General features: G+C 35.3%; 1 protein-coding gene across 1 annotated transcript; it reads right to left on the bottom strand.

Annotated features, from left to right (window-relative positions):
- Positions 1 to 5,214: 5,214 nt before the first annotated feature.
- LOC120767280 (solute carrier organic anion transporter family member 4A1-like) lies at positions 5,215 to 41,755 on the bottom strand. Its single transcript, XM_040093157.1, is given in 7 exon segments — positions 5,215 to 6,026; positions 6,029 to 6,174; positions 8,291 to 8,393; positions 13,665 to 13,836; positions 17,555 to 17,865; positions 38,668 to 39,009; positions 41,503 to 41,755. Coding segments are annotated over 6 exon segments (1,860 nt in total). The 5' UTR covers positions 38,984 to 39,009; positions 41,503 to 41,755.
- Positions 41,756 to 65,597: the final 23,842 nt, after the last annotated feature.

The following is a 65,597-nucleotide window of genomic DNA, read 5'->3' as shown; positions in this document are numbered from 1 at the left end:
ATATAAATAAGTGAAAATTCTAAATAAAATCAGAATGAAATATTTCTCAGCTCAGTGAAGGTCTTTTCATTTCCCCCCACCAGTGGTAAGGTTTGATAAAATCTTCATTGAGTTTTTAAAGTTTGATCTTACAAATCAAACAGTTTGATTTTATAATTCAAACAGTATGTATGTATTATCAAGTGTTGACAAATCATTAAAATCCTTAAATTTTTTTTGATAGCAATCAAATAGTTTTTAATTTATCTTTATCTTTATATACATATGTATAAAAAGTACGTGTCACGTTGCACAGTGGCACCGCTCCATACATTTCTTGGAAAAAAATAGAAGGAGTGGTCGTACAACAATGAAACTTTGCAGAAACACTTCTCTGGGCTAAATTAAGAAATTTTGAAAAAATCTTGGAAAACCGCCCACTGCCACACCCACCTCCCATATAACTGCAATTGCCAAAATTTGTATTTTTGGACCTAGGGACTTGAAATTCAGGACAATTCTTAATTGAGTTCTCCTGATGAAAAAAAATTAAACTTAAACGCAAAGTGACGTTATTTATTCCTTTACCTTGATAAAAATCCGATATAATATGCAATGTTTTAATTGAATATGTAGCAGGCGAAAAATTGTGTTAGTTTTTATTTGTAATATTATGCAAGCACCATATCTCTAACAATGGGACCTAGTTCTAAGGAAATTTTGTTCGAATGACGCCTTAAGCTACTTATGAAAGGACCCGAAGTTATAAGAAGTCTGTTAAAGACATCAGTATTTGGTGAAATTAAAATCGATGTTACTAAAAGGGACGGTAATTGGCGGTTGTTTTGTTTTTTTAATTGAAAGTACAGACTCGGAACTTTCATTTTTTTATAGTAAGAGGGCAAAGCAAGGCAAAGCACATAAAGTTTTTTTCCATCAAAAAATGAAAAGTTGATATTTTTTAGTATAATTTTTGAAAAATTATTAAAATTAGCTTACTTTGCCAATTTCAATATTTTTTTTTTTTTATAAACAAGTAGGTGCTATATTTTCACTAAAAAATAAAAGAAAAGCCATAGCTATAAACTTACACACAAAAAAAATTTTTTATTTGGACAATAATTTTAATCTGATTTTATTGAATAACTTTCCGTCGACTTCTGTTAGTTTTTTTAACTATAAAATTTCACTTTTTATAAAAAACCTTGTTGAATTTTTCTTATCAAAATATTTCTTTACAAAACAAAATCATTAAAGTTTTGAAATTGGAAAGTGGAAAAATCCTATTTTTTCCGCCGAAATGCCACTGTGCGTTGTTTGTCCGCGATGGACTCCTAAACTACTAAACCGATTTTAGTTAAATTTAGCATACTGTGTCCAGTTCGAACCAACTTAGAAGATAGGATAGTAAAAACAATTCAGAAATAAAAAATATAGTGAAAACTCTATTAAATGGATGCTCTATTAAGCGGACATCTTCATTAGCCATGCACATTGGCCGGTCCCACAATTTGTTGATGTTTATTAAGTACAATCTATTAAGCGGACAACTCTATTAACCAGACAGAACTGGTAACCATACATTGAAAAAGCAGCCTTAAATTCGTTATTTTTTCCAATGAAATTTATTTATATGAACATATTCAAAATTTAACCTCAAGTATAATCCCTAGGATTCTTATACCGACAAAAACCTTTTCGCGTTTATTCGTAAATAAAACTTTCACTGTATTGAATAGTATATTATATGAATAATAGTATAGAATGTACATATACCACAGCCACGCGAGGCCGGATCCACTAGTTGCTTTCTAAAATTTAACTTTAGCTTATCAGGCAATCAGTTTATCTTTAAACGTGTTTTTAATATTTGTATGAGTGGTTATTGGGGACAAATGATCCTATAAAATTTTTTCCTCAAAGTCTTTATATGACGGGTGATCCAAGTAGAGGTACTTTATTCAGCAATGAGGCCCATTTCTGCCTCAATGAGTATGTAAACAAGCAAAATTACCGTATTTAAGGCGAAGATCAACCTTAAGAGATTCAAGAGCTGTTGGATGAAATGCAGCCAGAAAAAACAACGGTTTGGTGTGGTTTGTGGTCCATATTTTTCAAAAAAAATCATCGGTCCATATTTTTCAAAAATGATACCGGATGGACCATCTGAGACGTAGTCGCGAGCAACATTTTAAATGCCAAAGAATGTTCTTTGGAATGATAATAAACATTGTCAAATTTTAAGTATCGGAGTTTTATGTTTAAAAAAGTATTCAACCTCGAAATGGATCACCCTTTTTGAACTGATCAAAAACCTTGAAAAAATCTAATTGACATGTCCAAAATATATCCAGAATTATTCGTAAAATTAATTTTGATAAGATATTTTACAGGTTCACCGATTTGGATGGTACAAAACCAACCGGAAGTTTGAAAATCTTATATTAGGTATGTATGTATATTGGAGATAGGTGTAGTATAGACCTGATTTTTGTATTATTAACCGAAAAACAGGCGCTCGGAGTTTTATTTAAATACCTGGTACAATGGTATATTCCCAATATATAAGCATCTAAGTCAAACGGATGTTTGATAAACTTATAATAGATATAAGGAGTCTCGGACAAGTTTTCACCCGATTTTATTCATTTTAATAAATCATCTAATAAATATACATTATTATTAGAAAAACGCGTTCTTGCAATTTAATTTTGGCTAGGAGGCTAAAGAAATTATTGATCTGATTCAACCAATTTTTGAAACACTGACATAATATTATCAGTAAAAGATTCTCTTAATTTCTTTCAATTATATATCTCACACATTGAGCGATATTTTCAATAAAAAGTTCGCATTTTTAAATGGGGCCCACAAAGTTCTCTGATCGCCATTCACTTGGGAGGGGCCAGAAACGATTCTTTTACACACGGCTCAAGCAGCTCACGACTTCCGCTCTTTGACCAAGTATACTCTGGGTAGCCTTAGAACATCCGTTTGAAGGCGAGCTAAAGTGAGAAGGCAAAACACCCCCTTCACAGGGTTGTGCGCTGGGCTTGGGACCCGCCACGTAAAAAGCGCCCCAATAAAAGATTACCAACTGCCTCGAATGAGAGACCCCCTTGGCAAACGAAATAAGGACTACGATTTGAGGGCATGCATCTGGAATGGTCGGTCCCTTAATTGGGAAGCTGTCGCTGCCCAGCTGCTTGATGTCATCGTTAGAGTGAAGGTTGACATAACCGCAGTCCAAGAAATGCGACGGACGGGAGAAGGACTGAGGCGAATAGGTCCTTGTGGCATTTACTACAGTGGCCATATAAAGAAGCGCAAGTTTGGTATGGGATTCGTGGTGGGAGAGAGACTCCATCAAAGCGAGGTTCTTCAACATATCGCTTATTTGCGCCCACGCCCCGGCGGAAGAGAAGGACGATGTCAACGATTTTCTGCTCGACTTGCACTCCTACTCTCTGAAAGCACTCGTCAACAACTCGGTATAAGGGAACTGTGTGACGGCATTTCAAGGAGTACGACGGAGTACCGTGTCATGGAAGAAAACAGACTGCCTACCTCGCAATGTTACACTCGACCACAAAACGTGCGGTATGGGATAGATACCGAGAGTTGAAGAGGAATGGCCTCCACAGAGACATGATTTGAAGCACCATTGGACCACTGCCCGTGAGGTGTTATTTAAAAGTTATTGGTCTTTAGCAATAAACCAGGCTCTCTTCAAGCTTTGGAAGTCAATGTGAATGCACTATTCATGATGTTACTACACCGAAATCGGAACCGATTTTATTCGTATTTAACGCTAAGTTAGTCATATTTTGGTCAAGAAAACATGTAATTTCATAAGATATCACACATATTGATCAATATATATCATATAAGGTCAACCGGTAAATCAAAATACAATATATTGAGTAAATTGGGCCTAAGCGCAGATATAGACTAACTTCATTTCCTTTTGACGTTGAAATAAAACTTGTTTGCGACTTAAGTCAACCGAAAGCTCGAAAATCATTTTAGATTATTTATATGTGCTAAGGAGATCGAAAAAGTATTATCCATTTTAAGCACTCGATAATATTATTTTTTAAGATGTACCCCATAACATCCTCAACTTTTCTCGGAAATCGATCGATATTTTCGCCATAAAGTGGAACCTGGTATTTCTCATATTCAGTACGTAAATCGATTGAGAGAATTTTTGATGTGAAAAATCAGATGGAGAAGGACCTGGCTTCGCTTGGAATTTCCGATTGGCGCCACCTTGTGAAAAGAACGACGATTGGCGCACTGTTGTTAACTCGGCTATAATCGCGTAAGCGGTGTCTTCGCCAGTAAAGAAGAAGAAGGGTAAACTACTGCAAAGTTGAAGAAGCAAACAGGCTCTGAAATGGCTTTCCATATGAAGTAAATAGATGGATGTGGTTGGAGTGAAATTCCGATGTTGGGATAACTGTGGTATCGAGGCACAATGGTAATGCTGCGCACTCATGCGAGCGAGATTTGATATTTCCCTCTTTTAAAAGTGGGTCATACCTGGCCCCTACATGTAAGCCTGACAATAGTGGTTAGGAAGATAACCGCCTTTACATAACCCATTGTTCCCCACTTTTATACAACAGTATCAGTCTAAGAAATTATTTTTTGTTCACAAAGTTTTCTAAGATAACTCTATTAGTTTATGAGATATAGTACTTTCATTAAGCTTTCAGAGAACAAAGCCGCGCATATCTTTCAAGCATATACGAAAATGATATTCCAATTTTTGATAGCTTAAGTGAATATTGTGCATGGCCACTTTATTTGTGGCAATGATCCGAATACACCAATTTGGAATATTAACTTTCCTAAATTGTCTAGCCTTATGTAGATATCGAAAATTTAACTCAAGTTTGAGGGACAGTTAGACCTCAATTGATCAATTCATTCTAAACGCTTTCTCATATGGCGATCTCGATAATTTTAATGTGCTACAAAAGACTGTTAGATGAACATATAAACTCTTGTTAAGCTTAAGTATACACTAGATGTAATGTATCAGGTTATATTCTCCTAGATACAACTTTTCTTGGAGCAGTCCAGAAACTTGTAGTTTTTTTTCCTTTTAGTGCATAAAAAGAAGAGATGTGCCTATAGATGAAATTACTCTTTAAAGTAACGGTTGTTAGGTGAACATATCAACTGAAATTAACTTAAAAAAATCGAACAGAATATAAATTTTCGTAATCACCTCAGTGTAGCCGACAGTGCCGGCATAGTCGACAGGAATGTAAAGAGCATCAGCACAAAACACAAGCCCACGAAATACGACAGGTAATGACAAGTAGATTTACACATCAGATTCGTGGCATCTGGGGTGTCACCATCATCAAACATTTGCTTATCGATGCACGAGCAATTCGTGTAAATTTTAACCTGATTCATATGATATTCCTCATGGCAACCGGCGAAGCATGGACTATAATAGAGAATACCATCAGCGCCACAAATCGGTTCATAATTCAATTTACTGCAACCACAATCCACATTACAACTCGATTGCAGCTCCATACCCAAGTAAGAGCGCTCCACGCCATCTGTCAAATTTGTCATTTCCTTGGCACTGTCTTTAAGCACTTCCCTGCGATACTGTGTAGTGACACCCGCAAACGCCAAATTCGGACAGGAGAGCAAAAAGCAAGAGGTGAAGAATGCCGAAATCGTTGTCATAATCAAACACATTTTTATAATATTGGCGCAGTTTAGTTTCAATTTTTTAATTAGATAACCGCCGAGGAAAGTGCCACCACCACCTGCGGGCACTGTAATGAGTCCCATTAAGAGCGCGGACCAAACTGGCGAAATACTGAATTGATTCTCAATTTGTTTGGGCAGAAAGGCTGCGAACCCGGCGATTACTAGACCTTCTGTGGCACCGGCCATATTCAGACAGAAAAATGTGGGGTTCTTCAGCAATGATAGTAGTGCGCTTGGCATGTCTTTGAGTTTGGTGAATGTCTGCTCAATTTTCTGTCCATCGGCATTGTAGGCTTCAGACACTTTTGTTGCTGCAATTCTTTAGCTCCCGGCAGTGATGATGGATAACCGAATATCGGTATGGAGAGTAGAAAACAAGCAATTGCTGCAAAAATGAAACCAATCCACCAAGCGCCAATCCAAACCTTGCTGGAGCTTGTCAGACCTAAGCTGTTAGAACAGAAAAATTTTTATATTAAAAAGTTTATTATATGTTTTTCAGTTTTAGACTGCGGTAAACGCAAGCTTAATTTGTACAAAATTACGTAATTAAATATACAATACAAGTATTATCGAACGATTTTCTGAAAAAAATTAAACGTCTTAATATTTGAAGTAAACAACCCTCATTACAGGCCTGGCTTGAATATTGTAGTCTTTTACAGGAACATTGTATTAGGCAGAAGTCATGTTATAGATGAAGATCGTGCTGAAACTAAGCGGTTGTCTACTTATTTTCTTCAAAGCAAAGGTGTCAAAAAGTTATTTTTGTTATCTTAATGGCATACAGAATAGCTAATGCCCTGGGTTACATACTAATTCGGGTCCGAGAGTGACCAGGATCTCGAGAACCTACTTCCTGCCGCTTGGCTCTTTCAAATCGACAAACCCAAGAATACATTGTTCATACAGTAGTAGGTAGAATACAATGTTTCAATATCTTAAACATGAGTGAAATAGGATTTAAAATTCAACTCTGTTTTCATATTTTTACAGCTAAAACAAAGCGGTGTACTTTTGGAAGAAGTGTTGGACTTCTTTAGAAACAACAACCCAACAGAAGCTCTCTTCAACTCTGCCTTTATTCTATTTACCGCCGCAGAAAAAAGGAATTAAATCAAAGATCCCGAGACCACACTGTAGCTGTAGATATGCGATCGTGAGACGAACTTGTAGCAACAGAAAACGTCTCTAAGTAACTTGAAGAAATCGAGTGGAGTTGACAATCCTTGATCTGATAAAAATCCGGTCCTATTCGATTTCGTAGACCCGACCCTAAAAAGTCAAAGGAATTCAAAACGAAACACTATAAGAAGTTCAAAGGAAAAAAGAGGTGAATCATGGAAGTTTAGTCGACAAGTTAAGTAGATTTTGGAAGCCACTGGTTACCTAATTGACTCTGAAACTAGTTGCAAATGAACAAAAAAAAAACAAGAACATTACTAGAGTTCCTGCGATCTTTAACCTATACTGCCTTTCCCATATTTAATTTATCTTATCGTAATGTTCTGTAATGTTATGGTGGAAACGTACTTCCCATTCGGATAACATGTGACGGTTTTGTTTATTCTTCTTGCAATCTGAACTCTGTAGAGTTGTTTGGACCTTTTCAGGTTGTATTCTCCTAGATATAACTTTTCTTTGAGAAGGCCAAGAACTTGTAGATTTTTTTCCTCTTCCCGGAGTCCTTTTTTTATCGGTTTGGTGGACGGTGGATCAAAAAATCCGCACGATCCAGAAATACATACAAAATGTATGGGTTTTCTGATTACTTAGCTGTATGTTGATATCTAACTGACGGTAGGAACTCTATTACGAATCATAACGAAATTGTTTGGTGAAAAAAACTAACAGCTTTACCTGTAGACAAAACGATGGAATGATATTCTACATTTTCTTAAATATCAACAAAAACTGTTTAACAAACATTAGCAACAGAGAAAAACCTCGCCTCGGATCTTCCGCCACACTTTTCTACCATCTTTTTAATTTCTCTAAGTACGTAGAAATAATTTCCTTTCAATTGCAAACGTGCGCGTTTTTCTATCAACATTACCTTGGCAATAAATAAGGGATGAGCCGCTAACAGGGCTGACACCCGCGCAGCATTTAACAGTTCCAGTCACACTTCCATGACACTGACAACGGCAGAGCTTATGAACCCCAGTGCAGCTTTGTCAGCGCGGCATAAGCATAAACAACATTGATGACAGCGGAGAAATTTGTTTTATGAGTCCCTGGTGACAAAGTCGCAACCACTGTATCCAGCGGAGCTTCAAAAAGGATTTATTATGACATGGAAACGACCTGACTTGGCTTTGTTTGCTGGCAAAGCGCGCAAAGCCAACTTCCGCTAGAAGAAAACACCTGTAGCCATACATCGTTGCCCACCCCCAGCACCAGCTGGCAGTCGACAGTCTCTCACCTCGGCATTTTCGCTTATCGCTCGCAACCACAAAATTAGACAAATAAACAAACAGTACGCTGATATTTTCTTCCGCAGTTATTTAGTGCTTTTTTGCTTTTTCACGCATTTACATGTGGTTTTCTTACGCTGAGTACTTACACAGAGGCATCCACCGTCATGAACTCGGTATAAATCAGTAAAAGCTGCCCGCCAAGCACATAACCCACGGCAGGGCCAATTATCGCCATCGTGTAGAAGATACCTGAAATGAATTATTACAACAATTATTGCGTTAAGCTTGCTTAGGTCATTGTAAATGCACAGGAGATGGAGGTGTTTATATCCGGCTTTAAAATTATAAAAGCAATTATAATAGAAAAATGCAGCAGCGAACAGAACTCTACATAAAGTGTAAATTTTTTTAAAAATTTTGCAGTGTAAAATATGGTAAATGAGCATACGGCAATCCAAATTAAACAATTAATATAACCTCGAAATTGTTTCGTGGTAAAGAGCTTGCCGAATGATAAGGCCGAAATTATGACAGAGACCTGTTATGTACTATGTACATATATCTAACTCACCGGGTACTCTTTTCATAGTCGAGAAAATGATCAGTTTTTTCGGAAACATCACTCAAATTTTTCAAAACAGTTAATGGTATAATCGGGAGCCGCTACAAATTCCTGTTTTAGGTTTCCCGACTACTGCAGTGTCTTCCAGGCTGAGGCCGCAGCCATCAAGGTAGCAGCAGATTTGCTGCTACTTACTGCATCAACTTTCAGAGAAGTGACCATTCACTCAGATAGCAGAGCGGCAATACTAGCCTTGGATTCATTCACAGTGCGTTCAGGGTAGGTCGAAGAATGTCTAACGTCGCTATCTCTGGCAGCTAGAGTTTTCGTGATTAGACTGGTATGGGTGCCGGGCCACAGCGGAACTGCAGGCAATTGCAAAGCTGATGAGTTAGCAAGGAAGGGCACCCTAGAATCATTATCGGTAGAATGGGAACGGATCGGTGCCCCTGTATCCTCTTCTACTTCTACTACATATTAGATAGCTGGGCCACGCGGATGCTTGTCCAACGCTGGGCCAGCATCGGGACTTTTTCGGTTGCAACGGCCTTTTGGCCCAAGATAGATCGCAGGAGATCTAGTGATCTCTTAGCCCTCAGTAAGGCTAACCTCTCATTAGTAGTGGGACTCTTGACAGGCCACTGTCCTATTGGCATACATGCGTAAGAATGGGTATCTTTCCGGATGCCGACTGTAGAAGCTGTTTGGAAGAAGATGCGGTAGAAACAAGCCAGTATTTCCTGCTTGACTGTCCCACGTTTGGGGGATAAAGGGGGGCGCCTACCTTCGGGCATCCCACCGAACTGGCGGGAGTTGAAGTTAAGCGTCTGTATAATTATGTATTGGCTACAAAGCGCTTCGTCAATCTGTAAGTCCGAACACGGGAGTTCTTTTTCAATGGCATTACAAAGGACTACATTATTAGTCTACATGTGATCTTTGATCGACCATTTAACCTAACCTAACCTAATGGTATGATCGAAGTCGAAGATAAGTTCGTTAATTTTGACATTTGAAATTGGAAAATGAAATGAAAATGCGGGTACTAAGAGAAAAAGTGTGGTTCAAAGCAGTAATCGCCGACTATCGCTTAATACGAATCCATCTCAAAAAGAGTTAAAAATTGTATGTATAAACGCCTAAGGCACCACAAATTAATAAGATATAAAACGTATATTTGTTACAAAACTAAATAAATATGTGCAATTATTAATTTAAAATGAAGTATTACTAAATAAAAAAGTATAATATAACAAGTAAGGAAGGGCTAAGTTCGGGTACAACCGAATATTTTATACTCTTGCAACTTGCAAGAATCAAAGCCTAGGAAATACTTTAAGGTCTAAAACAAATTATATAAAGTAAAGTCAGCCGGATGTTCGAAAATCCTGATAGGCCAAGTTTTCACTCAAATTTATCTATTTTAGGCACAAAGATAAACTGTCTCTCATTTTCATTGAGATAGCCCACATATTGGCCCATATATGCGGTACAAAGTCACCCGAAAGCTCGATTATCTTTATATTAGGTATGTAAGTATATGGGGGCTAAGAGAAGTATTGGTCCGATTGAAGCCATTTTTGACACACAAACGCAACATTGTCAGTGAAGTATTAACCCTGAATTTCAAATATATATCTCTGACATTGATTGATACAGGGGTCCACATATTGGGTACCTAGAGGCTTGAACATTTTTTTTTTGTATTTGAACAATTTTTGGTCATAAGATGGCACACACTAAAGACATTATTCGTACAAAGTTTTATGCCGTTATATTAATTGATTCTTGATTTGTGTACTGGAAACAGAGCGTATCAAGTAGAATTCCAAACTGTGCTATATGGGAAGTAGGCGTGGTTATTGTCCGATTCCACTCATTTTCTCAGCGTGATATCTTCTTCTTCTTCTTAATTGGCGTAGACACCGCTTACGCGATTATAGCCGAGTTAACAACAGCGCGCCAGTCGTTTCTTCTTTTCGCTACGTGGCGCCAATTGAATATTCCAAGCGAAGCCAGGTCCTTCTCCACTTGGTCCTTTCAACGGAGTGGAGGTCTTCCTCTTCCTCTGCTTCCCCCGGCGGGTACTGCGTCGAATACTTTCAGAGCTGGACTGGGGATGGAGTCAAAATAATCACCACAGATATATTGCTGCCAGCGTTTTTCCAATCGTCAAGGCACTAAAATTTCTAATTTTATGTAATCTTTCATAGACCTCTTCAGCTTTGGGAGCAAAAAAGACACCGGGGGCCTGGGGAATTCGGTGGCTGCGTCACGTTAAAGTGTTGTTTTTGGCCAAATCTTCGCGCCCAAAAACCATGAGTGAACAGGGGCGTTATTTTGGTGTAAAAGCCTTTTTTCACAAATTCGGGCATTTCTGGCGGATTGCTTCGCGCAAGTGGCACATAACTTGCAAATAATATTGACCTACGATCCTTTGTCATGAACTCATGATACACAATACCCACAACACAACAATCGAAGAAAACTGTTAGAAAAACCTTCACGTTCGACCTAATTTGGGTCTTTTTTCGGTCTTGGCTTAGGCTTCAACTGGGATGATTTTAAATGTTATTCGTCTCCAATTATGACCCGTTAGAATCAGAGAGATTAAAGTCATTGCGCCAACCTGAACCAGCTAAACTTAAGTAAATCAGACTATATTCTTCAGGTATATAGATATCAACAGTCACTTTCAGGTGACGTTACCCTCTAGAAGTGAATCGAAAAGAGGTGTAGTAGGAGAGGATCTACACCGACGGGACCATAGTGGGATATATTCCAATAATCTTTACATTTCTATCTACATATATCCGTGTACCAAACTCAGCCAACATCTTCCAAGTGGAAGTACTAGGTATATACATACTCGTAGAAGGCATGTGGAGTTCAATTGAATAACTACGGAAGGATACAGAAAGCAGCCATATACATGGTTAGCCATTCGACATGGCTAGTCTGGTCGACTCCACTGGTTAATTCCGGCGTTGTAAACAATTACAGCAAGGCTTTAAGGTCACTGGTAAGGCAATGTTCTACTTATCCATAATTTGGATTCCCGATCGTAGAAACATTTTCTGCAACGAAAATGCAGATTAGTTGAAAAAGCAGGGTGCCTCTTTAGACGAATCCGAGGCGGAGTTAATACCACGTTCGCGCTGAAGAAAGATTTATCTTCATTGTGAACAAATAGATCTAAGCAGATGGAACTCAATAACAAGTTGTAAGATACCAAAACAAATATAGTCCAGGTCTTACAGATCTTGGTTCTATGTACTTTTAAAAGATTCATAGTATATACTCATATAGACTAACAGCCACTATGACGGGGCACTGACCTTTTAAAGAGCGTGCTCTGAAAATAAGCCTGCCTTATAACACTATGGTATTTGCTGCAGCTGCAAGCTAAAAGGGTTTTCTACTTTCCCAGCTCTATCACAAATGTCCAGCTCTATCACAAAGCCCATTAGGAACCTAACCTTGAATGGCTGTCCTCCAAAAGCATAAAGTATATAAGTAGCTTCATTGAGAGCACCAATGGTTTGAGTGCAACGATACAACGGAATAGTAAGATTATAAAAAAAGGTCCTGGGATAATGCATCAAATGGGTCCATTCAGCGCTAGATGGACTATGGTACCTATCTACCTACATACTTTTCGAGTTTTCTCCGAATCTCTGGATTAATTGGGTTCTAGTATATGAACTTTGGAAAACACTCTACCCAATATATGCGTATAAATGTTGTTACTTCGTGGAGCTTGAAAAATTTGGATACAGTCATTTCTTTTTTCCACTTTCAATGTCCACCCTAATGCATTTCAATATACATATGTACATAAGTAGTATAGTTAGAAAGCACAAATACAAATTCATTCAAAATTGTCAAAATAATTTGATAAAATAAATTAACTTTCTTTGTGCCAATTCAGTTATAAGTCTTTTACTTTCAGAAACAATTGAGATAAACAAAAAGAGTCGCAAAACATTCCCCAACTTTATTGAAATGTGCGAGCATTGCTCAACTAACGGCGTGGCAATTGAGTCATGGAGCATATTTTATAATTTCCACATAAGATCTGGATAGCATCAACAGAGTGTCGCCAATAAATTTACCCACTATCAGGCGGATCGCAAGGCACAACGCCCTAACAGTCGCCCATACCGGCTGTGATAGCTGCGAAACCAAAGCGGAAACCCGCACAATGAGAAACGTTGGGTGAAATTTCCTGAATCAGCGTTTAAACAGAGGAATTCGAGTACATGTGTGTGTGTGTAATGACAGAAGTGGAGAAGTGCGTTCCACCACCTAAAGTGGGTCACAGCGACACTATTCAAATTGCCACAATGGCTAACAGGCGATGAGAAAGGGAAGCTCTCCCAAGTGCTCATGCATATGACCCTCTTATATTTCCGCTCGCTGGCGCAAATCGAAGAAAATGAACGCTCCATCAAACGGAATCAGAAGGCATTGTTTGTCGTCGTGTACGTAAACAAGAAAAGTCCTTTGTAGTTTAGTTTTTTTTTTGATGAGGCCAATAACGTCACAAATATGCGCTCACGCAAACAAACAACTATTTTTGAATTGATTGTTTGTCCGTCTGCGTGCCATCTACCAGCGCTCACACGCGACTTTATTGGCTGCTTGTCTATTTATCAGCATATTTACTGATTGCCGGCTGACTGTGCCGACTGTTTTGGTTGTCGTGACTGTCAATTGCTTTGGGCCAATCGTGTCATTGTGTATGAGTAAAGCCGACAACGCAAAGCGACCACATCAACCGCCGAAGTCAAGCAATCGTGTGAGGCATAAAGTTTTCAATTTTTATTAAATATTTTCAAAGATTTATTTTGTTTATTTTCGTTGTTTTTTTCCTTTGTTCTTTATCTCTTTGCTGCGTTGCACTGTCAATAATGTTGCAAGTTGGCAACAAATAGCCGCAAAAGCAGTTTACTTACCCAAATACACAGAGGACATCTTCGTGGAGACATTCTCATCGATATATGTGACACCGAGGGTGAAGAGCGGCGAAGCGCCGGCACCATGCAGCAATTGCGCCAAAAAGAACAACCACACGGTCCAAGAAAGATTCTCTTGCTCAGCAAATGTATCGGCTTCCGAACTGCAAGTCTTTGTAACGGTATTTAGTTAACTTTTATTATATGCTATAAGTTGTATTATTAAATAAAAAACTACTTATATAATTCATTTAATATGAGGGAAGTTCAATAAGTCAATAATTTTTTAATATCAAAAAATACGAATAAATTAATTTTGATAAAAACAAGGATATTTGGGCAAGGATGGGAACGAGCAGGTGATGCCCTTCTGTCTCCCTACATTCGAGCGCTGATGTGGGGGCTTCGTTCGAACTCAACCTTCTGGTCCAGAGTAGACACTGCCCAATTGGCTCTCACGGCCACACGAATAATCAGCGTATTTACCTAACCTAACTTAGCCTAAGGCTATTCGGTTCAAAGCGCGTGTCTCATTTTTTTGTTGTTGCGGTTGTAGCGATTACCTAGAACCCGGGGAGAAAAGTAACAAGTTAGCTGTCATCGTTGTCACTTAACGGAAGGTCTCGGAAATGAGCGGTTTCGACGGTCTCGGACCAAAGGGATGAAAGAGTTAGGTGAGTTGGCTTTGTGGGACATGCAAAGAGGACATAAGTTGAGTATGTTGGAGTCTTTTCTGGATAGATAGCAGTTTAAACTGCTACAGTATCCAGAACGAAGCTGCGCTAGGGCCACACATGTTTCATGTGGCAACTTGAGCTCTTGTTCTGCGATTTGGATTTGGGATTTTAGAGATATAGTGATTAAACAGTAGCGGAGAGAGGACACCACCACTGTTTAATTCTCCTTACCTTTGATTGTTCACCTCGAAATAATACCACCTCTTAAGTTCTGTAGGAAACGAGATTGGTTCATAGTTCTCAAACAGTGTTGTATGGTTTACTCCCGCTGAGCCAAGGGGTTTTAATATCAGCATATTTATACCGTCTAGGCCGATGGATGTAATGGACTTGTTGATGACACTCAGAACAAATTCATCGGTAAAAGCAAGTTGTGGCAAGTGGTGCACAGTCTTTGGATGTTAAGACTGGGAATCATGCTGCCTAATTAAGCTCTTTGGGACCATAGAGGTTCCTTGTTGGCCACTAGTCTGTATTGGCGGCGTATTGCTCGAACTGGGTACATCTTCGGCAGCCGTTGAGGCTATAGTCGCATTAGTGAGTTGACAACATGAGGCCACATAACGTGTGTCCTGAGCAGGTCTTAAGATAGCTCCAAGAATTCCATTAATCATATACATTTTATCGAAATGCAATTATGGTAGAGCCTTTTTGCAAAAACGCAGCAGAAAAATCCTCCGAGCCCGGGTTGGACTCAGTGCTAGCAAGGATCAGGAGGATACGAAGTAAGTCTGCTGCCAGGTGTTGCTCAAATAATGACAGTATTAACGTATTACTTACCGATCGAAACGAGGATTAGCGCGTAAAAATGGCAGCCTTTGACAGGATAAAATCAGGGTTTAATCCCGGTAACATATAATAGGGTGTCGTGGGAATTGTCTCGGTTAGGTTAAAAATACATCCGAGAACTTCCTGTTTACGTATTTAATTTACTTTAGATAAAAGCACCGTTATTTAAGATATTTTCAGAAGTCTACCAAGTTACTATGAGTGTAATTATGAAGGCTAAATCATTATGATAAATAAAGTCAAAAGTTAACCCTTCATTTCTTTTATCGGCATGGGATCCAAATTTGTCAACCTTTTTATCACAATAAAGAAAAAGATAATTACGCTGACTTCCATTTGCCTACTAATAGACCCTCGACAACTAACTTCTTATTATAAAGAATACTAAAGTTAACTCTTTATTTCTTCATTCATATCATCATCAGTACAAAGTCACAAGCTACATTTTTCGAACCCATATACTTATGGGATAGAAGCATGAACTAAGGATTCTTCATTCTGTCAGCTGAACTTATTTGAAAGAGGAGAGCCCATATTTGGAAGTTCCAAAGGCACCTTTTATATGTTGTAAACGTCATAATTTCATTCTTTCTAATGAAATAACATGCAAAGATTCTTGCATCCCTTTTCTCTAATGTCACAAGATTCTGATAAGTAAGTTCTGCAGAATTATTGTATTTTCCCATATGAACATGAGATGACTTTACTTTTGAATATCCTTTTAAGTTCATATCAGTCGTTTTTGTAAATAATTAGGGGTTTCACATAGTCTCATAAAGTTATAAGTTATAACGATCCGAAAACATAGCGTTCACAGTTGTATTTGCGTAAACAGTGGCGTAGCTAGGGAGTGGGCGAAAGGGGCCGCGGCTCCGGGCGCAACGTCTTGGTGGCGACAAAACGATCTTCGCTGTTTTTTAATATTCAGAAAAATAATTCAACACATTCTTTTACAAAATTTATTATAACAGATAAAGAGTTGTACACTCACAATGTAATAATCTGAATAACTATGAAAAATATTAATTTTTACTCGAATACTCTTCAGTCTTTGAATTTGTCTTATATCTTTTGGCTTAGATTAATGATAGAACTTAAAGATGCACTTTTCTAGCTTTGATCGCTGCAAAATCACATATCATATCATTGTAATTTAAAGTTGAAGCAGTTTCACATTTTATTGAGAGAATCTCAAGATTGGTCAGTCTACTCTGACTCATGGTCGATCTCAAGTAAGATTTGATCAATTTAAGTTTGCCAAAAGAACTTTCACAAGATGCAACTGATACAGGTATAGTGAGTAGTATTCTTAAAGCTGTCGCTAACGTCTTGTAGGCTTCCAGTCCCATTGAAGAAATGTATAATAAAACTTTTTCTGGCGAAAATAAAATTTGTTTTTCGTTTTTCTTCGCTCTTTTTATAAAAGTAGGACGTCTTGGATGTTATTATATAAATCTTCGTTATCCAACTCATCTGAATAGGATTCGGCAAGTTGCTGGCATTTTTTTTTAATTTCGACGAGTTTGTCATTGAATAAGTCTCTGGTTAATTCTATAATTTTCTAACAAATACTTTTATTTCTCCAAATTTTCAAAAATGGTATTTAAAAACTCCACTTCGGGTGTCCGAGTCCTGCAAATTGTGTCAAAAGTTTACAAGATATAGGGCGAAAATGGGTTTTTTCTATGGCTTATAATAAGATGTCTTGTAAATTTACTATCAATTTCCTCAAAAACCGTATTGTGAGAATTTTGGAACTTCAGAATTTGCGTGGCTTCTAGTTCTTAAATTTTATATACTTAATATCGAAGATATTTTGTAAAAATTCACTTTTGTCCGAACCAAGGGGGGCGGTAGAACATCCTTGGCCCCGGGCGCCCGAAGTTGTAGCTACGCCACTGTGCGTAAACGTATTTTAGTTTGCAATCCAGCAACAAATTTTTTAAAATAGTGCAAAAATTTATGATTTTATGATTTTACGATGCTTTATAACATGTTGTGAGCACCCCAATTGATTCTCGCTGGGTTATAAATTCCTACGCTATGACTTGAAGAAATCTTAGAAACAAAAGACAACAAACATATATGGATGATGAGTTCATTGGGGTCTTCCTTACAGAGAGATTGAAAACGAATGAAAATGAGAGTGTGGGCATAGAAAACAATCCCTGAAAGAGAACTCATTATAAAGAGAGGGAAATATACACAAAATTTAAAAAAATTGGGGTTTCGAAAATTATTTCGTTATAAAGAAAGCTTCGTTATACAAATGTCACTAATAATCTTCTAGGTGCATATGGTATATATGTACATATAATCTTTTACATAGGTATCTATGTACATATGTACTATATATATATTTACCTCATAATGTGTCCCATTTGTTGCGCTGCTTTGACAAACATTACTATCGCTCATTGTTGCACGATAACTACTGACTAGAAAATGTGGCAGCGCAAATGTCAATGATCCAATGCCCATTAGAATAACGCCCCATGCCAGAATTTTTGGCTTTGATGCACCAACACGTCCACCAAAATATGTGACAGGCACCAGGCAAACGAATGAGGCGATATCGTAGCCACTGGCGACAAGACCCGTCTGACGAGAGCGCAGTCCGAAACGTCGTTCAATAGTCGTAATGACGACATTAATGAAGCCATTCACGATAAGCCCTAAAAGAAGAAAAACGATATGTTATTTAAAAATCTTGTTTAAATATTTAATTAATAATTTAGGAAAATATTTGGGGCGTTTTTTATTTAGTCTACTATAAAGTAAAGAATACAACATCGCTGAGCCTATAAGAACTCATTACAATAAAAAATAATATAAAGCATTAACTTCGGCGGTACCGAAGCTATAATACCCTTCTCAGGTGCATTTCTTATTGTAAGTATATGTATAACTAAATCTGAAAACAATAGCATATACATATGTATGGTTGGTCCGGTCTGTATCATCCATGCCCAATTTTGAGAAAATATGTTGTCGAATAAAAAGGTTCGCCATACAAGGATTTGGTTTAGATCAATCAGTTTGTATAACAGCTATATCTCAGAGTTGTCAAATATTGGCGATTCCGACAAATTAGTAGCTTCTAGAGAAGAAGAGAACGTGTGCAAAATTTCAGATCGATATCTAAAGAGCTAAGGACTAGTTCACGTCTTTACAGACAGATAAACGGCTAAATTGAGTTTAGTCCCAAATACTATAGACTAAATTGGCTTGCTTTCAACTTAAATGTTGTGGGATGTCTTTACTAGACCCACACGATTTCTCAGTTGGATGATCAAAGAACCATTTTTCGTTAAAAAAATTTCAAAGTGGAGTAATCCGAACTGTTTTCGTGAGTTTTAGCTGAACTCAACAAATGTAGAGCATGAATAATTGGGAGATATAAGACCTAATTATCCATCACTTTTAAAGAAAACACTATTCGTTATCTTAGCTATATACGATCATTCTATGCACGACCATAAATGCTTTCTTGATGAGTTTATGGCATAAGCTTTATGCTACAACGACCGTTGACTTGTGCATTGGCCTCACAATCTATAAAATAAGGAAAACAATTTATTTTTCTCTCTTCTCATTTTCTTAATTTTATTAAAGTAAAATTTTTAAATTGCCCACTCATTGTGTTCTCTTCTCACAAAAAAAATCAATAAGGGCAATGCTTTCGCTTGACGACATTTTTCTTCTAGGGAAGAGACTTTATCTCAGTCACGTACGAGTGCTACGGTAGAGTTGCAATAATAGACATGCAACACTTTTAATAAACAGCTTATTAATTAGATGGATGCCTACATACAGACACCTATTTACGAACCAACATAATATATCAACGAGGGCATTTTTATAAACCAATAACCTTTTCAAATAATGTTTGTTAGGTTCGACTTTTTGAGTTAGGTTAGAAAATGAGATAATGCAACTACTTCATCACACTGCTCTCAAAATAGTTTGTGTTTGTGCTTAAAAGGATGAATAGTGACTCTTGAAACCCTCCATTTCGCTTTCCTTAACTTTAGTGGCTTTGTGATTTAAGTACCAGAGAGATCTGCCAAGTTCTCAAATATTTGTGTTAACCTGATCCTCGATCCTGATTTACATAGCATTAAAGCACTTTTTCGAAGATGTCGAAATGGAAGCGGTTTGTATTTAACTTTTCCAACCTCAACTTGAAATACGCGATAATGTAGTTGAAGCCCGCCTTGATAAAATTTTAGTTGAATTTTAGTATGAGGCAAGTAAAGTGCCGCGTGGGAAGTTCAATTGACTGAACGTTCATAAATACTGAGACGAAATTTATAATTCAATATCTCCAAGCCTAAGGCTAATGTCAGGGGGAATGCGAGAAGCGATGCTATAAGATGTCGCTACTTCTAGCTATATTTAAATGCAGGTGTCTTCTTATGGAAATCGGCCAAAGCTTTCAGAGTGAGAGCAAGCATCAAAGAGACTTTTGGCAACCTCAAGAGGGCAAAGCAACAATGCAGGTTGTACAGTGGTTTCTCGTTTGAACTCATTTCGCTATTATTAGTTATTGTTGTTTTCTTCTTTACTATTTTGCTTTTTTTGTTATTATTAATTTATAACACAATGGAATAGGGTACTTAATAAAACTTGTCTGGTGTAAGGATATAGTCGACGTTTTATTCTTGCGTAATTATAAAATTTATCTGACATGTTGCAAGTTAAGGCACATTAAGCACACCTTCATCTCAGAAAGCTCCGCAAGAGCTCACCACGCTTTGCCGCTTTCACTCTGACATCCTATAGCATCGATCTTCCCTTCTCTTAAACTCTTATCGTTACAGTCTTCGTATCGCTTTCGACTTCCACTCTGACATCACCCTATATACTTATCTGGGACTGATCCATCTGAACTGCGAACGCAAGCCGAATCGATAAAAATTCTTTCGTAAACTGGTGCAACCTTTTTTCTTGTTCCTGTGAAGTTTGATATCAAAATGGCACTTAGTTGTGATCAACGAGTTTATTTTAAATTTTGTGTTTCCTATTGTAGAAGTGTTTTTCAGCAGTCCACATTATCACAAATACAAGTATTTGAGTGGCAGTAAATATTCAGTGAAGGTCGTGAAGTTCTCGAGAACTTGTCTCATGCATCCACCTCTGTTCATGACGATATCATCGAAAAAGTACTTAAAATTCTTCATGTTGGCATCAGAGAGACAGCGGGAGATCTCAACACCTCTTATGGATCAACTGAACACATTTTGGTTAATATTTTGAGTTTCAAGCGTGTCAATACTACTAGACTCTTACCAAAAACTTAAATCTTTTGAAAAAACGTCGACGATCATTTCGACTGCTAACTGGCGAATGGCAAAAGTCTAACGGTGTGATATCACACGATCTTGGTGGCAAATCGACCGGACCAAAACGTGAAATTATTTGCTCATCGAAATGTTCTCTCAAGAAATCCATTGAGAGATGCGATGTGTGGGAAGTGGCGCCGTCTTGTTGAAACTAAATGTCGCCGAGATAACGAGCTTCAATTTCAGGCATCAAATAGTCAGTCATCCTGACGTGATGATGGTTGCCATTGAAGGTTGCGTTCTCACCGGCATTATTTTTGAAGAAATATGGACCAATGATTCCATACCCCACACAAACCACACCAAAGCGTTTTTTTTACTGGATGAAATGGCAGCTATTGAATCTCTTCAGGTTACTCTTCGTCCCAAATGCCGCAATTTTGCTTGTATACGTACCTAATGTGCCAGAAAGGGGTCTCATCGCTGAACAAAATTTGACTCGAAAGCGTCGAATCTTTTTGGAAAATCTCATAGAGCGAAGCAATGTCGCTAACGAAGGTCGAGCGGCTTCAGTTCTTGCACAAGCTGTATTCTGCATACTTTCAACGTGAATTTTCGTAATAAAGATGAACGATTTGTGAGTCTCTCTTAGATGAAATACCAAACAATACAAAACAAAAATAATATGACAGCTTGACACGACGCATGTTCTGTCTGATCTGTCGAAAAAAGGCTATTGAAAATAATACCACTTGGATCACCCGTTGTGTAAAACATTTTCATTTGACGAGATATCTTTACCAAATTTATTATTGTTATTATTATTTTGGTTATTGTCCAAGGTGTACACCGTCATCCGACTTTTCCAACTCAACGTCAGTAAAATCTCGCATCGAACTATCTAGCTTTTTTGGTATAGTTGAATTTCAGTTTTCAAATAATGCGAGTAGTAATATTTGTTAAGCGTTTTCTAGTTATAAAGCCGTTAATGTTTCGCTAACTTTAGACGCTGCTGTCTCCTCAGATTTTAGACAAGTTTTAATAGTTCAAACTTGTAAATTATATAAAAGTATAAGAATTATTGTTTTGTCAAACCACCCTCGTATATTTTCCTGTTTCCTTTATTTAGCATAATGAGAGGCTCTTCAAACGGGATGCCAATAAACTGTACTATTCTCAATTTCTGCTTAAATGGGTTATATATACTATAGATTTTAAAAGAGTTGATGTGTCTTAAAAATATAAAAAATAATAAATGTTCATAGAACGAAACACTGAAAATTAAACTAGCACTCTGTATACTAACCCAAAGAGTGTAGGTGGCAGGCAGACACATCCACAAAAACTGTCCATCACTCACTTTCACTAATCGTCAAATGCCAAAAATATTCAATAATAAATATAATAAGTAAATCCCATTATGAAAAGGTAGTTGGCGACTATCACAATCAGCATTGTTGGAAGTAAATTGAATTTCTTTTCAAAATTCACAAAATTGCATTTAAGTCCATTTCAGTCCATTTTTCTTCGCCGCTGTCAACCATCAGCAGGTACAACATGACACAAAGTCATCGAATAGTCAACTAGCTGCTTTGATTTCCCATGTCCACACACATCACTCAACGCTCATTCTAAGTACTATTTACAAGTAGGTGAGAAGGCAGTTGTAGGTTTGTGTGTGTCCGTCAAGTGTCCCGTTTGCATTGTGTTGGGTGGTGTGAAAAACCAATTTGTCGATTTTGCTACTTCCTTAACGGAAGCTAGCTGTTGGCTTGATTGGTTGAAGTGTGAACAGCACGCGCTTAATCGTATTTATCGAACGTTTTTCATATTTTCCATACGCATACACTGAGACACGCATACACTTGACAGAAGACCCCGTGTTCGCTTAAGACGTTCCACGCAACGATTTATGGAAACTACTATACATATGGTATGTACTATGGTATATATATATATATATTATGGGTGTTAATTTACAGGAAGCAAAGAAGACGGAAAAATCGCGTATGCGGGAAATGTTCTACGGAGCATTCAGAACCACTTTGTCTGAGATAATATGGGACTGAAGCCGGTTCCGAGCCAGCGCTGGGCTGTCACAAGATCAATTAGGCCGGCAGTGGTTCACAAGATTTATACTGAAATCCCTCCCTCCCAGTTGGACTTTCGTTATTTGTAGATGTTCTAACTGTTCATTAACTTAGCGACTTTCAATTGGTAAGGTCAACAACACTTTATTTTTGTTTCTTGCGCCTTTGCGAGATCAATGCTTAAGCATCTGGGAGCACACATTTTCAGACATCCCGCTGAGATGGTAGGAACCAATTTAAATAGATTTTTATTTACCTAATAGCGTTTGCCTACTTATGAGTTCTGAATAAAGGAATTCTATTTTGTGAATTCAAAAGCACTGTATATAGTAGTCTAAGTCCATTTACATCAGCTGAGATATTTCACCTAAAAGTGAATTACACAACTTCTGCATCCAAAGAGATATAAAACAAAGCATAGGACTTTATCCCAAAACCGGTCCCAAACCTAAATATTAAATATACTGATTTCCATTACGAGCAATATTCATGCAAATTCTTGAATCTTCTTCTTTATTGGTGTAGATACCGCTTACTGGGTTATAACCGAGTTTACAAAAGCGCGCCAGTCGTTCTTCCATTTTGTTGTTTGGGGCCAATTGAAGATTCCAAGTGTAGCCATTCCTTCTCCACCTGGTATTTTCAACGCAGTGGATTTCTTCCCCTTCCTCTGCTTCCCCCAGCGACTACTGCGTCGAATACTCTCAAAGCTGGGGCGTTTTCATCCATTCGGACAACATGACCTAGCCAGCGTATCCGCTGTCTCTAAATTCGCTGAATTATATCAATGTCGTCGTATATCTCATACAGCTCATCGTCCCATCGAATACGGTAATGGCCGTTGTCTATGTGCAAAGAACCATAAATCTTCCGTCGCTCGTCAGATGTTGTCATCGCTCATGCCTCCGCAGCATACAGCAGGACGGAGATGAGGAGCGACTTATAGAATTTGGAGTTTGTTCATCGAGAGAGGACTTAAGTTCTGCAGCTCAAGTTATTTTCTCCAGCAGTAGATTAAAGAAGTCGCATGATAAGGAGTGGCCTTGTCTGAAAACTTGTTTAGTATCAAACGGCTCGTAAAGGTCCTTCCTGATCCTGACGGAGCTTTTGGTGTTGCTCAATGTCAGTTTACACAGTCGTAATAGTTTTGCGGGGATATCAAATTCAGACATAACAGCATAAAGGCAGCTCCTTTTCATGTCATAAAAAGCAGCTCTAAAATCGACGAAGAGGTGGCGTGTGTCGATTCTTTTTTCACGGTTTTTCAAGATTTGGAGCATGGTGATTGTCTGATCAGTTGTTGATTTTACAAACCCGAAGCCACACTGTCTAATCAGTTTATTGTTCCTCCATAATTTCAGTATGCTCTGAGCATCACGTATGGGGGTTCCACAAGAGTATGCTCCAGTCTTGAAACATTATGCTAGTCGCCGCATCTTTTCGTTGAAATTTCGAGCATCACCCCTGTCGATCAGCTTGTCAAGTTCTTTGTATTCACGCATTTCGCGTCTTGCTTCTGGTCTTCAACACTCTGTATCTATCCCATTCTGCACATATTGGGGGCCGATTGTAACGTTGCGATATAGACAAGTACGGCTCTGCATTCCTCATGGGACCCGCCGACCTTTCACGTTTTTCGAAAACCAATAGCTTCCTTTGCAGCTATGGAGCTTGAAATGCCGTCCCACAGTTCCCTTATACCGAATCGCGTGAATACATCTCGATATTTTTAATACTGTGACATACTTACATAGATTATTATCTAAGGTGTCTCTGAAATCTCCAATGAAATGGCTTAGATCGAACAGCTTTAGCACGTGATTCAATTTAGTCCTTAAAGGGAGAACTTTTTTATTTGATAAGGTATATTTATACTGTTTTATTCTATACAAAATGCGCGAGTGAAGGCTTTTCTAGCTTCGGTGCAGCCGAAGTTAAAGTTTTTTCTTGTTTCATAAAATATTACATACTTTCTCCTATACTGCAGCTTAATACTATGCCACCCAGTCAACTAATCGCTTAAAAATGCTAGACAACCGCTGCAGCAGGGTAACGTTTCTATAGATTAGCTCATTTAACTATATTTTTTTACAACAACCACAACAACATTTAAGTAGCTCAATCTCGTCGGCGTCACTATGTCTAAGCGTGCTCATAATTGTGCATGCTCGTTATTCAGCAACAGAGCACACTACCATGCGCACATAGTGATGGAATGCACGTGCTGCAGTTAATGTTGCAAGATGAGTAGAATATTTGGCATAACAAACACGACAGTGCCTTAAAATAGCCCACAGCAAAATATTTAGCATAGCGGCGAAAGCGCACAAGTGTTTGTATGTATGTATGTGTGTATTTAAATAACGGACAACAGGCATGCTTAGTTGCAACTGGCAATAGCTTAGTCAATGGCAACTGGGCACATCTGTTGCGCCATTTGAGCGCGTGCAACGAAATGTTTACGGTTGCTGCATTTGTTGCCTTTCGCTGCTGGTATCTGCGCTGTGGATGCAGGGTGCTAAGCTGGTGACTCGACGGCATGCAACGTGCGGCAATAAATCTTCATAAATGATTTCATTACAGTTGTAGGCGCGCGATGCGCGTCCTGAGCCCACACTTGCCGCCGGGCACGTGACTCAAAATATTAATCAGCTAAAATTGCATTTACATGAATTATGGGCCGTCGAAAATTTTTCTGTGCTACTAACTACCCCATATAACATACACATACATACATACATACATATGTACATACATACATACATACATACATACATATGTATATACCGACATTTGTATGTTGTGTGTAGCTACTTCATTTGTGGCGTAAATGTAGTTAAAGTTCCGTATTATTTTTGCATTCATAAAATGAATTTCGGCCAATTAACTATGTCGGTTAATCTGTGCGCTAAAGCCAGTATAAATTTTAAGTATTAGTCGCATTTATCACTTTGAGGATTAAATACAATTTGAGTACAGACCCTACGAACGCGGTCTGATAAGTACTTAACCATCGGATATGTGACGATATTGCATCTCGTAGACGGGCACGGTGAAAGTTTCAGCCGAATTAGACTATTATACCCTGAACAGGGTATACTAAGTTTGCTAAGAAGTTTGTAACAACCAGAAGGAAACGTCGAAGACCCTATAAAGTATATACCCACTCGAAGTGTTACCTATTCAAACGACTATAATTTTTTAGTTTGATAATATTTTTATTGATTTCAATGACAAAAATGTATGAAAATAATCAAAAATTTAGAATCCATTCACTTTAGCTCGATATGGCCACCTTTTGCCTTGACTATGGCCCTCAAACGGTCAAAAAACGAGTTGCATGCTGCACGAATGTGAGCTTGTGGTATTTTGGCCCATTCACGTACAATCGCTTTCTTGAGCGCATCCATACTGGTGCATTTTTTAGTCCGCACCTTGCTCTCTAAAATGGACCAGATGGAAAAGTCCATCGGATTTGCGTCTGGTGAATTCGAAAGCCATTGTGTCGACGAAATGAAGAGTGGAACATGATTTTTTAACCACTCTTGGTTAACTCTCGCTTTATGTGACGGCGCCGAGTCTTGTTGGAACGTCCATTCTTTCCGGCCGAAGTGTTTACGTGCCCACGGCTCTAAAGCACCTTCCAAAATATTTTCACGATAATAAGTCGCATTTACTTTGACACCAGGCTCGATGAAAACGACTGGAGAGCGCCCATCAGCGGTCACGGCAGCCCATACCATCACTTGCGATGGGAAATTACTTCGGGTGGCCATTCGTAGGCTTAAATTCTCGTACGTGAGTTCGGTCAAGTAAACACGGTCATTTTGAGAGTTTATGAATTGCTCAATAGGGAAATTCTTCTCATCAGAAAACACAATGTTCGGAAATTCGCCACGTTCGTGCAAGTGTAACAACTCCTTCGCTCTTTCGAGTCTAACTTTTTTTTGCTGCGGTGTAAGATTGTGTCCTTTTTGGAACTTGTAAGGCTTGACCTTTAGCTCATTTTTCAACAGTCGTTGCATTGAACTTTGCCAAATTTTCAGCTCTTTAGCCATTTGATTGCCACTTCGACGTGGATTTCGTTCAAGTCGAGCCTTCACTTTTCGAATCATCTCAGGTGATGTTGCTGTTTTCTTATGACCACCTCCATGGCGTTTTGCGATGCTGCCAGTATCATTGTAACGATTTATAGTGCGATACACAAACATTTTGTTCACTTCGAGATGTTTTAGCTGACGAACAATTGCTGCTTGTGATTTTCCAGCCAAATATAAAGCAATCACACTATTACGTTTAAATTCCATCACGTATAACTTTTTTTTCACACGACACGGACTAAAATGTTTTTGTACGCTTGTAAACAATGGAATGATTTGTTATTGGTGTAAATTTATGCGCGCTGTCATTAATAGTGTGGTAGTTATAGCAGTTTGAATTTGGTAACACTTCGAGTGGGTAACCCTATATAAATGATTAGTATGTTGAGCTGAGTCGATTTAGCCGTGTCCGTCTGTCTGTCTGTCCGTCTGTATATATACGAACTAGTCCATCAGTTTTTAAGATATTGTTTTGAAATTTTGCAAACGTCATTTTCTCTTTAAGAAGCTGCTCATTTGTTGGAACTGCCGATATCGAACCACTATAACATATAGCTGCCATACAAACTGAACGATCGGAAAAAAGTTTTCGTATGGAAAACTTTTGCATTTGACAAGATATATGCACGAAATTTGGTACAGATTATTTTCTATGGCAACAATGTAATCTCCGAAGAAATTGTTCAGATCGGCTTACTATAGCATATAGCTGCCATACAAACTAAATGATCGGAATCAATGGCTTGTATGGAAAACTTTCGCATTTGACGTGGTATCTTCACGAAATTTGACATGGATTACTGCTTAAGGTAATAATATAATCTCAGAAAGAATTGTCCATATCGGATCACTATAGCATATAAGTATGTATCTTCCATACAAACTGAACACATAGTTTCTAAAAGAAATGCACCTGTGAAGGTTATATTAGCTTCGGTGCAGCCGAAGTGAACGTTTTTTCTTGTTTTGTTTCATTTTATTAAAATGGAAAATGAGATCAGTAATTCGCTTCTAGTTTTTGGCATCGAAAACGCCTACAACGATGAACGGTTTATGTGTGGGATAACTAACATTTTTAAGCATTTTAAAAGTCAATTTTAGACAAATCCATAAATAAATCTTGGATGGCCAATGGTAGACGCATTGGCAACGGCGAACACCGCAGTCTCTTGAACGATGAGCTTTACGATGTACTTATATGACTGCAGTGACATAGTTCAGCGAATTAAGTGACAGCGGCTCTGCTGGCTTGGTAATGTCATCCGAATAAATGAAAACACTCCAGAGTAGTCTGAGTCTGAGAGTATTCCATGCAGTACCCGCCGAGGGATGCAGAGGAAGACCTCCACTCCGTTGGAAAGACCAGGTGGAGGAGGACCTGATTACACTTGGAATCTCCAATTGGACCCAAATTGCGAAAAGGACTGCATCAAATAATCAGGATTACAAAAGTTTCGGAAGTCAGCTTTAGCTTATGTCCTTAAATTTTTCATATCACGTACAACCATGAAAATGAAAGAAGTTCCTCATTTTGACTACAACATTTAAGCATTTATGTACGTAATATGTAAATGTGCCTCTTTATACCGTTACACTAAGCAAATTTCAAAGCCCCCGTGGCACTGACCTGTTCCTCATATGCAGTAGTACTAACATTCTTTTGGTTTTGCAAACACTATACAAATATTGCGAAAATTCTCATTTGCCTTCAGCAATGGGTTACCTCTAAACAAATACTAAGTTGTTGATCATTAATATGCACTTTCAATTGCCAGCCTATTCAGCCGGTAAAGAGTTGCAAACTTCTTTGCTTAATCTCTTTTCATAATATCTCATATTTAAAGTCACTACTTGCATGCAGAGCGAGTAAAGCCAACAGGGTCCTAAATACTGAATAGACTTACATCCATACATACTTAGAAAGCAAAAAAGCAGATACCGTTAGCTACTTTGTGACTCAGTATGTTCTTTTCAACCAGATAAGAAACAACTCTTTCCAAAGTGCTATCAAATACTGAATCACAAGAAATAAAAAAAAAAAGAAAAACTTTAACTTCGGTTGCATCGAAGCTTCACAAATAAAAACAGCTTTACATACAAGAACTTAATTTTTGTCGTACAGTTTAAGAAGAACTGATAAGAAGCATGCATCAGCTTCTTTATAACGGGTTTTTCAATAAGAGCGCTACAAAAGTTTGGTTTGGGATATCAAATAAATTATTTATGAGTACATTCGATGTCATTATGTATGGAACTCGATTTCTTTTACATGGCCAACATGGGCACGCGTGCAGAAGTCCAGACGCTGAACCCAATTTTCGACGGTTTTCAAACATAAATCGGCCGCTGCTGCTGCAATTTCAAGTTCGATATTTGTAGGAAGTTCATCAGTCGTCGCTGGCTTGTTGCCATAGAATATAGACTTGACGTAGACCCACAGGAAATAGTGTAACGGCGTCAAATCGCACGACCGAGGCGGCCAATTAACTGGGCCATTTCATGAAATAACACGTTCACCCAAATTGGTTTTCAATAAATCGATTGTGACATTTGCTGTGCGGGTTGTGGCACAGTCCCGTTGGAAGCACATATTGCCCAAGTCCATATCGGTTATCATTGAACGGCAGCGATTCCGATTCACAGTAAGGTTCCGTTCTTGAACATCACGAATGACGCCGCCTGCCCATAAACCACACCAAACCGTAATTTTTTCGGGATGCAATGCTGACATATGGATTGCTGCCTGACCAATAACTCATATTTTGCTTTTGGACGAAGCCATTCAGCCAGAAATAAGCTTCATCGCTGAAGATGATTTTTCTATGAAAATCCAGATCATTTTCAAGTTGCTCACGAACATACGACGATTTCAGGTATCAAGCGGCTCCATTTCGTGCGTAAATGTGATCCTGTAAGGATGTAGGTCAAGATCTTTTAGTAAAATTCACCACAACGACGTCACAGAGATGCCCAACGCTTGAGAACGACGTGTGAGAGATTGTTTTGGATCTTCCTCAATTGATGCGCTAGCGGCAATAATATTCTCGACACTCCGGACACTTCTTTGTCTCACTGGCACAGGATCATTTTGTACTGTGCCTGTGGAATCAAATTTTTCCACTAGACGTTCAATTGTTGATCTGACAGGACGATTATGATGAGCATACATTGGACGTAACACTCTTAAAGTTGAGGCCACTGACTTCGAATTTGAGTAGTAAATTTAATAATTTCGACTCGTTGCTGGATCGTATATCTTTCCATGAGGAAATGGCAAATCTTACTGAAGAGAAATGTTAAAAGAGCGGGAAAAATGTGGCGTCGTTTTCTGTCCCTATCGAACTACTTTTGTAGCGAAATTTAAGTGTGCTCTGTCCAGTTGACAAAAAGGGAGGCCCCACAATCTGCGCCAACAACCGTGAGATAAGCCTCCTCAACATTGCATTAAGGGTCTATCGAGTGTACTGTGTGAAAGACTGAAGCCCACCGTCAACAAACTGATTGGATTTTTTCAGTGTGGCTTTAGACTTGAAAAATCTACAATCGACAAGATTTTCACCATGCGCCAAATCTTGGAAAAGACCCGTGCAAGAAACATCGACACACACCACCTCTTCGTCGATTTTAAATCCGCCTTCGACAACACGAAAAGGGACTGCCTATATGCCGCTGTGTTTGAACTTGGTATCCCGATCCGATAACAACAGGTGATAAGTTGGCGTTACGAATTTGCGAGAGAAAGGTTCTGCGGAAGATTTATGATTTATAGACTTGCATTATTTCTGGTTTAAATCACATCGTTCGGCTTTCATTGAATTTAAAAGCTTAGCACGGTTTTGGAAACTAGTCAAAAACTCTTCACCAGACTTGGAGCTCTGACCGTGTAACTGTGAAATTTATTTTTTTTTGGTATTATAACACTACCACTTTTCTTAAATAGAGCCACGATACGTTGAACGAGTCTTCGGTAACCTCAGGGCTCTGGAGGATCTTACCAATTGCATTTATTATTTTTTCCTTGCAAATGTAACTTTTTCACCAACTCTCTTTTTGATTCCATTGCTCACAAAAACTGAATACCGATTGATGAAACTTAAAATTCTGTTGCGTATCTATCTATATAAGTACATATATAAAAATGAAACCCGTTTTCCGTTGTCACGACATAACATGAAAACGGCTGAACCGATTTTGGCTGAAAATTGGTGGGGAAGTAGCTTAGAACCAGTGTAAGGACATAGGATAACTGCAACCAAATACGCAGTGAAATAGATTATAACTGGCTCAGTAACCAGACGTTGACGTGCATCCCAAAAGACTGCTGTCATAACCTTTCCAGCCGACTTTTTCGTCTTTCCACGCTTCAGAGCCGGTTCATCATGTGCAGTCCACTAGAATGACTGCAGCTATGTTTCTATTGATACTCATCGATGCAAGAATTCTGTTTTATTACGATTAAAGAGCATTCAAAAACTTCTCAGAACCAGTTATTCGTTGTTTTTGTTGGATTATGAACTTGCGAGGCACCCACTTTGCACAGAGCTTTCACCTCTTTAGAGCATCATTGTCCTCGGTGCTCATTCCGGATGTTTCCAGCTTAGCAAATATTTTTTCAACGGTGGATTTCCCTGATCCCATATTCAACAGTATATTCCCCAGAAAGCAATGCTTTATTAACACACGAAATGCTATATGATCCATTTTTTTGTAAACTAACATAAATTGCTTCACAAAAATGCTATATCTCATTAACTAATATTTATAATCCAACTAATAGAAATCATATAGATGGTAGTAGTTGTATTATCTATGTATCAGCCACAGTGAAGCGTGGACGGGTCATCTAGTATTCAAAATAAATGCGGCAATAAAAATGTGTAAAGGGAAAATGTTAAAGCTTAGTTGGCTCCACCTAACGAAGCGACCGTTATAAGGGCCTACGCTGTATATGAGATTTGCGGAGAAACTAAATTCAAACACCACTTTATGCGAAAGTTTGTTTTTGGTAATGTCGAAGCGGCTTCAAAGTCAACCAAAAAAGATAGGAGAGTAGTTTGTAGATTTCTTAGATCTAAAGATAGACTTTTAAAAACTTATCAGCTTATTCAGGAAAAGCATCGTAAATTATTTTTCAACTCAAGTTCACCATATAAAATTAAATACAAGCAGAGGAGGGAGATGTTGTGGAAAAGACTTAAAACTTAGACGTTCACATTAACATGATCTGAAAGCCATGTTCTTCTAGACAAAGAAAAGATATCCGTAACAGAGCCCAACACCGTTGTTGACTCAGGAAATATAGATTAAACATAAAGGCCGTTTTTTAGACAACTTGGTTTCAAGAAGATATAAAATTCATATAGTTAATGTTATACTTGTTATTAATGTGTTAGAATGTTAAGGCCAAGAAATTAGCTTTATTAGTATATAGGGTTTGTCATTATGTATTAAATAAATTGAAAATGGTTTTGAATAAATTCCAGCCCAGAGCAGCAATTTTCAACCAATTATTTAAGCAATTGTTGCCGTATATTCTCTTTCAAAGCGTCAAACACACGGAATTATCTGCGTAGACAAGTGACTTCACATAACCCCACAAAAAGTAGTACAGGGATATTAAATCGCACAATCTTAGAACCATCAGACCTTATTTCGTTGGCTATATACGGCATGTAGCGCCATTTCGTTGAAAGCCAAGGTCATCCACATCAACATCTTCCATTTATTGTGAGAATCGGGAACGGTGGCCATCTCAATTTTGGCCCATTCACCGACCCACTCGATGGCCGTTCGGATTCAGTTTTTGCACGAGTTAGATTTTGTAAGCTTCATTCGTAACGGTCGAGAGAATCACGATTTTATAGTTTTGAATTATATCGGTTCGTGGGTGTGACTATCACGAAAATTATATTACTTCATCACTAAGGAACATGTGAACTGAGCATCAACAAAACATCTCGAAATTACACTACCTTCATTATCGCTTGATTTAACAAAATCGATGATTATTTCCTAGAGATTCGAAAGTTATGTCTGCTAAATAAAAATATTTAAACGTTTCGTATTTTCTCTGAAGCTAATTGCTGTACAAAACCTAAAGCAACTCAAATAACAAGTAAAGAAGAAGGGCTAAGTTCGGGTGTCACCGAACATTTTATACTTTCGCATGATAAAGTGATAATCGAGATTTCATTATCCGTCATTTACATATTTTTTTATTTTGCTGTAAAATTAATTAGATTAGTAGTTCCTGAGATATGGTTTTTGGTTCATAAGTGGGTGACGCCACGCCCATTTTCAATTTTTAAAAAAAGCTTGGGTGCAGCTTCTTTCTGACATTTCTTCCGTAAAATTTAGTGGTTCTGACGTTTTATGTTAGTCGGTTAACGCACTTTTAGTGATTTTCAACATAACCTTTGTATGGGAGGTGGGCGTGGTTATTATCTGATTTCTTCCATTTTTGAATTTTATATGAAAATGCCTGAAGGAAACGACTCTATAGAGTTTGGTTGACATAGCTATAGTAGTTTCCGAGATATGTACAAAAAACTTAGAAGGGGGCGGGGCTACGCCCACTTTTCCAAAAAAATTACGTCCAAATATGCCCCTCCCTAATGCGATCCTTTGTGCCAAATTTCACTTTAATATCTTTATTTATGGCTTAGTTATGATACTTTATAGGTTTTCGGTTTTCGCCATTTTGTGGGCGTGGCAGTGGGCCGATTTTGCCCATCTTCCAACTTAACCTTCTTATGAAGCCAAGAAATACGTGTACCAAGTTTCATCATGATATCTCAATTTTTACTCAAGTTACAGCTTGCACGGACGGACAGACGGACGGACAGACAGACATCCGGATTTCAACTCTACTCGTCACCCTGATCACTTTGGTATATATAACCCTATATCTGACTCTTTTAGTTTTAGGACTTACAAACAAACGTTATGTGAACAAAACTATAATACTCTCCTTAGCAACATTGTTGCGAGAGTATAAAAAAGCAATACAGCATATAACATCGGTAATGAAATTATTCAGTTATGTACCGCCCACTATCGTTTGCAGCAGATGTAGAGTTGAATGCCCCCACATCCCGAAGTTCCTTAAGTAATGAACGAATATGACTATGAGGTACAGATGTTCATTGGACCAAAACAAACGTTTAACCACGAGCAATCTTATTTATATTTTGAGTGTCGGATGTGTGGGCAGTATTAGACTTGAGTACGATTGAGAATGCACTAGTTAACATAATTATTTAAAATTGTAAAGAAATAAGGAAAAGTAAAGGTATTTTATTCTAAACAAATTTATTTTGGTTAAAATTTTTTGATAAAATTAAGCAATTTTTTGCTTAAAAGTGGGAGTAGATCTGTCCGGTGAAGCTTCGGGCTTTTAAAAAACACATAGACCCGTTGCAACGAAAATTAAATGTTTGAATGACACCCCAAAGATATTACAGCAGGTTTTTTTCCAGAAATGGAAATTGAAATGTGGATAATGGACGTGACGCAGTCTTTTTGAGTAAAGTGTGATCCCTACTTTTTTTAAGAAAAACCACAGCTACTTTAAATTTAGTGGGGAATGTTTATTAATATTCAAAATCCTTTGGCATTTATTTTTTTTATTTATTTTTGCAGCGACTACGACTCATATGGTCCATCCGTTGAGTCCAATTTTCGATAAGTGTTTTGCTGCAAGGCCCGAATCACACGTTAAACTTTACATATCCCCACAGGAATAAGTTTAACGGTGTGGTATCAAACGATCTTGGGGGGCCAATCGACTGGCCCAAAACACTCACCGAAATGTTCTCTCCCTTAATTGATGCGATTTGTAGAAAATGGCGCCGTCATGTTGAAACCAAATGTCGCCGATATCACGGGCTTCAATTTCAGGCATCAAATAGTCGGTTATCTTGCCGCGATAACTGTCGTCATTGACGGTTACATTCTCAATGAGATAATTTTTGAAGAAATGTGGAAAGTTGATTTCGTCGGCCCACAAACCACTCCAAACCTTTGTTTTTTTTTTTGGATGAAATGGCAGCTCTTGAATATCTTCAAGTTGCTTTTCATCCCAAATTCGGCAATTTTGCTTGTTTACATACCCATTGTACCAGAAATCGGCCTCATCGCTTAACAAAATTTGGCACGTAACCATCAGATTTTCTTGGAACTTTTCAAGAGCTCACAGCACGAAGCGATGTCGCTTAAGACGGTCGAGTCGCTTCAGTTCTTGCATAAGCTGTATTTTGTATCCAATAATGAATGCTGTGTCTCAAGATGGATGATGGTGTTACGAATTGTGCGCTCAGTTGGCCGATTATGTTGGCCATAAGTTGAGCGAGGCGCGCGAAACACATTCTTTACAGAACGTCAATTTTCATAATAAAGTTGAAAGATTTGCAAACGTCGTTCAGACGTAAGTCTTTCCATGATGAAATGCCAAACAGTACTGAACAAAAATAACATGACAGCTTGACACGACTCACGCGTGATCTGTCAAAATAGGCTACTGAAAGAAGTGTATCTACTTGGATCACCCTGTTAAAGCTCATGTCTCTGCAACTACTTTAACAATTCGAACTATCATGACATTTCTCTCAAATCCTTACTTCCCATCTGATACAATTTTAAGCTGTAAAAAAGTTTACAAAGGTTTTAATCATTTGGTGAGGTCTATTTTCATTTTATGTATATTTTTACGGAGATTTTTCGATTGGAATTTGAACTTTTTTTCAATATTAAGTCAAAATAAAGTGAACAAGTAAGCAAGGGATATGAGGTTTAAACCAAAGTCTAAACTAATTTCATTCATATTCAGCGCTAAACCACGAAATTTTTAGAAAAACTTTTGGCATAAACGAAGTCAGATGGAAAGTCAAAATTTATGGAAATCACTATATCGCGTATAGTGTATAACGGAAAATCTGGACTGATAAAGTCAAGTATAGTATATTCCAGAATATGTTTTCATATTAGGAAGATAGCTCACTCATTGATCGATTTATTCGGTAACGAGTCTGCTAAACAAACAAAAGTCTTTACATACTATAGTACATATATTGGAGCTGGGGTAATGAACGGTGAGCGATTTCAAATGCTTTGAGCATGTAAGGTGTGTTCAAAAAATAACGAGAATTTTTATTTTTTGAAAAAAATATTTATTCATTCGTCTATATTAATGTTGTCGCCTTTACAATAGCTCCCGATATTATGCACCTATCCGCTTCTTCTAATCGTCGAAACACTTCTCAAACTCGATTTTTGGAAAAGCCTTTAACATTTTCTGAGACTTTCATCTATCTTGTAAAACGACGTCCATTTGAAGACGCCAATATGCTTTCTAAGTTTCCTTAATAACAATTGTGGTATAACGATATATCATTAGATTATTTGGATCACTCACAGATAGACCAATCTATATTGTATAAAGTCAGCCGGATTATGAAAATCCTTAAATCAGGAAAGTTAGGGGTCATATTCACACGATTTGATCCAGTGTAGGCACAAAGATGTACTGTTATTAGAAACAAATACTCTCTAAATTTCATTGTATTATCTTACATACGCGGTATAAGGTCAACCGAAAGTTCGAAAAAAAATTTAAGGTTTGACAACTTTTTTTTCATTTTTTTTATTTTTTTTTCTGAACCATCAACATCTCAAGAATATTGTGTTAAAGTTTTAGGTTATTTGGAGAAAAACTAACGAAGTTACAGCAGGTTGAATAACAGTACCTGTAACTTAGGTTTGCGCGCCTTCCAGCTACCTGCGCTGAGTGTACAAAACTTTGAATCGATTTTCCCAAATATGTCATTTTTAAAGTCGGTGACCAGCCTACAGAAAAAACTACTGCATCGATCGTTTTGAAATTTTGTACAAATATTCTATATGTATATAGCTCTCGAATGACTTCGACTTTTTCCAAAAATTTTAATTTCTAAGAATTTTACAATAACAAATAAGTCGATTTTTTCGTCTAAAATCGTCATTTTGGCTTGAAAATGGTACCAAAAATTTAAAAATTGAAAAATTAAAAAAAACTCGACGTTAACTGAAAGATAAACTAATAAACTAAAGAAAGCATTTTGATTTTTTTGGTTTCAGATGATCCAGTGATGCTGTAGGCTGGTCACCGCACAAAAACTTTTTTTCGAGGTGCCTGCAGAGATCGCCTATAAATCCGTTATTCCTCGCTATTTTCTGATAAAACTTTTTTTAAGTATCCTTCAAATGTTGTACTTTCATAAAATAATAAGTAAAATAAACCTACGGCAATAATTTTTTTTTTTTAAATTCACGAAAAAAGGTCTTTTTTCGACGAAACTCCCCCTTAAACAGTGTGAAAATGAATGAGATCAGATGATAACAACACCCGCTCTTCATATAACGGCTAAGTTGGGAACTACGAAAAGAGCGTAAAATTAAAATATAAATGCGTCAGAAACATTAAATTTTACGAGTTGTACAAAAGAATTTCATAGAGTGAGTATAAAAATTGGACAATGGGCATGTCATCGCTTACCTTTAAGTAAAATTCTATATCAGGGACTGATCGACAGATTTCAACCAGATTTCGTGCATGACATTATTTCGAAATTCATATAACTTGTTGTGAAAATGGGAAAAATCAAACGACAACTATGCCAACATCTTTATATATAAAATTTATGTGTCACGTTGTTTGTCCGCGATGGACTCCTAAGGTACTGAACCGATTTTAGTAAAGTTTAGCACACTGTGTTCAGTTCGAACCAACTTAGAAGATAGGATAGTAAAAAAAAGAATTCATAAATAAAAGAAATACAGTGAAAGCCCGATTAAATGAACGCGCTATTAAATGGACAATTCTATTAACTGAACAGAAAGGCTGGTAACCAGACATTGAGAAAGCAGCCTTAAATTCATTATTTTTTGAAGTTTATTTGTATGAACATTTTGAAAATTAAGTACAATCCCTTGGATTCCTATACCGGCAAAAACGTTTTCGCTGTACTGCATAGTTTTATATAAAAATAATATTTTTAAATGTATAATACGCGTGGCCGGACGTCGATTATTTTACGAGAAAACTCGACTCTCGAGTAGAATCGGAATCGAGTTTACCATCCCTACTGGCAGCCATCGCGTGCACATATTATAACCCCCGCACAATAACCACCACAAAAAAATGATTTTTTTTCCATTTATATGGAAAATAGAAAATTTGAAACAGGCACCTCTCAATATATTAAGAGCTCATCTTTTGAGTGACTTTTTTTCACATTTTCGTAAGTTTTTAGCCTGTCTTTCAGTTGAAAAAAAAAGGTTGCCTCAGAATGACACACCCTAATGTATATATATGTGAATATTAAAATCCGTCTGAGTATTTCACTTTACAAAATATAAATTAAGCCAAACAAGTTATGGCAAAAAAATCGTAAGCAACTAGTGCATCTAAGGTATGCCATCTCGTCCTAAAATAATAGAAATCGAACAATAGCCTTTCGAGGTCGCAGATACCAAACATGTGGACCTCAATGTTTAGAGCAGATTTTTTTCCGAAATTGAAATTCAGAGCGAATCTTTTCCTCATCACACTATCATTTTTGAGTCAAAACTGGGTAAAATCTGGTCAAAACTTAATTAATTTTGCTGACCAGTGTCAGTCGACTCACATTACATATGGACACACAATTTATATACACATACCTACATACATATATGCATGCATACACACATATTTTATAAATTTTGTTGCAATTGTGAATTTCTTGGCGCGCAAACCTCCGCTCACTTTCATTGTCTCTGTTGTGGAATGCGACATTGAGATTTAAATTGAATTATTTCATTAATTTACAACAACAGCCAACAAATTGATTTATGCACAATGCGATGCTTAATAAAAAATGACATATATTTATGGTAGTAAATCAGAATTACAGTTAGTTAAAGACCGCAAAGCGATCATTTCATTACGTCACTAAAGAGAAGTCAACAAAACTATCGGAACTTACCTTGCATAGCGCCACCCCAACAGAGCCAGAAGAGCGCCCATTTTGCATTGCAGAAGCGTTGTAGAAATTTCGGTTTAAATTTTTCCCATCCGAACATTTTGTCCGGTTCCTTATTCGACATAGCGTCGAAGGACGTTTGCGAAACACTTAAATCACCCGATGGCGACAGTTCAATAAAGTTTGTATCGATTTGTGGTGAAATTTCACCATTTTGTTTAGCATTTGTCATTGTACTAATTACAGTTAGATTGCTGATTGATAAACCATTGTGGGCTTGATTGTTTGATGGCACTTCAGAGGCCGTCATTCGATTCATTTTTATTACGACAGAAGAGTTCTTCTCTAGAATTGTGTTAATTATTTAAATTTTATTTTTTATCGTTTTTTTGTTTTTTAACTTCACCTCATCTCAGCTTATAATCAGTAAATAAAATTGCTTATACCTTAACAGGGTGTATTAAGTTTGGTAGGAGGATTGTAATACACCTAGAAGAAACCTGAACCGAAAGGAACCAGTAGAGACCCTATAAAACATATATATGTATATGTAAATGATTAGTGTGACGAGCTGAGCCATGTCCGTCTATCCGTTTATTTGTCTGTCTAGTCCCTCATCACACCGGAGATGGGAGTAGAATTTGCCCGCGGTAAGGTATGCCTATCGTAAGAGGCGACCAAAATGCAATATACAGGGTTTGTCCGGAAAGTAATAGGACTGATTTTCTTCCGCCGCGACTGCACTCCGGAGCGTGCGCGCACCGACTGGATTCGATAGAGGGCGTTTCTAGCTAACAGATGTTGCTTTAGCAAGAAGTGGTGTGTTTCGGTGGCACCAGGCGTTTTTGGAAGGCCAAACACCGACAATGTAACTTATGTGTATCAAAATCTGTGGTTCATGACATTGTGACGGAGCACTTGAACACCACGACAACGCCCCGGGTTTCTTGTGAACAGCTACCTAACCAAGGCCGGCATCCTAACGCTTCCGCAGCCGCCTTACAGCACAGATGTGCCCTCCAGGACTTTTTTTGTGTCCTTACCTGAAAAGGCCAATAAAAGGCAAGCATTTTGAGACAACACAGGGGATCCAAGCTGCATGCACCTCAGCTCTCAAGGCTATTCCGGAGAAAGCCTTCCGTTACCCCTTCAATGCTTAGAAATCGCGCAGAGGTTTCAGGTCGGCCTCGAACCCGACAAAATTGGAAAAGGTGTCATCAACGAATTGTTTTGATCTAAGTATGTGCTTTTAAGCACTGCGGCGAAGAGCCGTCGTCAGCAGTTACTCACGTAAAACCCAACGACTATTGTCTAGTTCCTCAGAATCGAGCTGAAATTTTGCATTTTCTCACCAAGAACCAAATTTTTTATTTAACGAACTATGTATCTTCACAAACTTTGGCATAGAATATTATCCAAGATAACGCTGCAATCTCCGAAGAAATTGCTTAGTTCGGAGCACTATATGGTTACTAAACAACATAACCTTTGATAACACTACTCAACAAATCCGAAATAAAATTCTTCGACTGATATGCTAAGAGGTGTGTAGGGTATTTGAGGTGTCCTGATTAAGAATTTGAGTTCAAATAATTTCCATCACTCACAGCTATTTTTGCCATTTTATTAAATCGTGGTGATTTGACCACAACACAAATAATCCTACGTGTTAGGAAATTTTTATTATCACTTGCGGTTTTAGCAAACCAAAATTAGCAAAAAACAGCCTCTAACATCACAGTTGTAAAATAACTGAACAGGTTGTTATAGCTTCGGTCCAAACAAAGTTAAGAGGGTATTCTGGTCTAGGATTTTGAAAAAATCGATTTTTTTGTTGCATATTTTGAAAGTTTAGACTTTCAAAAATATGACCATGGAAGGATTTTTCAAAATTCGACTTATTTTCGGAGATACAGCCGATTTTGTGACGTGGCGTCCGTGTTCATTAGAATTGTTTCCTAAACTTTAAACGCGTTTTTCCCGAAACTACTTTTTTTGAGGTGGTCGACATGATATATCAAGTTCTACTAAGCCGATTCCTTTGAAATTTGGTATACTATATATACTTCTTTTCTTGCTCTATCGTGTCTGCCTTGGATTTCCAAAAATTTTGATTTGAAGCATTTTTAAAAAATTCGAAAAGGTAGAAAAAATCGGGTCAAAAAAAGTTTTTTTTTTCAAGTCGACGCCATTTTGTTACATTTTTTTTTTGAAAATGGTCAACCCGATAACGACATCCTTACTAATGAAGAATTTTCTTGTTTTTTTGTGTTTTAGATCTCTACAAGGGTTGAAATCACGTCAACCAGGACGCACCGTTTTTTTTTGAAGCCCCCACTCCACTGGCCCGTATCTCGACGAGTTTTGTTTTTTTTTTCTTGCAATTTTTTTTTTATTATTAAAATGTTAATAAAAAACATAAAAAAATGGATAGTAAAAATGTTTTTCATTTTTTTTTAACTTACTTTAAAAAATGCCTAAAATTCATGCGTCTAGACCAGAACACCCCCTTAACGTCTTTTCTTATTTTTTAATAATTTTTTGCATATTTGTAGTTCAATTCATAATTTCACTTTTTCATAAAATTTTATACACAATTTTTTCTCTTCATATTCTTATTTCCGTATACTTCTACCTCATGCCAATTTATTTAATGAATAAATATTTATTTTAGAAGTATGTATGTAATATAAGTATGTGATTCACTAAATTTATTTCATCAAAAAATATATATTAATCAATTTTGTGAATTTTTTAGTGCATATTATTTTTATGTTTATTATTTCATATTTCTTTACTTAATTATTATATTATTTTATTATTTATAATTTTTTTTACCTCGGCGATTTATTTTACTTGTTCTTGTATTAAATGAAATTACGTATTCTTTTCAAGTCTAATATTTTGAAAACTTTTCTTTTCATATCTTGCGCACATCACTATATCTAACACTTCGATATGCAAAGTTTTCGCGCTTTTCAACCGCTTCAACGTCTATTTAAGCGGAGGCACAAAATGCAACTAAACGCGGCGACTGCCACAACTTCACCGGCCGAACATCATTAACCAACAATGGAGCCAACTACCAACGCTGTGGTAGCATAGTCAACGTAAACGTATTGGCAACTTGTAACATTCATTCAGGAAGCAGGAAGCTGCTGCGCATCTGCAGCAAAACCATCAACTAAATAGAAGTCACAATAAATACACGCATGTTAACGTTAACAGCGTTCGTGCACGAATAATAGACACTTAACAGTGGGTGCACAGCGCTGAAACTCAGTGTAAATCTGTAAATCGAGTAAAGTAATATTAAATGTAGATAATAAAGCACTAATACTGTTCAACATTATGTAAGGTCTAGTAAAAATATATCCACAATTTTTCAAGTGCTTAATATATATGTATGTATATCCCGCGTTGTGTAAGTAAATTTATTATTTGTAAGATAAGATTTCGTATTAAAAACATGTGAGCAAGATCTAAGTACGAGTGTATGCGAACATTTTATACTCTTACAAGGTATAACGATGAACGGGATTTTCGTATATATTTTAACTAAAATCAGGAATAATTGCATCTATTATTTACAATCACAGGCAAGAAGATACACTATTATTAGAAAGAGATTATTTTGGAATTTCATGAAATTTCTTACATATTGATCGATAGATGAGGTATAAAATCAACCGGAAGTTTGAAAATATTTGTATTAGGTATGTGGTAGCTAAGGGAACTGTTAACTCGATTTTACCCACTTTTGGCTCAGCGGCATGCTGTCATCTCTTCGAATTTCAATACTAGAAATCACGGACTTACCGATATGTTCGGTAAAAAATCAGTCATATGGATTGGTTTGCACAGATTTGGGGTGTGAGTCCTTGAAAAGTTATAGTTCGTACTATAATACTAGAAAGTGAAAGAATCAGATGGAATTAAAAAGTTTGTTATATGGAAGGTAGGCGTGGTTGGCAACCGATTTCATAAATTTTCATAGTATCTTCTTCCTTATTTCTTTTTTATCTTGTTCTTCTTTATTGGCGTAGACACCACTCACGCGGTAAAAGAGATTCCAAGTGCAGCCCGTTCCTTCTCCATCTGGCCTTTCCAACGGAGTTTAGGTCGCTTCTTCTACTACCGCCGGCGGGTACTGTGTCGAATACACTTAGAGCTGGAATGTTTTCATCCATTCGGACGACATGACTTAACTAGCGTAGCTTCTGTGTCTTACTTCGCTGAACTACGCAAAGGACCATAAATCTTCCGCAGAACCTTTCGCTCGAAAGTTTGTAACGCCCATTCATCAGATGTTGTCATCGTCCATGCCTCTGCACCATATAGCAGGACGGGAATGTTGAGCTACTTGTAGAATTTAGTCTTTGTTTACATCCATAGTATACAATAATTGGATAACCTCACTCACCAAAATTTTGTTGAAAGTGATTAAGTAGTTCCTGAAATACGTGATTTTTTCACCGGCTCCCATACAGCCCTTCCTTGCCATCCTTATTGTGCAATTGAATGTTTGTGGCTAATTTATTCAATGAGTTATCGCACTTTTAGCAAATTTCAATATTACCATTATATGGTGAGTGGGCATGGTTATTATCTGATTTTACCCATTTTCATAGCGTATAAGGAAATACTAATAAGACTTTTTCTCAGCTAGTTTGTTCGATTTGCTTCAGTGGTTTGAAAGATATGTCCATCAAACCATTTAGAAAGTGAGGCCACCGTCCGAGGGAAACAATCGCCCAGAACTGATCAATAGAAAAGGAATTGTGTTCCATAAGGATGACACCACACAGATCGGTAATGGCTCACAAGAAGCTCCGGATGCGGGGTTGTAAGGGTGAAGAGTCTACGGGTTGCTGGTAGAAAATTCGTCTCAAGAGAAGCTAGTGAAATTCAACTACCACATTTGTTTGGCGTTATGAAACTATCTTTTACTGATCTTTTTATACAGAGTCCATCCATATAATGGAAGATATTGACGAAAGATCGTGCTAATGAATTTTTGAATGATGTTTCGCTGTTCATGATTGCATAATCTCTTTCGGAATTTTTACAATATTTAATAGATATGGCTCTATTCCACACATGCATACATCGAACTCTTAAAAAATCTAAGCTCCAGAACAATAAAATCTAAATGCTTCAACAGCTCTAACAGGCTTTTCAAATTGGTGATATTGTCTTCTCTTCAATCTTCCGTCGGTACATCAAGATTTTGTCTTCTGAGGAACCGTTATGCCTGCTCCGGTTTTACCGAACGAGGTATGAGCGCCTTCGAAAAAAACTACGGTCCATTATTTCCAAAACGGCGCCCTCTACAGGCCATGAATTTTTGCAACCACTTCCTTTACCGATAGCCCGCGTGCTTGGGTCTTCATCTAATCTTGGAAAGAGCAACTTCAGTTCTATCGCTTTCAAGCTTTCCTCTGCCTACTTCGTTTGGTTGAACTTGGAATTAAATCTTTCATAGACTTTGACCGCAGCTTTATAGAGCGCCTTTGTCTTCTTCATCTTTTCACAGAGTTTTGCTCTCGGCCTAGTCTTCCTTCCTTCCTTCCTAGAGCATAGCTAAGCATCCACTACCGTAGTGTAGATACTTTCAAGGTCTGATTCTCCATGGACTAAAGCAGCTCTACGTTGTAAGCCGTGTTTGGTAGTAGCACTACAACCACTGTGAACTGCTCCCTTTACAGCAAAGCTATGGCCGCTGACAACACAGCATGTAAATTCGCTGTCCCTGGCGTTGATGGTACCTACCACCCAGTAACATTTTATCAGAGTGTTGTTCAGCTCGGATCTAAAGTAAATTAATTTTACTTACAGAATTTAACTACTGTTAAATTTTTAATAATTTTAACACATTCCTTGAATACTGTGCGAATTAACACAGTGCCATTGTATCACTGTTAAAATGCTGTTATTGACCTTTTGACATAACAGCGTCAAAGAACTCGCCACCCACGCGTTTACGGCTGTACCGAATGTACTATTGACATGTACATCTGTGTGGTGTTGGTGTGAAGAAGTGTGAGCTCAAGAGTAAGCATCATTAATTGACATGATTGGGGTAGTAAAATGTAAACAAATAATACAAGCGTACATATCTTCAAGCAAACTTGCCTGCATTCAGTGGTAATTATTGCGAGAACAACAACAATATGGATTGTCAACACGCTCATCAATGTATGTCGCCGTCCGGTACGGCACGCGAATGCCGATGGACATTACATTGCGCTGCACCGTCCAACCCTGCAACCACCAACGCGACCATCTTCTCGCCTTTCACATTTCCACGTATGCGGTTGTTGTTGTTTTTTAATGTTCTTCTGCAGTGCTGGGTTGCGAGCTTGTGAATTGGCATCAAACTGTTGCATACCACAAGAGCGAAAACACGCAGCTTCCCACAATTTCCCTGCGACTATGCGGCGCATTCATTCGATCGGCTTATCAGCGAATGCCTATGGACGCCAGAGCCGACAGTGCGCTTTACACCAGTGTTTAACTCCTCGCATTTTGTACACAAATAAATAAAATTCCAATGTTGGAACGTGTACACGAATATTAATTTCTGTTTACCCCCTCCACTTCGGTTGCATGTTGCTTTTATTTCTTTAAATTTTATTGTTATATCTATTTATTTTTTATTCTTACTTTTAATAACTTAAAATTTGAACTCAATGAAAAGCGGCGTGTATTGACTGTCAGTCGGTCGGCACGTTAATGTGCATAATTAATGCCGGACACAGTTCATAAAGTGGGGATCTCGTTAAAGTGCTTACAATCAGTGTACGAAGCAATGCGCGTTGCTTTTCAATGCTCTGCTTTAGCATCAAGAATAATGGAATATTAGAATATATGGGCAAAGAGCTTCTAATAAACCTTGAAGACCTTATCTTTGGACTTCAAGAATCACAGTGTAGTAAATGCAGACAAAGTGTATCAAAATAATTCGGTGCTAATAAATTCTAATTCTATATAGGTTTGGCTATTGCTTCGATTCCAATCTCTACCCAAGATCCACAGGAAACAATTCCGATGAGTCGGGCCTCTACTGCCTATGACAAACCGGTGAGGGTATCTCTACCTTGAAAAAATTCACCCAAAATTCATCTCCGGTTCGGAGAATGTTAGGAAGAATTAATACGCATGAAATCCACAGTAAAATGGTGATCCATTTCGCGGTTCCCTACTTTTTTAAAGAAAAACTACAGAAACTTTAAATTTAATGAGAAATATTTATTGTCATTCGAAAGAACATTTTTTTGGCATTTATTTTTTGAAGATTATCTCTTTCAAATATTGGTGTTGCCTACGTCCCCGATGGTCCATCCGCTGAGTCCAATTTTCAATGACTCGGTTGAGCATTTTGACTGATATCTGGTGAGTGTTACGTGTGATATTTTGCTCCAAGCTCTGAAAGCGGCATTGCTCGCATAGACTTTAGACTTTACGTATCCCCACAATCTTGGTGACCAATCGACTGACCGTGATATTACCCGCTCACCGAAGTGTTATCTCAATAAATCCATTGATTGATGCATTGTGTGGGAAGTGACCAAATGTCGCCGAGATCTCGAGCTGCAATTTCAGGCATCAAATAGTAGGTTATCATAGCGCGATAATGGTCGCCATTGACGATTACGTTTTCACTGGCATCATTTTTTAAAACCCACTAAACCGTTTTTTTTTTCTGCATGAAATGGCAGAACTTGAATCTCTTCAGTTCGCTCTTCACCCTAAATGCGGCATTTTTGCTTGTTTACATTCAGTCTTGCACAAACTATATTTTATACGCTTTCATTTTAAGATCTCGGCGTAAAATGCGCCAAGTCTTTCCAAATGTCAGTCCGAGTTGCTGCGAACAAATGCTGAATTGGCTCTTCTCGGTTTTCGTTTACACTCTCAGCTTCGGCTGTTATATTTTCTTCACTGCGTGCTAGACATGGTCTATTCGGTGCAACATTATTCAGTAATGCTGGGTCTCAAGATGGATGATAGTGTTGCGAATAGTACGCTCAGTTGGCTGATTATGTTGGCCATAAGTTGAGCGAAGTGCGCGACATATTCATATTCTTTACGGAACGTGAATTTTCATAATAAATTCCAATTCATAATAAAGTTGAACGATTTGTAAACGTTGTTCAGGCGTAAGTCTTTCCATGGTGAAATACTGAACAAAAATAACAGCTTCACACAACTCACACGTGTTCTGTCAAAAAAAAAGGCTATTGAAAAATGTACCTCTACTTGGATCACCCGTTATATATCAGCAGTTTCTAGCAGCATATCATTAATAAAATATCCATGTACGACTCTCGCAAACAACTTACTCATTCTCGTCGACAGCCAAATATGACAAAAAAGTATACTCTAATTATATGGAAGTTATCTGTGCATTAGTATGGGGAAAACGTCCATAAAATGTCTGCATTTTTCGATGTTACCGTCATTAGCGCAGGTGATTGGAGACCATTTTTACTTACTTTACTTCATAATGAATGTGAAACTATTCAACAAAGACATTCCATTAAATTTTGTGTGCAGAATCAAATTTCTGGGGCCGAAACGTTCAGAATGTTGGAAAAGGTCTTCGGTGATAATTGTTTCTCGCGAGCAAGTGTTTTTGACTGGTACAAATTATTCAAAGAGGTTCGAGAACGAGTTGAAGACAAACCACGTCCAGGACGGTCATCAACATCAACTGATGATGAACACATCAATAAAATAATTAGTGCTTGCGAATCGACGATTAACAATAAAAGATATTACTGGCTTCGTTGGAACATCGGAAGAATCATTTGGGTCTAAGAAAAGCGAGTGGTTGCAAAATCACTCAATTTTTTTGAAAAAAGCGTCGCATTAACGTCTGTGAAACAATGCTTTCCGGATGCCAGGATGTCATTATTACTGTCGACGAGCCTTCGATCTATGCTTATGACTCGGAAACAGACGACCAAGCCGCCGAATATCGTGGCAAAGGTGAGTCGAAGCTGAAAAAACCATGTCAAAGCAAGTAAAAGCTCAAGTTTATGTTGACAGTTTTCGATTATCGAGGGACCGCCCGGCCAAACTGTCTATTAGCAAACTCAAACGACTGCTCCGGGGAAACCGTTTTGAGTCAATGAAATATATTAATTGTGAATCGCTACGCGCATTGAGGGCTATTCCGGAAATTGACCTTAACAACTGTTTCGAGTATTGGAAAATACGACACAAGTGTATTAAGGCCAATGGGGATTACTTCGAGGACAATGACATATGTAGGTTTTTAAGAACAAATTAAACATTTTAAAATTATTGAACAAAGTCTTATTACTTTTTGCTCATAGTACTAGTTACTTGTTGTCATAGAATACATCGCCAAGAAAGCAAAGAGTTCAAATATAGCGAGAAATAAAATAGCGAATCGAAGACGCTATGAAACTTTAGTTAGTTTTGGATAGAACCCATATAAATATTAGCCACTAGTGAAGGGAAAAATAAATAAATATACTTTTTTTATAATTTGTATGGGCATGTTTTACTTTATTATTTTATTTATAGTTAGTTGCGGTATTTTTGTGAAACTATTTCGAACATGTTTGTGTTTTATGCCATATTGTGTTACTTATTCTTGTTGTGTTTCTTACCTTTTCTGTTGCTTTATTTCTTTTTGAGTATAATTTATATACATTCTATTTATGTATATATAAGTAACATTTAGTATTATCAACTATGCACACATTATATGTTGTTGCTGTTGTTGTTATTATTATGATGTTTAATTAAAAAGTTATTGTAAGTATTTTATTTGATTAATTAATTCAAGAATATACACTGAAATTGTGAAACACAATAAATAGTAATTTTATGAGTAATAAGTACACACACATACATAAATATTTTAATATATATTTTAGATACAGTTACATGAATTGTGAATACTTAATACAATAAGACGTATTTTTGCGTTTTTTTTTTTTTAATTTATATTTTTATTAATTTTGTAATTTGCTTAAAACAATTTCACATTAGTAAATATATATTTTTCATCTCGCAAATTAAGTTAGAATTTGCATAAGTTGCGATGTTCTTCAGTTTCATTAAGTTTCAATAGAAAAATAAATGAAATGCATAAAAAATGTACAAAAAATTGTATATAACTTATATTGGGTATACAGTATTTATAAATGTTTGTATGTATGTAAAAGTTGTTGTGTTTATCGCGTTAAAATTGTTGTATTAGTCTACATAGCATTTGTAGAGAGTGTATTCATATGTAGGGTATAGTATTGTTTGCCGTAGGTTTTTACAAATGTTTGAGAGCTGTATATATGTATGTATGTATGTAGGTGTGTTTTTGTAATTTATTTTTATTCATTCTTTTTATACCATATATTGTCTTATTTACTTATGAGCGCTGTACTATAGACTCGCAATGCACATAAATTATACATACATACATAGTATGTATATAAGGTGAAATTTTGTAAACTTTTTAACAGTTCTGAGCAAGCACACGAAAGCTTTTTTTCTAAAATAAATAATATTCAATGCGAAAAAATTGTCTAAAAGAACAAGGTGTTTCTCGAGCAATTCACAAAGTAAGAAACCCCACAGGTTGACCAAAACAGTTATATGATATAAAGATATGCGGATGTTTGAAAATCTAAATATTAGGTTTATGCGGACTAGGGGAAGTAATGCGTTGACTTCATACATTTGAGGTAAAAAGATACAGTACCAGGAGAGGTCGCTGATGAATGAGCAAATCCAAAGTGAAAACGATGCTCATTGTCTTTTTTGCCGTCAAAAGCATCGTCCATCATGAATTTGTTACGCCTGGACAAACCGTCAACGCCAAGTTTTACGTGGAAACACTCAAGAAACTCAAAGGAAGGATCAATCGACTCCGACAAGACAGCGCAGCCGATTAGAAGCTGCACCACGACAACGCCCCGGCTCACATTGCCTTTCTTGTGAATATTTACCTAACCAAGGGCTGAAAAGGCCGATGAATGGCAAGCATTTTGAGACGACAGAGGGGATCCAAGCAGCATGCACCTCGGCTCTCGAAGCTATTCCGGAGAATGCCTTCCGTGACGTCTTCAATGCTTGCAAATCGCGCTGGCAGCGCTGCATCGACGCAGAAGGAGCGTATTTTGAAAGTTTTTAAGAAACTGTAACGATTGGTTCAATAAATTTTTTTAAATCGACTCAGTCCTATTACTTTCTGGACAAACCCTATATTTACCGATAGACCGATTTATCGATATGTTCGGTGAAAATTCAGCCATATACACTGGGGTCCACACAATTGGCGTGTGGGTTCTTGAATAATTATAGTCCGATTTCGACAAGTTTTGGGCGTTAAATGAAATACCTTAAGGGCACTATTTGTGCAAATTCTGATAATTTCATGTTTGATTTGTATATTGTAAAGTAAAAGACTCAGATTGAATATAAAAGTTAAAATACTGTAAACGACTCAGATGGATTTTAAAATTTTGTAATTTGAAAAGTAGGCGTGGTTGTCGTCACTTTCGCTCTTTCGGAAAATCCGGTTGAAATAATGTAATTATTAATGACAGTTGAGCTTAAACAAGAATAAAACAGGACAGTTGTTTCTAATAATCCTCCGTCATGTTCCGGAAAATAAAAGTTTCCCCCAAAATCCATTAGTCGTCGGCCATTGGAGCCGAGTACCAACTAGTCGAAGTCGAAATTGAAGGGAATTTCACTTTTTTAAATACGCCAAATATGTTACAAATGAATATTCATCTTGACTGTAGTTAATTTATACCGAAATATTAAAAAACCTAACCTTTTTCAATTTTGAAATCGCTTCCAATAATACATTATTGAAAATATACTCATTATGGAGGAGCCATATGGCTAATACCTGTTACAGAAAAACCGAAAGCAATATACTCCAAAAGTTCTTCTATATGTATCTAGTATCCACTTTTCTTAACTGAATAATGAAGCATAACGAACATTTGGTCTGTATGTCTTTACTAACCTTTGTGGAAATCAAAAATATTGGACGTAAAACTTTATAAAGATTCCGTCTTATAAATCAGTATCGAAAGTGATTTTAAGTAAGTTCTGTTGCATGGTAGAAATCGAAACTGCAACAGCATTCGATAAGTTGCTGCGTTCTAGCAACAATCGGTTCAGCTTAAGCAGTACAAATCCGGATTTATTTTCCACCAATGCCTCAGTACTTGGAAGCATTCTGCAAAAATATATAGGGCAATTTTTTATGTCGCTGCTACGACAAAACCAAAGAAAACCAAAGATTTTCTAAAGTGTTTCTGCTAAAGTTTTGGTTAAAGATAACCAGAATATCTGGAAAATATCCGAGGCGAGTAGATTCAATTGTATAGATTAAAAATTTAGCCACTACATAACTTTCGTGAATTAAATTTGGTAACCAATTACGGTTCATCAGCAGTTGGATAAGGCCCCCTAGAGATCTAGAGATGATATCAGAGTTTCATCTTTCTATCAGACTTCTGATAGAGATCTTCTTTTTTATTGGCGTAGACACCGTTACGCGGTTATAGCCGATAACGATACTAACAGAAATTACAAAGATAAATACGAATATGTTCTGACAGGAAGGGGGTGAGAGAGAGAGAGAGAGAGAGATCTCATGAAGGATGAGATGAAAGCCTTATAAGTATATTTTAATAGTTTTTTGAGTGGCAAACCTATGTTAAACTTTGATAAAATCATTTTTTTTTTGTGCATATTTGGATTATCTATTACTTTTAAAAGAAAGTACTAATATTTTAAATGATTATTTCAAAAAAATTTTGAGTTACAGCCTCTAAAACAGGCCTGTCCAACATACGGCCCCCGGGCCACCATCCGGCCCGCATAGGCCCTTCATCTGGCCCGCCATCTCTTAGAGCCTTTGGGCATCCCAGTTTTATAGGCCTGAAGCACGTGATGGATAAAGTAGTGCAGACAGTTAATTTTATACGCGCAAGAGGGCTTAACCACAGACAGTTCCAGGCTTTTCTGGCTGATGTCGGTTCAGATCACGAAGACATTGTATACTTCAGTCGCGTTCGCTGGCTCAGCAGAGCAGCTACACTAAAACAATTCTATTCCCTGCTGGACGACTTAAAGATTTTTCTTGGCAACAAAGACCAAAAAATTACTTTCCTTACTGATGAGCAGTGGTTGGCTGATCTGGCTTTCGTGGTTGATATAACTAAATATCTTTCTGAGCTTAACTTGAAACTGCAAGGGAAAGACCAACTATGCACACAGTTATACGAACAGGTTCTAGCTTTCACAAAAAAGCTTTTGTTGTTGGAAAAGCAGCTGGAACAAAAGCAGTTGATTCATTGGGAGACCTTATCTACAAGAAAGCAAGATACCTTGGATTTTGACAAGTACGTGTTGATGTTACAAAGATTAAGGAACGAGTTTGACGACAGATTCGCAGACTTCAAATTACAAACTCCCTGCATGAAAGTGTTTCAAAATCCATTTGATGTTGAAATTGAAAGCGCTGCGCTGAGTTTACAGCTGGAGTTAATAGAATTGCAAAGCAGCTCTCATCTAAAAACAGCATATAATAATTGTCTTCCTTGATTTTTACAAAAAGTATATTACACCCAGTCAATACCCAAACCTTACTAAGCTAGCTATTCAACATATTTCTTTATTTGGTAGTACATATGTTTGCGAGCAGCTGTTTTCTCGCATGAAATTTAAAAAATCAAAAACCAGGTCATCTTTATTAGATAGCCATCTTAAAGGCATTTTGCGCATAGCCACTTCTAAAACTCCAGCTGACATGATGCGCTGTGCAAACAGAAAAAATGTCAGACATCTCATTAATTAGATTTTAAGAATAAGAATATCTTTATATGCTAAGGCCATAGTTACATTAATAATAATTAATTATTAATAATAATTAATTAATTAAGATTTATGTGATGTTGCTTTTTATAAATAAATAAATAAATATACCACAACTGAAGGTCATTTTATTTTTTTTGGCCCGCTACGGTTATGAAAATGCTAAACCTGGCCCTTCACAAAATTATGTTGGACGGGCCTGCTCTAAAATTTTCCTTTATCTTTAAACAGATTTTCACTAAATTTTCCAATTCGAATGCAGATGTTAGTCGTAGACTAATCATACGAACACTTTAATTTTTATACCCTGCACAGAGTATATTAAGTTTACCAAGATGTTTTTAACACCCAAAATTAAACATTTGAAAACCTATAAAGTATATATGTATAATTATAATTGATCATGATGATGAGCTGAGTCGATTCAGTCATACCCGTCTACCTGTCCGTCTATTCCCACAGTTTTTGAGATATTGCTCTAAAATTTTGCACACATCCTTTTCTTCCAAAGCAGCTGCTCATATGTCGGAGTCGCCAATATCGGGCCACTATAGCATATAGTTGCCAAGCAAACTGAAGCTTCAGAAATAGTGCGTATTATTGTCTAAAGTAACGCTACAATTTCCGAATAAATTGTTCAGATGGGACTACTACAGCATATTACGGAGGCTGCTATATATATTTCTGGCCTAGGCAACACTAAGTGTTGCCAGGTGCAATCTGACATTTCCATTGGAAAGTTTGACATTTTTTAGCTTACCATCACTCAGAACATTTTGTCATTTAATCGTGAATTGTTTTATTTACAGGGAATTAAAAAATTCATCTCATGCATTTCTCCCACCAGCATACATTCGATATTGCATGAACACCTGGCCGTAAAAAAGGTTTGTTCTCGTTGGATCCCGCACAATTTGGCAATCGCTCAAAAAAAGGCTCGTGTGGATTGGTGTAAAGAAATGCTGAAAAAATACGATCGCGGTGCTTCAAAAGACGTTTATAAGATCGTCACAGGTGACGAATCATGGATCTGGATGAGCCCGAAACAAAACAGCAATCGACCGTGTGGGTCTTCCAAGACGAGGCAAATCCAACGAAAGTTGTTCGTGGAAGAAGCACTTCGAAGCAAATGGTCGCCTGTTTCTTCGGCAAAACTGATCATGTGGCGACTGTTCCGCTTGAGCAACGTAGGACGGTCAATTCTGAGTGGTACACCACCATTTGTTTGCCTGAAGTCTTCGTAGAAATTCGAAAAACGAACAAGAGAAGACGAATCATTGTGCACCATGACAATGCGAGCTCTCACACATCGGCTCAAACCAGCGCCTTTTTGACCGGCCAAAACTTCGAATTGATGGGTCATCCGCCGTACAGCCCTGACTTGGCACCCAATGACTTCTTTTTATTCCCACACATCAAGAAAATAATGCGTGGTCAACGATTTTCGTCGCCAGAAGATGCTGTTGAAGCATTCAAAAATTATGTTTTGGAGGTGTCTCAATCGGAGTGGAAAAAGTGCTTCGAAAATTGGTTTGAGCGCATGCAAAAGTGTATAAATCTTGATGGAGAATATTTTGAAAAACAATAAAACCATTTTCGTTGATAAATATTCCTATTTTCATTATTAGGGCAGAAATATATATAGCAGTCCTCATTGAAAGTGGCTTGGTTCAATGCTCGAAAAGAAAAAAAAGTGAGGTTATCCCTTCGCGATTACGAATTTACATGTTAAAAATGAATATTGAACAAAAATCTAGTTACTAAAATTATATTTTATGATAAAGAATAATATGTAAACAAAAACAAACGCAAATTATTTATTTTGAAACTAAGCTAGTTTTTTATTTGAAATCATGCTCAACTTAAAAATATGAAAATCAACAAATAATTTTTATTTTCAACTAAAATAAAATATTTTGTTAAATATGTTGCATGTTTCCGGGATTAGTATGCCGCATATGTGTAATTTAAGGTTATGGCGCCCATGCCATATTACTTTGTAAGCTATAAACGGCTTGGGAGCTGCTACATTTATGTATTTACTTATTAACAATTATTTATTTCATTTAATCATAAATAAAGGTACTTAAAACAATTGATTTTTCGTAATTTAAAAGTTCATTGAGCGCACAACATTTATTCATGGTTGCTATTCTAGTGGCATTAAACATTTTATAAGTATTTTTTGAGAATACTAACAGAGTTGACTCTTGAGAACGTGAATATGGACCTGAGGCTTTAACGGAGGACAATTGATAAAAGATCAGGGCGAGAAACACATAGCCCATTTGAAAAAAAATAGTAAGGGCGGTTGGGATAATAAACTATTTTGGAGGTGAGAAGGGGTGGTTAAGTTTTCGAATTCGTTGAATATGTAATCGAGATCTAAGTGAAAGTGGTTGCAACTTAATTTTTTTAGAATAAATAAATGTGAGAATCGGATCAGGAGATGCTGCAGTCCATAAGGATGGTGAAGACGCACATGTTTGAAAGCGAAAGTTTCACCTTACAGCCCAAATGCCTGTATATAGCAGATGTGGAGAAAATTAGGCGTTCTTAACGTTTAACACAAATTGGTCACTACCGTTGCTAAAGTGATCCAAGTTAATTTTTTCAATAGCTCTTTTTTGACAGATCACGCGTGAGTGGTGTTAAGCTGCTATGTTATTTTTGTTCAGTATTGTTTAGCATTTCATTATGGAAAGACTTTATTATTGAATTATATGCGACTGAATAGATCACGTCCAGCACGCTGTGAAGAAAATATAGCAGCCGCTGATGAGAATGTACACGAAGACCGCGGAGAGACGATACGGCGCCGTATGGATCAACTTAGCGCATTTTACGTCGACATCTTAAATTGAAAACGTACAAAATACAGCTTGTGCAAGAACTGAAGCCGCTCAACCTTCACAAGCGACATCGCTTCGCCCTATGGGCTCTCGAAAAATTGCAAGAAGATCCGACGTTTTCGATGTTTTTTCTTTAAAAAAGTAGCGATCCTCGATATGGATCACCCTTTATTATCTATTAAAGGACAATTATGTGAACGATAAATGAAAGACGTGGCAGTTACCTATAAATTTGAGAAGCATGGAAAATGTGGTTCAGCATCTCTAAAAATATTTAGAGAGGGACGTTTGATATGACTGAAAGCAGACTCGAATTCAATTCTACACCCAGAAATGAAGAGCTACAAAGCAGAAACCCTACTCCTCTTTCTCTTACAAATGTACTATAGGGATTGGCTGAAAGGTGCTTAAGTACTCGCGCGATAATAAGACCTAATCGTTCACGTTTAGCAAGAAATCTAACCTGAATAGGGCACGATAGTGTTGCAGGAGCTGAGGACAAACGCTGCGTCCAGTGGTGTACCACTGAGGAAGAGGCATACACTTGGTGAGAAAGAAGATTCATTTGGAAAAAGCTGCAATACTTATTATGGTCTAACTGTATTGTCACTAACAAATTTGCAAAATTGTAAATAACGGAAACTCTCGTCTTTTTTGAAATTTTTAGGCACCAATAAACCCTACTTGTATACAGGGAACGATATACATACATATGTATGTATGTGTGTATATTTATAATTTTTTCTTGAATTTTTTTACGAATTTTGCAAATACATAATTTAAGCATTTCAGTTAGAACAAGTGTGTGTAGTAATACATTTTTTTGCCCTGTAATTTATTTAATTTTATCATTGTTTATGTTATAATTTCAAGGTATTTTTATCAGCACAAAATTATTTGCTTTGCATTTGTGACATTTTTATTTTAATTATATTGGATTCGAGTACTCCTTAGGTTCAAATTATGCGCCACTGAGCTCAAGAAATAACTAGAAATATTTAAAAAAAAAAAAAATTTGTAATACATAAATAATTTTTCATTACTTCGTTTCTTTTTGTATTTTTGTTTTTATCTAATTGTGTGGTTCCGCAATGTTGCCATATTATCAGTAATATTTGTATTAACTTGTCATACACTAAAAAAATGGTTTTATAAAATTATGGAAAATTTCCATTATTTAATTTTAAAATATTAAATGTTATCGAAAAATGTGCTTTGGGCGTTAAAATGTAACAAAATCAGTAAATAAATTCATTCTTTTACTTATTTATGATAAATAATAAAAATACTTATATATAGCAGTGGACCTAGACTCATAAATTTTTTAAAAATTTCTTTAAAAACAAAATTGTTTATCTTCATCGAAAAATAAATGTTGATTTAAAATTTATAACGACAACAAAATTTGGGCGTCCAAGTCAATTTTCATAAATATAACTTCTTTAAATTACATTTTCTTCAAAAATTTTCTAACAAATTTAAAAAAAAAAAATGTTTTTAATTAATATTACTGTACAATAAATCTCAAGGAAAATCACTCTAATTAACATTAGTGCTGATTATGTATTTATTACAATAAAAAGTCATTTATACAAAAAAAAGTAAAAACTTTGAAATAGAAATATATATGAAATTTTGTTTTAATTTTTTTTTAATTTCCAATACTAAATAATATTTAATCTTTTTTATTTAAATTTAAGTATTTTTAAATTTTCAAATTAAATAATTATTAATTTTTGTAAATTATTTTAATTTCGAAAAAAATATTTAATTTGGTTTTAATATATTTTTTTTAATTTTTAAAATGAATATTATACTTTTAAGCAATTTGCTTACGTATATAGCAATTTACAACAGCAAAATTTATGTATTTTTAAATATTCAATTAAAATAATATTTACTTATTTTTGTAATTCTTAATTTCGAAAATAATATTTAGTTTGTTTTAATACATATATTTTTTTAATTTTTAAAATAAATATTATACTTTAAAGCAATTTGCTTACGTATATAGCAATTTTCAACAACAAAATTTATGTGTTTTTTAACGAATAAGGCACGTTGTTGACTCTCAATCAAAAATTTAGCTTCCAAATATTTAATTTACGTTTTTATTTGAAAATTTCATATTTATAATTATAAAAAAAACACAATTAATATGCACTTTTAACCGTTATGTTGGATAATTAAAAAAAATTTAGGTCAAGTTTGTTGGCTGATTTACAACAGATCACTTTTTGGCAATTTAGTCTTTTAAGACATCAACTAATTTCCGAAAGATTAAAACATCTACAATCTGTGCTAAATAAAAAAAACTTGAAATTTCCAAAAGCAATTTTTAACTGCACTTTTTGAAGAATAATCATGAACAAAGTTAAAAAATAAGTACAATTTTGAAGACTCCAAAGTCATACTTTTTGAAAAATAACAGAAGAAATTTTTACCAACATTTTTTAACAACAATTTTCAACAAAGTTAAAAAATAAGTACAATATTCAAAAAATATCCAAAGTCTCATTTTTTGAAAAACATATAAAAAATTGGTACATATTTTAAGAAATTTCGAAAGTCTCATTTTATTACGAAATTTCATAGTTTCACTTAAAACAAAAAAAAATGTTATTTACTTATTAAAATTCCAAAATTTCCAAATTAACTTAATTGAAAAAATCCCAAAAAAATTTCGTTGCTGTGATTAGATAAGTTAAAAAAAATTACTAAATAAGTACAGTTACCAAAATTTCCTTTTTAACCTCATTAAAAAAAAAAAATTATAATTCCAAACAATTTATTATTATATATTATATATTGTAGGTGTATATGACAAGTTTTTTTTCAAATGTCTTCATAACTGACAATTTTACGTTTATTATGATTGTACATTAATTTTATTTAAAAAGTTTCGGTTTTATTTACGCACCGTAGGGTAATTTTCCTTACTTTCTCTCTCTCTCTCTCAACTCTCTTGCAATTACTTAACTAAAACTGCATATTTAATAGCCTCTCATTTCTTCACATATGTTGTGTATTATAGCAATAAAATTATTGGAAATTACATGTTTTACAAATCGGCTTATCTCTCCTCAGCATGTTTCGTATTTAATATGGCATTTCATAAACAAAAAAAATATTTAAATATTTATACCCTAAACAGGATATATTAAGTTCGCCACGAAGTTTGTAATACCCAAATTTAAACGTCGGGGGCCCTAAAAAATGCTTAAATGCTCAACGCATGACGAGCTATGTCGATTTAGACATGTCTGAGACTGAGGTATTAATTCGGTATATGCGTGAACTAGTCCCGCCGATATTCACTAACGATCAGAATCAAATGCTTATATGGAAAACTTTTTCGTTTGACGAGATATCGTCGAGAAATTTGGCACGGGTTATTGACTAAGGAAATGGTACAATCTCTGCAGAGTTTGTTCAAATCGCATTACTATAGCATATAGCTGCCATACAAATGAACGAACGGAATCAAGTGCTTGTATGGAAAACGTTTTCATTTGACGAGTTATTCTCACGAAATATCGCATGAGTTACTTTTTAATTCAAACAGCGAAGAAGTTGCTCAGATCGTGTCACTATAGCATATAGCCGACACACAAACTGAACGATAAAAATCCAGTTCTTGTAAGGAATATTTTATAGCTGTGAAGCGTATTATAGCTTCGGAAACCGAAGTTAATCAGGGGTGTTGTGGAATCCAAGACAGAATTGCTTAACTGTCAGAATTCTGATTTTCAATGGTGTCACAGAATCTGTTTGAATTTTCGTTCTTTTTGAACATACGCAAAACCAATATTCGAATCAGCTGTTTACTAATGTGACAAAACTTGCAAATGAAGGAGGTATTCTGGTCTAGAAATTTAAAAAAAATCGAAATTTTTTTCTTTTATATTATCAAAGTTAAACTATTCAAGAATATCTGTATAAGAGGATTTCTCAAAATTCAAATTATTTTCGGAGATATAGGCATTTTTCTGACCCGGCATCCAAACTGGCTCAGCCGGAACTAATCGAACAGACTTTACGCGAAACTTTAAACGCGTTTTTCTCAAAACCGACTTTTTCGGAATGATAGCCACGATTTCTCAGGTTCTACTGGAGCGATTTACTTGAAATTTTTATAGAGTCTTCTTTATAGGCTCGTCTATGGTTGGAACTAGCCCCATCCCCAAATTTTTATTTTTATTATTTTTAAAAAATTCGAAATAGTCAGAAAGTTCCGGCCATTGCGACATTATTCTAGATTAATAATCTTTTTTTTTTTTGGTTTCACATAGGAGGGTTGAAATCATGGGTATGGTCACGTGGAAATTTTTAGAGACCAGTCAGCTCATATTGAAATTTTTTACTTTTTTTAGTTTTTAATTTTTTTCTGTACTCTTCTAAAATTAACAAATAACTAATAAAAAAATGGATAGTAAAAATATTAATTGCCTTTTTTTACGACACTTTAAAAATTACCTGCAATTCATGCTTCTAGACCAGAATACCCGCCTGAATACATTTGGAAGCAATCCTATTAAAGTTTTTAATGAGTTCCGAATTAAAGAAAGATTTTAAGTGATAACATTTATCGAATGAATAAAGACGTATTTGGGTGTTAAATTGCGTTTATTACGTTTTTTAAGCTAAAATCTTTAAATATCCGGATTTTTTTCAAAAACTCATTAATTAAGACATTTTGTGTTGTATACTTATGTTTTCCTCTATAGAAATAAAGATAAATTAATTCGAAATAATAAAATAACTTGATTTCTTAATTTACATTTCAAATCTATGAGCGACTATTTTCTTGCTTTGTTTCTGATAGCAAAACCGATAAAATTGGTTTCCGTGACAGCCAAAACCGATACAAATCCGAATATTAACCTAGTAATATCTGAATTCATGACACCTACTACTTTTTTTGATCGGTTTCAATTCTGATTCCGACAAGTATCAGATTCCACAATACCCCTGAATGTTTCTTCTTTTTTAAAACGCTTTTTCGGATTTTGGTTTCTTAAACTGGAATACACTTTTTTAAAAATTTAAAATTAATTTACAACTTGATTTATAAGTATATGTGACCTGGTCTACGGAAAAGGGGCTTAGGTGTCAAAAAAAAGGAGAACAATTAATGAGATAACGAGAAACTGACGATTATTTTTAACAGCTTTTCCCAGAAAACTAGTTTTCGCACGTTAGCTCCCTTTTCGTAGACCAGGTCACATATACATATATAATATATGTAAGTGCCAAGTCGAGATACGTCTTTTTGTCAAATTTCTAACGCAATATAGCTTCAATGTGATTTTCACTACTGTAAAAAATCATAATAAACGTTTAACTGTAGTTCGAAAACATAACGTTATTTGCTATTATTATTGACTTTTATATTCCTTACTTTTTATTTTAATTATAATGTTACTATTATTAATATTTTTGCTAATAATATTGCTTGAACTGAGCGGCGCAAATTTTTCAATTTCAGGAATAGTTGTGCTTTAGAAATTTAATATAATATGTATATGTATGTATGTAATTTGAAATGAAATATGTGCATCACTTAACTTTTTGTAGTCTCAAAGATTTCGCAATAAGTACAACTGTGGGCAAAGTGTGTGGTGAAAAAAAACGAAGCGCAATTCACCTAATTGAAACATTATTTTCACATCATAACGGTTATTTTGTATATAGACTTATCAGCACAACTTTGCCACCGTAAAAAATTATTGGCAATTTTAATAAAATCGCAACAAATTCATAAATTTAATATTTGAATGTGAATGTGTGTGTGTGTGACAAGTTGTCGGTAGGTATTTTTACGGAAATTATACGTAAATATATATATTTATGCATGTATGTATAATTTAATGCATAAACTATGTATGTATGTACACATTTATGTAGCTATGTATTTATGTTTAGCATTTGTATTACCATATGTTGAAAATCAGTGCTTTCATTTGCAAATTTAAGTAAAAATGTTTTGGAGTTTTTTTTTTTTGTTTTTTTGGCTTATTTTATAGAAAATTTTGCAAAGTAATATTTAATTGCGTTTACTACGATTTTTAGATAACACTTCTATATTTTTGTTGTATTTTTTTTTTTGTAACTGTGTATTTAGTGTATTTGTATTATTTTGTAAATGATAGTTCCAATTGATGACAGAAAACATCTTTTTTTGCTACGCCAATTGTCGGTAACTAATTTGTCATACATTTTACAACGCAAACTTTGCTCTGCTACTTTCCATAACAACTTTCTTTTATACAAAAGTGGTTTTTATGCTGTGTATAACCTCGAAAATTGTATCATTTCCATTTGGGAACCATGCAGAAACTTAAGATATATACTTTTCCCAACAACTTAAAAATTATTTCCGATTCTTTGCTCAAAACTAGCAACTATACACATACAAACAGCATTTAGCGTGCTATTAAGTGACGCCATTTAGCTGTTTCTTGATTTTTTGTTTTTGTTTTTAATTTTTTCAGATGTTGTCTCAATCAATGCAACACTGTGAAACGTGCTACTTTTGTGGTCTCTTGCAATGCTTTAATTGCAAAACAATTTTTATCCATAGTTAAATCAAACAAAATAAAGGGGCATGGCTGGGGAGAGCTATAAGCAAAAACAGCAACAATAAAATAAAAACTATTAACACAACTGCTATTGTACATAGTAGTGGATATACACTGCGTGTAATGAGGGTCGTTAACAACTACATTGATGCTTGGCCCAAAAGGGCGCAACAAATCAACATTTGTACAGTGCAAACATTATTCAAATATTAATATCACAACATGAGATCATTTGTAAACTTCCTGACGCATGCGCGCACGCACTCATACACACACTCATACATACAAAATTACACATAAACGCAGCCAGTCTCACACACACACACACACACACACTGCTGACTTCATTGTATAACAGTATTTTATATAAATAACGTATATTTTTACACATATATATGTATAGGTATATTAATTTATAATATTCTTTATCTTTTAATGCTAGTATGGTTAGTGTAATTTGCAACAACAATAACAATAGTTTTACCTAAAATTTACGTAATGTTACACGAAACAAAATGCATCACATATAATATAACGGAGAAAAATAACTGCAATTGCAAGTTAATATTTGGGGAAGTTGGAGTTAGATTTGTGGTGTAAAACTGTATACTTTATAGGCGGTATTTAGGAAATTCAACTGCTGAAACTATAATCTCGGATGCCATGGTTGTAGTCGTATACCAGCGTATGCTAATTGATTTAAGCCCAACAAGCGTAGAGAATAGCAATTCAAATATAATTATATGATAATTACATAAATAATATATATGTATATAATAAATAAATACATAATCTTTATGTATAATATACATATACATATGTATATATTATTAAAAAAAAAATACAAATTAAAAAACACGAAAACATTGTAATAGTTATAAAATAAAATAAAAATGCATAAAAAAAATTAATAATATCCATGATAACAATATTAAAAATATCGAAATAATATTTTAGCAGTAAAATTATATTATTAAAATAAAATGTAGAAATAAATCTTAACGTATTTCGATCACATTTTGCCCTACAACTGCTTTAAATTAATATGCATTTTTGAAATAGTTTTGATGTTCTAAAGAAAATCCGAAAATAAATAAACGAAACAAGTGTAAATAAAAAGAAATAAACTAAAAAATATTACAAATTAAGAAGTTTATTCAAAACATAATAACAAAGAAATAAATAAATTCAAAAAAATAAAAACAAATAAATTCAAAAACAAAAAAAATCGAAGAAATGCAAAAAATAAAAATAATAAATTCAATGAACACAAAAATATATGTAATTTCAAATAACAAAAAATAAAAAAAAACTTAAACAAAAAAATAAAATAAATAAATATTTTTAAAGAATTAATAATTTAAAATTATATACAAAAATTGGATATAATATATATTATAATATAATATATATATGCAAATTATTTATTTTTAATTTGACAATTTTTTTATATATGTACAATAATATGTAATAAATATTAATAAAATAATAAAACAAAAATAAATTGTCTATAATTTTATTTTTAATTTATTGTAAATGTTTGTACTTTTATTGTTAAAATTTATTTTTAGAAGATTGCTTACTATGCAGATTAAAAAAAAATCGCTGAATAGATAAAATATAAAAGAAAATAAATTTCAAACTTAAATATAAAAAAATAAGAAAGCATAAGTTTCATTAGTAAAAAATTAAAAAAAAATATATAAATATTATTCTTATTTTTTCTTACTATTTTTTTTTAATCAATTATATATTTTAATTTCTTATTTAAATGTATATGCATAAATAAGAAATAATGAAATACAAACAATAAAACTATAATAAATTATAATATACAATTATAAAACAAAAATAATTAAGAAAATTTTAAGATTTAATTAATTATTTGCATTTTATTTTGTGTTCTTCTTTGTTTTAATTTTTAATTCATTGCATATAAAAAAATTAAAAATTAATGTCAAATTAAAAACCAATAAGAAACCGTAAGTTTTGAATTTTTTACTTTTCTTATTGATTTTTGTGTTCATTTTTAATTTCTTATAACCTTTAATCTTTTATGTTATTTAAAATTATTTGTGTATATAGAAAACATTATAAAGATGAAAAGTAAAAAAAAAATAAGAATTATATATAAAAAATTAATTAGAAACAAAATTACTTCTAAATTAAAATATACATATATACATATTACTATATATTTTCGATTTTATTTGCAAGTTCCTCTATATATGTACATATGTATTTAATTTTCTATGCATTTGACCTGGGTTGCAAATAATGCTTAAAAAAAATAATAAATTGAATAAAAAATTTTTTAATCCCAAAACTGGATTAAATTGTTTTTAGGTTCAATCGCAAATGCCGTATTGAAAAGAAATTCACACCCAATCACGGCAATATACAATTAAAAATTTATAGCATAGTTTTCAAAACCAAAATCGGAAGTGAAAATTGAAATTTGTATTTTTTAATTATACTACCAATTTTAATATAAAAAATTTCAATTACTTAATTTGCAATACTGTATTTGATATTAAAATTATACGTTTACAAAGAAAAAATGATAAGATTAAAAATAAAAAAAATTACAATACATAAGTTAAAAATAAAAAATAAATAAGAATATTGATAAAAATAAATAAGATCGGAAACATATTAATAAATATTTTCATTTAATAATATATGGAAATAATATAAATATATTTGTAATTACCGATCTAATTATAAACATATTTTTTATTTTTATCTTTTTATATATTTTACTTTTTTTCAGAAGCTTGACGTTTTTTAAAAATGTAAATTATAAAAAAATTAAAAGCAAAAAATAAAATAATAAAAATAAAACGTTAAAATGTGAATAATAATCAATAATATGAGTATGAATAATATTTGTAATTTCTGACAAAAATATTAAAACAAATTTAATTGATAGTATTATAATATTTTTAAAGTTTAACCTAAAGTAAAGTATTTTTTAGAATTAGACAAATTCCTGCCTTCAATTTGTTAAATGTTGAATGTATTGAAGAAATACGAAAGATAAATTAAAAAATATTACATATATTAAAAATTAAATAATGCCTAATAAAATAAAATTAAACTTTCAGTTAATTTATTATAAATTAAATTAAAATATACATATGTATATAAATTAAAAAATCAAAAATTATATTCTAAAACATAAAATTAAAAATTTTCAATTAATCTATTGCAAATTGAAATAACTGTTTTTTGTGTATTTATGGCATATCAGTTGTACTGTATTGTATTGTTTTTAACTATTGTGCTGGCAAATTTTTTTTTTGATAATTCTGCTGCTGTAAGTGTTGCAAGTGATAAGTCAAGGATAAATCCAAGTACAACATACTCGCATAGAATATATCAGATCGTATACGTAAATAAACAACAGTATATATGAACATATATAAATGCTTGGTGGGCTATAATGTTGATGATAACTGAAGACTTAAATTTTTGAGAAGTAATTTATATTTACAAATATTTTTTATGTAAGTAAATTTGTAAAATATTTAATGTACATAGTACGTGTTTAATTAATATGTAATTTAAATAACTATCTATAGAGCTTTGCATTTTCTATATTATAGGCTCACGCAGAAAAGCA

Source organism: Bactrocera tryoni, chromosome 2 (assembly GCF_016617805.1).
Source record: "Bactrocera tryoni isolate S06 chromosome 2, CSIRO_BtryS06_freeze2, whole genome shotgun sequence".
Lineage (NCBI taxonomy): Eukaryota > Metazoa > Arthropoda > Insecta > Diptera > Tephritidae > Bactrocera > Bactrocera tryoni.
This window is presented reverse-complemented; position numbering and strand designations above follow the sequence as displayed.